This window comes from Lytechinus pictus, chromosome 4, assembly GCF_037042905.1.
Source record: "Lytechinus pictus isolate F3 Inbred chromosome 4, Lp3.0, whole genome shotgun sequence".
In the NCBI taxonomy this organism is placed as follows: domain Eukaryota; kingdom Metazoa; phylum Echinodermata; class Echinoidea; order Temnopleuroida; family Toxopneustidae; genus Lytechinus; species Lytechinus pictus.
The window spans coordinates 26,178,142-26,250,230 of NC_087248.1; the positions used below are offsets into that span (position 1 = coordinate 26,178,142).

General features: G+C 36.4%; 3 protein-coding genes across 10 annotated transcripts; 1 reads left to right on the forward strand and 2 right to left on the reverse strand.

Annotated features, from left to right (window-relative positions):
• Positions 1-8,243: 8,243 nt before the first annotated feature.
• Positions 8,244-37,425, forward strand: LOC129258770 (uncharacterized). Of its 7 annotated transcripts, none has more exons than XM_064098731.1 (15): positions 8,244-8,391; positions 12,182-12,520; positions 16,929-16,979; positions 18,721-18,785; positions 19,522-19,626; positions 21,018-21,183; positions 23,205-23,321; positions 24,252-24,346; positions 26,799-26,827; positions 27,258-27,350; positions 28,217-28,440; positions 29,249-29,359; positions 30,363-30,419; positions 33,447-33,556; positions 34,311-37,425. In XM_064098731.1, the coding sequence occupies exons 2-15, from the start codon at positions 12,190-12,192 to the stop codon at positions 34,482-34,484; spliced, it is 1,728 nt and encodes a 575-aa protein (XP_063954801.1). In that variant the 5' UTR covers positions 8,244-8,391; positions 12,182-12,189; the 3' UTR covers positions 34,485-37,425. The 7 variants fall into 7 exon arrangements, with proteins under 7 accessions (XP_063954801.1, XP_063954805.1, XP_063954802.1 ...); XM_064098735.1 differs by having other exon boundaries at positions 8,272-8,391; positions 12,275-12,520; XM_064098732.1 differs by having other exon boundaries at positions 8,273-8,391; positions 12,128-12,520.
• LOC129258769 (5'-nucleotidase-like) lies at positions 36,033-50,693 on the reverse strand. Of its 2 annotated transcripts, XR_010293421.1 has the most exons (9): positions 49,951-50,693; positions 45,855-46,068; positions 43,356-43,541; positions 42,551-42,754; positions 41,913-42,149; positions 41,040-41,195; positions 39,851-40,060; positions 36,194-38,237; positions 36,033-36,152 (listed from the first exon to the last, which is right to left on the reverse strand). XR_010293421.1 is itself a non-coding variant. In XM_054897001.2 (8 exons), exons 1-8 carry the CDS (start codon positions 50,296-50,298, stop codon positions 38,056-38,058), a joined length of 1,737 nt encoding a protein of 578 aa, XP_054752976.2. In that variant the 5' UTR covers positions 50,299-50,651; the 3' UTR covers positions 36,033-38,055. The 2 variants fall into 2 exon arrangements, 1 of the variants encoding a protein (XP_054752976.2); XM_054897001.2 differs by having other exon boundaries at positions 36,033-38,237; positions 49,951-50,651.
• Positions 50,694-57,221: 6,528 nt separating this feature from the next.
• LOC129258259 (uncharacterized) lies at positions 57,222-63,996 on the reverse strand. The gene is made up of 5 exons (XM_054896563.2): positions 63,861-63,996; positions 62,660-62,831; positions 61,623-61,691; positions 60,069-60,201; positions 57,222-59,442 (listed from the first exon to the last, which is right to left on the reverse strand). The coding sequence occupies exons 2-5, from the start codon at positions 62,747-62,749 to the stop codon at positions 59,369-59,371; spliced, it is 366 nt and encodes a 121-aa protein (XP_054752538.2). The 5' UTR covers positions 62,750-62,831; positions 63,861-63,996; the 3' UTR covers positions 57,222-59,368.
• Positions 63,997-72,089: the final 8,093 nt, after the last annotated feature.

Below are 72,089 nucleotides of genomic sequence, written 5' to 3' on the forward strand. Positions count from 1 at the left end.
TTTAAAACGTGCTTGAATGATAAAGTTTCAGATCAGAATATCAAAAATTTTCTGCTAGCACTTCGCGCTCACATTATTAATGTAACATACCCAAAACCCATCATTTTTCTGATTTTACAAAACATGAATAGAGTACTGGTATCCTGTTTTTAGGTCTGAAATCTCAATTTTGTTTCTGCTTGTGCTTCGTGCTTGCATCAATGGTATATATATATATATACAATATATATATACCTGTGCTGTTCATGATTACAAAAAGTGATGTCCAGTTTTTAGGTCAGAATGATAATTTGGGGCTACATTTAAAGATTTACAGACCCCCCCCCCCCCCTATGCAATTTAAAACTAGCCCATGCTTAAGTTAAAAGCATTGGGGAAACATACCAAGATTCATACATGTACGATAATAAACAGGATTATACTTTTCGATAGTTTCAGCAGATTAAGACTAGACTTCAGAATATGGGCCAATGCTTTTGATTAATGAAAGCAATCACAGTTGATAGCTTTTTTTCCTTTGCTACTATGATCATTGTGCAATTTGATACCTTATTCTTTGAACATGTCAATAAACTTTTATATTTCTATTTGAAATGTTATCCTGTAAGTTATATTTGGTATTTTTCTTGTATATACTATACACTATAAGTTATGCCAATTTTCATTTGTAATATGTTTAGTAGTTGTTTATAATTTCATTATCACTACAGGTTTACCCTATCTTTAATTGTAATTAGCAACCAAACCAATAGAGTAAATATCTAAATGTTACAGGATTGGAAATTGATCTTTTAAATCAATTTTTTGTGCCTGATAATTGCTTGGATGGATTTTTAATCCATGACATTTAGAGTGTATTAAGTGTACATGTACTTAGTATTTACTCTTATTAGTCGTTATTCCTTACTATCTTTACCTACATATGATAAAGCTTTGGAAACCTAGATCATATTAGTAGTTTCTTTTTATTAAAGAAATAGGTAGTGCACAGACAATTGAGTCTCGCCAGATTTTGTGATCAGTAACATATGCAATATAATTGGGAGACTTCAATATAAATCATTTTGTTGAAGATGAAATGGCATCCAATGATTTTGTACAATACATGAATTCCTATTCATTTTTTCCTCTCATAACAAAACAAACTCAAATTACTCTAGAAAGCTTATCCTTGTTAGACAATGTTTTTGTTAATAGCACCAATGAAAATTATACATCTGGAATTATTACTTACCCTGTAAGTGATCATATGCCTACATTTTGTATTTCTGATATTGTTGTGAACTCGAATCAAAATGCAGAGTCTGTCAAAACTATTAGACATATTAATGAAGAAAAAATAATACAGTTTAGTACTGAATTGAGTAGAGTAAATTGGGAATTCATCTTAGAAAATTCAAGCACTGATGTTAATCAGTTATACAACTCATTTTTTGAAATCTTTTGTTCTATTTACGATCAATGCTTTCCAAAACAAAAACCTAAAGATAATAAAAAAGAAAAAAAGAACCCATGGTTTGACAAATCATTAAAAAAACTTTGTCGTAAGAAAAATTCCTTATACCATAAATTTATGAAGAATCCCACCGATTATAGAAAAAATGCATACAAGAAGCAAAGGAATATTGTAAACAATGCCATAAGAAATGCCAAACGAGTCTATTATGAAAAGAAATTTTACAACAAAAGAAATGATTTGAAAGGAACATGGCGTGTTATAAATAACATATTAAAACAACAAAAGAAAGTTGAATGCCTAATTCTGGTAAAAGATGGGGGAACTATTGAAGAACCAAAAGAAGTTTTGGAAGTTTTCAACCAATATTTTGTTTGCATCGGTACGAAGGTTATAAATAATATGCCTCATACTTTGACAGACCCTGTTATATATATGACTGGTGATTACCCACAATCCTTATTTTTCACATGCATTAAAGAATCTGAGGTGATAGACATGGTATTGAAATTAAAAGAAGGAAAAGTCCGGGTTAGGATGATATAGATACCAAGGTTTTGAAAGAATGTATACACATTGTAGCACCAGTTTTAACTCATATTTTCAATACTTCAATAAAAACAGGTTGTTTTCCAGATGCTTTAAAGATTTCTAAAGTCTTACCTATATACAAGAAGGGGGACAAGTCTTTATGTACAAATTATCGTCATGTATCCCTACTTTCAGTTTTTGATAAATTATTCGAAAAATTGATGTATGCAAAGATAATATCTTTTATATCTAAATATAATATTTTATACAATAGACAGTTCGGTTTTCGTTCTGGCCATTCTACATCTACTTGAATTTATTAATTATATTAATACAGCTTTTGAAAATAAGAATATTGGTATTGGAATATTTCTGGATTTGTCGAAAGCATTCGACTCAATAAATCACCATATTTTATTACGGAAGTTGCAATTTTATGGGTTTAGAGGAATTTCTTTAGCATGGATACAGAGTTATTTATATACATTAATAGTAAACAGTTTGTATGTATAGATGGTATTAATTCTAGATTGCCAACACTTAAAGCAGGTGTTCCGCAAGGATCCATTTTAGGCCCGTTATTTTTTCTATTATATGTTAACGATATGCAATATGTAACCCCAAACTTTCGTCTAATCATATTCGCAGATGACACAAACCTTTTTGTATCGGGTAAAAATGTCCATGAAATATCTAATATAATTACTTCGGAACCACCAAAATTGGAGATGTGGTTTCTGACTAATAAATTACTTGTTAATTCTAAAAAAACTAATTATATGATATTCAAACCAAAAATAAAAAACTCTCTGAACAAATCTGCAATGTTGCAATCAATCATTTTAATATACAACAGGTATCAAACACCACATTTCTTGGAGTGACAATTTATGAAAATCTAACTTGGACTCCACATATTAATATCATCCTGCGGAAGATCTTGTGTGCAATTGGTGTATTATACAAAATAAGACACTTTGTTCCTTTGAAATTTTTTATTAATATATATAATGCTATTATCCTTCCACATCTGTCTTACTGTATTGTGACTTGGGGGCATTGTGCTAAAATTCTTCTAAATAAATTGTATGTTTTACAAAAAAGAGCACTATGTGCAATTACAAACTCTCATCCGAGAATTCCATCTGGACCTCTTTTCAGAAAATTTAATATGCTAACTATATTTCAAATACATGAACTGCAAGTTGGATCATTTATGTACATGTATAATAAAAAATTGCTTCCCCACATTTTTTATATGTTTAAAATGACAAAGGATGTTCATACACTTAATACAAGACATGCTAATAATATATTCCTCGGTTGAAATATCAAACTTCACGTAAATCAGTAAAATATGCTGGAGTGATTACTTGGAATGCAATAACCTGTTAATATAAAAATGTCCCCATCTATTGCCTCATTTAAACGAAAGTATAAAATGCATCTCATGAAGGAATCTTAAGTACTATATAATTTACCCATCACAATCCAGACATAAATGTATCCCCCCCTTCTCTCTCTATATTATGTATGTTTCAATATGGCATTGGAGCCCAGCCTTTGAAAGGCAAATGGCCTCTGCTGACTCCCCCATATTCTTGGTATTTATATTCATGTTTTCTTTTGTAAATATTTGATTGTATTTGAATGTTTTTTTTTACCAGAAATGGAAATAAATGAAATTATCTTTTTGTCACCAAATGATATGACCTTTAACCTTACCGTCCACATCAACACACATGGAATTACCCATGATTCGTTGTATCTAGTATAAACACAATTGACGCAGAAATAAAATAATGAAAGTTGAACAAAAACTTTTTTTTTAAAGGATGAACATGACCCCATATCATTTGAACTTTTGACCCCTAGATGACATTTGATCCTATTATTTTAGTAAGCACCTTTATTCTTTGAAGCATACAAAATACACATTCGAGTAGCCATGTGAGACAATAAAAAAAATGACTGTCTATAACAGGTTTATTAGACTTGTAATTTGTATAATAGGTCATCGATGACCATTTTATTTTCACAGAAAGAATGTATCTAATACGCTGAATAAATGTCATATATTTTTTCATTATTGGTTCATACTTTGTGTGGCTTTTCTTTAATACGAAGGCAAAGCATGATGGATAAAGTGAATCATAGATAACCTTAAAGGGGATACTCTAAGCTGAAAGTAATTTTTGGAATAGATTAAGGAAAATCAGACAGCCCAAAAAACAGTAAAATTTCATCAAAAAATTGACAAGAAATGTTAGAATTTATGCCCTTTGAAAGATTTGCACTATTTCGTTGAAACAGTTCTATGCATGTTTTCATGAACATTCAACATGAGCAAGTTCATGTCACTTCCCCACCTGTTTTTTTGTATTGTAAAATATAAAATTACTTTTTTTAAATGTTGCCAACCAAAAAATGAAAAGAATTGACAGCTGTTTTGATACATAAAATATTCATTGCTGCAACCTATTTTATATATATGAGGGAAATATCATAGCCACATGTATGAAAATATGATGTAATAGGATACAAAAAAGCAAAATGGGGATATGACATCATCAGCCCAACTAATGAATATTCATCATGAGTGGCATGCTACTATTTTCACTAAATATTATGTTTTCAGATCGAGAGGAATTTAGTTTTGTGAATTTTAACTTAATTTTTTTTATGTATTATTTTCAGCATGGGGTTCCCCTTTAACTGATTATAAGAGAGAAAGAGTTTGTACTTTTGTTATGAGATTGAAAGAAAAATGAAAATAGAAGGGAAAAGGGAAAATGAGTTAAGAAGGAGTTGGGCAAAATGGAAGGGAGGGGTGGGGATAATGAGAGAGGGAAAGGGGGAAGATAGAACTGGACTGAGAAAGGCAAGAGTGATTAAAAAGACACCTCAGTGTGCCCTAGATCCATGCCAACATGAGTGATAAAGAGACTTGTTCTCTCAATTTGATCTTCCAATACAGATCATGCGTGGGTGTGTGGTCTCTGTGACCAATCAGAGCACAGTATTCTTGTTTTTGAGTTGCTAAATGTACTTAGCCTATGAAAAGCTGGCTGCTGACCCATCTAAAATACATCTTCTTATAAAAATTCTATCATATTAAAGCTTAGATCTTTAGCTTTATTATGATCTAAAAATAATTTGTGCTCAAACAGAAATTAAGTGTGAAAACAACAACTTTTGTTGCATGAAAAAAATTATTTTGTTTCATGTTTTAGATCATAAGTTCTCCCTATATTACAAAATCCTTTTAAAAATCCAAACACATGAGCTAAAAGAATGATTCTTCTTCTTTACAAAGATACCAAAAACATGAAATTTGGTAAATATTTAGAGGAGCAATGGCCCAATAAAAAGAGGTGTTTTGGTCTGCACCAAGCTCATTGACAATACAAAAACCCTCTAGTCATGAATATCACTTGGATAAAAGAAGCTACCTTTTCAAGGCTTCCCAACTGACTGTTATATCAAAACTTATGACTTAACAAATTTATCATTCATTCCACTTTTCATTTATACAAGAGTGAAGTGCTTGTTCAAAATACCTAAATGAATTACAATCTTTAGAATATTTTCTTTCCACAAAATATCCAAAATATTATTTTCTTGATCACTGCTCTTTCTGGCTAGTAGTGGCTACAGTCAGCTTGTCTACTTCTTAGTTGGGTAGATTCCAAAGGTTTTATTGTCTTGTGGTGCAAAACTCAATTGAAGATGTCAACAATCAGCATATCATGTGCATCTGTTAAATAAAAGATAGAAATTATTTTCAACCAACTGCATGAAAGCCAACCAAACTTGAATTAGATTTTAAAAATCACATAAAATAACAGGGGGCAGGCCCACAAGGCTGATGGTTCATGAGTCCGAGGGTCTGTGAGACCGATTATTTTTCCACGAGAACAATTATTCTCAAAGTAATTTATTCTTTAAAAAAAGTTTCCACTTAGCATATTCTTCAATGAAAATTAAAATATAATGTTATTGGTTTCAGATTAATGGACATAAATTTAGTGAAGCTTTTGTAAATTGGGAATTTGATTTATACTCAAGTATCATCTTAATAATACCCATGATTCAAAATTGTTGAATCTTTTTTCAGCATTTTATTCTTTGTAAAAAACTAGAAACTTTAGTTTGAAACATTTTATTGTTATTCTTTATTGCTTATGTTTTTTTCTAAGAATATAGATTTTAGTCCATTTAGCCATTAGACCTCCATGTCGCGTTCATTCTAGGTATATCGATCCACCATTTTGTTTTCAATTTTGAAAATGAAAGGAGAATGAAGGAGACAGAACTTTTCCCTTTATTTTTAAACTGCAATATTTTCTTTTGAAAACGTATAGGCCTACCACTTTTTTTTTTTAATTTTCAGGCAAGAGGAGTATATTTTTGGGCAAGTATATTCCAACTAGTGATTCTAGAATGTTATGTAGCACCCTGTATTGCGAGACGGAATTCCGGACATCGAGGCACAAACTGAACCCTCAAAAAAAGGAAAAGTTAAACGTCTATGTCGCACTTGTTTTGGTATCGATTGGCCATTTTGTTTTCAATCTTGGCAGAAGGAGAACGAACGAGACAACTTTTCCTTGTTTTGAGAGTCCAGTTTGTGCCTGGCTTGATGTCAGGAATTCTCTGTCATGATAGACCTTCAATTCATCCATTCGAGGTAGGTGCATAATTTATTTTTTCACCTTTTTGGAGTGCTATTGCGACCACATTCTACCCCATTTTGGAGAGTAGGCCTATATCATATGTTTGACTAACTTAGTAGTAGGCCTAGGCTAGTACACAGACGAGTCCTGGGTAGGACGGTCCTACTAGTACTAGACCTAGTAGGTCCTAGCTATATCAGGCATATGATATAGGTCTAGTTAGTCATTGTTCAAAACTAGACTAGAGGACTCTGGTCTAACTTTAAGACTCTAACTAACCTTGGCCATGTTGTTGGCTTGATGACTTTTCCTTGCTTGTCCAACATCATCTTACTTAACAAAGTTAGTCTTAACGTTAGAAGTTAGACTCTGAATGAAGTGCAGCTGTAGTGCAGGGCATGCTGATCTAGTACTGTAGCACTGCCTATCTATCACCATTTCCAGCAGCAGTTGGTTGAGCCTGGCTTCATCTCTTCTTCTGTACTGAAAACTTTGCTTTAATAGTTGGAGCCGGGCCGAGTGCCAGTCCACACAAAAAATCTAACTGTTAAACATGCTAAAAAAAGATAAACTTATCTAACTTTTTTGTTAGGCTACAATTCACAAAGCCAAAACAAAGCTTTTTTTTAAGGCCAAGGCCCAAGTTAAATCAGTAAGACAGTACCGTAGGGTCCAAGTGCCAGTGGCAACGCAGCCCGATCAAAAATTAAACTTAAATCTTAATAATGTAGCTCAGCTTCTCACTCTTGAAATTTCATCTCAGAGTCAGACCTAACGTTATAATAGTTGATACTGATGTCGTGATGATAGTCTGTCAGGAACGGCAACGCGTTAACCAATGTCTATAGCCTATACTAGGCCCCTATAGTCGACTGACTCGAGTCGATCGACACCGTACCGGTGATATCTACCGGTGATATCTTGGCCGGCTGCGCTATTATACAGCGAAATAAAGCAGAAACGGTTTCAACCTCATTAAATCTGTGTTATCATATTTATGTTTAAAATCCTAAAAATTATCCTCAATACTTCGATTTAAAAAAAAAAAAATACAAATTAAATATTTTAATATTTTAATGCATGGCATTTGATGTGTAAATTTGTCAATAAAAAATTTTCAAAATGAGAAAATTAAAAAAAATCAACTCTACAATCTACTAAAAAAGTGCGCTGAGTGAGGGGCGGAGCTTAAGAGCGGTCACAAAATGAGCTTGGCGAAATCCGGGTGAAATTAGCAGATAGGTTTATTTGATGAAAAAATTCAATCCTGCTTACTGAAGATTAAAAAAATAGAAGACAGTAATTTAGTAATATTTGTATTATTTAAATGTGGTACATTGTTATTCAGTTGTGAGTGTATTTTTGTACATTATTATTTTAATATGGTCTTGTCATAATCTGTTATTTTACCTGTATTTTGTTATTAATCTCTGAATGTATCGTGTCGGTTCATGGTTTCGTTGGCATGCCTACCCAATTGTGCGCGCACTTCAATTGTATGCGCGTATCGAGTGGACCTTCCTAAAAGCAACACTGCCGTGTGTTGCTGCCCTCTACGTTCGTTGGCCTAGCCTTAGAGCAACACGCTTGTATGTTGCTGCCCTCTACGTTCGTTGGTTGAGCCATGATACTGATAAACGATATGATGCCGATATGGAGTGAATTTAAAATTTGAAAAAAACGTGAAAACCGTATTTCAATACGTAACGATAAGCCTGCACGGTAGAAGTAAGTATTGCCTTTTAATATTTTTGGCCATAGTATCAATATCAGTTATTTCAGGGTATAAATAATCCTCGGAGTCGTGAATATCGCCGAGGCGATGGTCGTATTGGGCATTCGCTGCCAGCTCCAGACTAGACATGCTACCCAGAGTCAGAGAGCTCCGGCCCGTGAAGCAGGCCGGAGTTCCCTGGGTTTCACCCCGGGGGGGCCACTTCCATTCACGAGTGGATACCATGCGCGACCATGGGGTCTCGAAAAGCACCCTAAACACGTAATTTCCATATTCTGAAAATGCACCCCTTAACAAGTATTGGCGCGTGAAACCCTACCATTAACAAGTATTGGAAACAAAACGATACTCTTGGCAAATATTACCTGAAATGAACCCCTAAACAAGTACAGAAATGTTTTATTGTTACGGGTCCTTCGGTCGTCGGCTTTACCTTATTTGGTTTAGTACGACCCCACTTTCTACACCTCGCGCAAATCGGACTCTAAACACGAAGTGTACTGTTTAGTGTTGGGGCAAAATGGACATCCTTTATATTTATAAAACATTTTAATTTTGTTTTATCATTCCCGCAAATTCGACCCTAAACACGTAATTTTCCTAGCGAAATAGACACCCCTTTTTCATCATTTTTGTGTTTTTGACACCCTTATCACGTTACGTACGTAACGTGCCCTATCGTGAAAAGGACATCCTTTTTACGTGTTTTTTTGGTCGCGCATGGTATCCACTCGTCAATGTAAGTGGCCCCCCCCGGGGGTTTCACTCAACTTCTGGTATGCCAATGGCTGTACACAGCACACTCTGTAAAAAATCATAAAAATATCACTTTTGTGACCAAGAAATACTAATTTTCGTACAGTTGCAATTTATTTTTCATTAGTAACTTGGGAGTGATTTTGGTATTCACCAGAGCCCTCGAAGTTGAATTTTATGCATAATTTTGTGTACGCCCTCTATTGGTAGAAAGTAATGTGGCAAAACAATTGTCATTTTTCAATCTCTATTTTTAATTAAGAAAAAAATAATTGAAAGAATCAAATTTACTTAAGTTATGAGCCAAGTTATATGATGAATAGCTGTAATGCAAACTGACAGTGTAAAAAAAAATCAAGCGTTTGTCCCAAAGAAAAGGAGAAAATAAGCCAAACATTGCCAACCTTATTTCACCACACTGTCACAGCCACAGGCACTCATTCACTGAACAAGGTTATGATTCATATGATTATGATATAACCTGTCCTTGTTCTCGGTTACATCTCCATGATGTGTGGCAAAATGAGGGTGGCAATTATGGCTTATTTTCTCTTATTCTATGGGACAAATGCTTGATTTTTTTACGCTGTCAGTTTCAAATATGGTGAGACTACCACATATTATCGACCACCTCTTTTGAAACTGACCACCTTGCGCGCGTTAAAATTATTGCGTATCACAAACGATACGCGCGGGAGAGTAGGCGCAGTGTCACATTTACAATATTTTTTTGAAGTATAAGTTGAAAGATTGTAAAAGTCTCATCAAATGGAAACAGACGTTTGACTTTGACAACACGATATGGAGGTTCTACTATCAAATACCTTTTTATTCAACTGCAGATGTCAACATGAGATGGTTTCAGTTCAAAATAGTGAATAAATTATTTATATGAAAGATGCTTTGTTACGATTTAAATTGGTTACAGATAACTTATGTACCTTTTGTTATAATTATGAAGAAACTATTATGCATATTTTTTGTTCTTGTGCCCACACAAACGAAATATGGTCTCAACTCGAAATTTGGTTTTCTCGTAACAATTTGAATATCAAAATTTCAAACCAGAATAAACTATTCGGTTTTTCCGGAAACAACAATGGTGCTCTTAATTACATTTTTATAATCGTTAGAAAAGAAATTTTTGCAGCAAAATGCAAACACTGTCTTCCAGTTTTCGACCATATTTTGTCTGAAATAAAATCTTATTATGGTATGGAAAAGTATATATAAAAAGGTGGTCATCTTTTACTTTATTACATTAAGTCTATCAGATATCATTCTAAAATACATATATATATATATATATCTTGTATGGATTTTTTCTTTCCTTTGATTTTGCTTTTTTTATACAAATGTTACGACAATTTCATGGAATATTGTATTGTACATATTCAACTTGTGTGTCATATACTGTGTTAATTATTTAATCATGTATTGTAAAAAAATATGTATTTATAGCACTTGATTTCAATAAAGGACCCCTGTAGAAGGGTTTAAAAAAAAAAAAAAAAACGATACGGGCGGGAGAGTAGGCGCAGTGTCCATAGAAACGGTAAGAATCAATTTTACGAGAAAAAAAGAAGCAACAAAAAGTAAAAATATAGTAGAATTAATCCAAATTGCATTGACCATACCCAAACTCCGCTGAAAAACCAAAAAATCCAATAGGAAACGGCTTTAGAACAAATATCCGTCAATCGTTGAATCATGTGCCGGAGCTCGCAGTGGAAGTAGTGAGACGATCATTTAGCATGTTGACATCATAGAACTGATTTGGAAGAGTAAAAATATTTCGCCACCGCGACAAGAATCGGCCGTAAACTTAGTGTATCGCGGGTGGTAGGTTTCAAAAGACGGGTGCAAATGAGCAAATGTAAAATCGTCGTATTCGTTGTTCGTCGATATATACGCGGATTGAATCAGAGTCGCCTAGCAAAACATGGGAATCTGATCTGCTCAATTTTCTGCACAAATGAGACTAAAACTGGGTAAAATTGATGAATATTTTCGCAGATACGATGCTGAGAAGATTAGGTGGTCGATAAGGGGTAATTCCAACCATACAGCTATTCATCCTATAACTTGGCTCTTATGTAAATTTGATTTACTCCAAAGTTACTAAATGATTGCAACTGTATGAAAATTAGTATTTTTGGTCACAAAAGTGATATTTTAATGATTTTTTTAAATTGTGTGCTGTGTACAGCATTGGCATACCATAGTCCTACCTGTAGAACCCCACAGGCAGGATGGTAATGAACCCTTGAGTGATCGTAACCTTGTTCATAGAATGAGTGCCTGTGTCACAGTCATGCCAGAGTTCAGGCCAGGCAGGGACCAAGCTTTCTTCGCCTTGCGAAAACTGGGATTGGAACGCCGCAGAAGTTTCGGGAGATGGAGCTTGAAAGAATCAGCTCTCGCGTCTCGACTCTTTTGTAGAAAATAAATTAAATATGGAAACTTTTCAACCATGTGTCATTATTTGGAGACTGGATTTTCTTTTGAAAGGGGAATATATAATAAATGTTGACTTTTTAATAGTTAAGATCTATGCAAAGATTATATTATTTAATTTTTTCACTCTTGTAAGAAAATACATGAAAACTCAAGAGGAAAGAATATTTCAATTCCAAATGGGCCAAGTCCTGTATTTATTAATCTTTTATTTTATTTTATTAATTTTATTATCATTTTTTTATTTCCTTCTTTTTTTCGTGAGGGTTGCATGCAGGTGGGGTTTTGTTTGACAGGAAAATGGTGATGGGATGATGGGATTTGTACAAGTTTTTTTTGTTTCTCTCGTTTTGAGTGTTTGGAGCTTTCATCATGTCTGTTTTCGTTGTTGTTTAGAGCTTTGATATCTGTTTTTTTTTTCTGGTTGTTATGGGCTTTTTTATTTTTAAGGAATAGACCACTCTTTCCCTTTTTTTTTTATCTTCAACTAATATACTAATATTTATGTATATGTAGGTAGAAATAATCTGATAAGAAACAGTTTAACAACAGAATTACATGATTTCTCAGTTGTCAACATGAAGAAGAAACGCTCGGCTCCACGTCCGGCAAAGCCAGGAATCAAGTACCAGCTTCTCACTGAATCTTATGGTTCCATTCCAGAGGATCAAAACCTTAAGATTGGCCATGTTCTACACCTTCACATGGACAGTAGTAGATCAGTTACAGCCACAATTCGTTCTCTTCGTGAAATTCTTCCTGCTACGGCTGTTATTACACCTTCTATTTTGAATCATATCATTAACAAAAGTGACCGACTCAGGAACTTGACGAGAGAAAATGATAGGAAGAATTTTCTGGATATGTGTGCAGAGCCATTTTCATTCAAGTTTATCCATGAAGAGATTGGTAAGTATAGATTGTGAACTTTGTTTTCTTTCCTTTTTTCCTCTTTTAATCTTTTTATATTTACAATAATAGTTAAATATACATATTTACAAAATATAACATTTAAATCAATTTTTTTACAATGATACCATGATATTGAAAGGGAAGGAGACCAACTAAAAAGCAGAGCTTGTAAGGTGAAGGCCCCCTTTTGTAAGTACATTTTATGAATTAAAAGTAAGAAAAAATAAAGAAATATACAAACCAAAAAATCGAATGAATAAAACATAATGAATAAAAATGAATGATTCAGTATACACTGTATAGAGAAATCATAAAACGATTAAATATATAAGCTTGTATAGTCAAAGAAAAAAAATAATAAACATATTTACATATCGAGTTCTGAATTATACAAAATCTTGCAAATTTTGTTGTTTTGTTTCATAATAGTATGGAAGTATGCTATTTACGATTGCAAAAGGGTCCTTGATAAATTTCATCAGAAAAAAACAAAAAACAAAGGTTTGAAAAACAAAGAATTACATAGGAATTCAAACAACAATAAAATACATAAGAAATTAATTATATTTTTGCAATTTTTTTTAGATATTTGTTTGAAATGTAATTATTGATAGTTAAAGGCACACACATACAGTGTACAAAAAAAAAATTTGGGCAAATTTCATACGCTTATTTGCATAATTAATAAAAAACATTTAAAAATTTTCGCAAATTTTCTGCACAGTCTTGAAATGTACATCTGGCTTTAACCCTCAAGCTCCCGGGGTATTTTTATTCTTGTCATTCCCGGGGGGGGCCATTATGGCCCCCCCTTAAGATCTCGGCCGCCGATCGCGCGAGCGACGCAAAAATTTGCACGCTGGTAGTGTGTGATGTAATCTACAAGGCTGTATGGTAACATTTTCCAAAATATTGAGATTTTATTTTATATGAATTAATTATGCTAATTTATGCATAAATCATACTTTTTGCTCTAATTCACTAAATAAAGCTCCTAGAATGCTAATTTTTGGTAAAAATATTCTTTGTAGCATTCTTAACAATCGCAATTAAAAAAAACTTCGGTTTGGAAATCAATTTCTTATGTATTTTATTGTTTTATGAATTTCTTATGTATTTCTTTGTTTTTTTACTTTTGGTTTTTTATTGTTTTTTCAATGGAAATCGTTCCATACTTAATTCTGATCATAAACAAGGCAAAATTAATTAAGTTTAATCAGTAAAAGTAGAAATAATGATACATTTATGAATTTTGGCTAAATACACTATTTGCATTGGATTTGTACATGAAATCACGTTTATGAGCAATTTTGGGTCTGACATGCACTTATATAATGTTGCGTAATGTCGTAACCGCGTACCCGGGCGTCACAAATTTGGTCTCAAAATTTGTGTGAGACTTGAAAGTAAAAAGTCAGTGAGCGGCGAGGTAAAAAAAATTCGCGAAGCAGATATATCGCGAAAATTGTCGAGGGGGGGGCCATTATGGCCCCCCCGGGAGAATTAGGGTTAAGCGCATGCAAATTTTCGCGGCGAATGCACAAACAGCGGCCGAGATCAGGGGGGGAATCAAATTGACCTCCCTTCCTTATATTCTGGTGCGAAATAGCCCAGTTTAGATACGGTTAATCAATAGATTTACCAATTAAGAACATTTTGATATCCTTCCTTATTACATGTCTTTTTTCCTTAAAGTTTTAGTGGGTAAAACGAATAGTTACTACATTTTAATGGAAAACACATATTTTTGGTCACACATTTTGAAATGTCTCAATGGTATTGAAGACAATTAAGTCAGATTTTTAATATTAACAAATAATAATTCACTTAATATTTGGTCTAGAGTTATGATTTATAATTATGACTTTAAATGGTTTTTGAGCTCTTTCTTTTTGTGTTACTATGTAATGAGGTAATTTTTATAATGTGACGTCTCTCACAAATAGACAGGAATAACCGTTTCGAGGGATATAAATGTATTCAACAATTTCTGTTGTACAACGCCTACTTAGCTTGTTGTACGCGAGCAATTGGGAGGCTGAATGTCAAACATTCGTACCGTTGCACAAAAGACGTACCATCCAAAATGTACCGTCCAAAATGTACCGTTGCACAGCTTTAGGGGATGACGTCACAATGACGACAATACGCGTATAAGCCTGCTGGCTAAATGCGCAATGCTGCCCAAGGTCATGTGCGCTTGTGGGATTTTGCTTTTTGCTTTCAATATTTTTGCTCCCTTTTCATAGATTACTGCTGGGAAAAACTCTTGTTTTTTAATATTTTCGCTAAATTCTGAGGCGTTGTACAACACAAATAGCGAATATTCTTATTCGTGCAATGGTGCGAGATTTCGCATTCGGTGAAAGAAAGAAATTCAACTCGGCTAACGCCTCGTTGAATAGAGCATCTTTCTTTCACCTCATGCGAAACCTCGCACCATCGCACTCATGCCTATTCGCTATTTGTATAATTACTGTCATCCTTATTTAACCATCATGTATTGCTGAATGGAGCTAATAAGGTCCAGCGGAACAACTTAGTTCCAGAGACTGAAACTTTTGGTCATATTGAGAATGTGATTTTAACTTTAATTCCTAAATTTTGATTTTTTTTTTAATGTTCAGGATGACTAAATCTTCTGTCATTGCTTAAAAAAAGAAATTCACAATGCATGGGGTGTTGCTCCCATGTGAAGTCAAAAATAAAAAATGTAGAATTCTAGTAATCTTTGATGGATTCATATATTCCACAAACTGTCACAAATGTTTATTCTACTATTTTATGATTTGTTTACAGTAAACCTTCTTGCCAAGTCTGTGAACTTCCCCAGGATAGTTTTATGGAGAGGCAGGGACTCTAATGCACCATATTTTTTTATTACTTTGCTTTTTTACTTTTTTCTAGGACATGAGCAAATGCATAAGATTGGGAATATAGTTTTATATCCTACATAAATCAAATCCTGTATGCTGATTGGTTTCAATAGCGTCATGTGACCAAACATATTCACACTATTTTGCAATGATGTTGAAAATGAAACGACCACTGAAGAAAATGTGCTATTCCGTGACGTCAATGATAGAATAGTGGACTATTCCATCATTGACGTCCCAGATCATGATGGCGCAATACGCGTTCCGCGCGCTGAGCGCGTTGCTTCAGGAATAGTAGGTCAGTCAGTGCAGCAGGGTTATCTTGATTCAGATTAAAAAAAGATGAACTACGAGTATGAGTACAACATCTATGATTGCTCTAACTCATTAAAGTAGGATATAAAATAAATATAATTAAAGAACCAGGCCTTTCTTTTGAAAGTATAGAGGGAATTATTCGTCCCCGGTTGTACTTGCAAAATGACTAGTAACGCCAGTCCAACCTCGGATGAATAATTCCTGCTATACTTCCTCCAAGCCTGGTATATTTGTATACTATACCATAGACAATGGATGAGCAGCAAAATTGGATAGTCAATTCCCTCTTTGACAAATATATATTAGGCTCTCAATTAAGATAAAAATTGTTGAGTCATTTGGAAAATTGCAGGTCTCTTGTGACATTGTCATGTCAAGGACCCGTCTGAAGGCCACGGCACACCTTGCGACTGTTCACGATCCGATTTTAGAACAAATGGCATTTTGCTCATTTTCTGAAAATGTGAATGGAACATATCATTTTATTTGAGGTTAAAATTAAATGAAAGAATGCTAATATAACCATTTTTAAAGACCGCAAGCCTTTATTTTGGAGTAAAGGCCAAATTAGTTTCAAATTGTAGCCAATTGTACGACTGCTATGACTTCATTACGACTAGATATCAAATTCACTTTTATTCTAATAAGGATGATAGCATAGTCACAGATTTGAACATAGGTATTCGTATGATGATTTTATAGAACAGTACACAGTAAGATATTCCAAGTCTCAATATTAGCATCAAATCCTACTACTTTTTGTTCTGAAATCGGGTCGCAGACCAATCGTAAGGTGTGCGGTCGCCTTTACAAAGAGTTACGACTGATCCGATTAATTGGAACTATGGAAATCCATCAGTGTCAATTTTTTTTTCCTACAAAAAATTTGCACAATGTCCTTTTTATGCAAAGAGAAGCACAGTGAATTTCCAAGAAAACAATGAATGCATGAATATATATGTACGTCATAGCTAGGAAATATTTTGAACAACCATGCATAATAGATGTTGACGTTGCTGGCCGTCCATAGTTGCGATTGATTGGATCAATCGTAACTCTTTGTAAGACGGTCCCCAGGATAGCCCTGTATCTCTTGCAGAGAACTAGCTTGCACAAAGTATCCGGAACAAGTCAGTGACGAGCACTGTTGAAAGTTTATAGCTTGTAGAAGATAATTTTGTCTTTTCTTCCAATTTCTCTTCACTCTGCAGCAGTTCTGGGGAGTTCCAACATGGAAGTCAATCCTGCACAAGATGTTGTGGGTAGGTTAAAATTTGCCAAATATTAAAGGGGAAGTTCACCCTGAAGAAAAGTCTGTTGTAAAAATATCAGAAAAAAATTGTAAAAACTCTTGGTGAAATTTTGAGAAAAATCCATTCAAAATGAAGAAATTATGTACACTGTAATATAAAATGCATGAATTTCATTTTGTAATGGATTTTTATGACTTATTTTTGTTTTCTTTTCATGATCCGGTGTCAAATGATTTCTCTATTGCTATAAAAAAGGTACATATAAGGACGTTCCACAGTTAAAGTGAAATCCATGTCATTTTCACCAAACTTTGCACATAGATACTTTAGAACCTGAACATTCGAAATATGCAAAAAATAACATAGGTCCATGTGCTTGATTTTTTGCAATTGAGCTTCAAAGTTCAACCAACTGGATGTTCTTATGAATTGCGCATTCAAAATAGTTTTGCATTTTTAGACCTCGCAAGATCACTAAAATGAGTTTAAACCTCTATTACTCAGTCAAAATACATGAAAAGGTCATCAAATTTTGCAAGAGAGTTAATAATTGTATCGTTACAATGGAGAATCTATTTGTAATGCTCTTTGTTCACAATTTTAAGTCTAACAGCACTGTCAGTTCTTAGAAATGGTGTAAAAGATAACAAAAACCCAATCTCAAAAATGTGAAATTTCAAAAACAAACTACAAAAGTACAATGAATGCTGCACTATATTCAAAATCAATGTCATTTTCACTAAAATGTGCATAGTTGTATAGAGGAAGGTATACCGAAGAGGTGCAAATATGCTTGTTTTCAAACTATCAGCATTTTCATTAGAGCAAATGTGCTTTTTAAAACACAAAAAAATGCACCAAATGCTTTGTATCTATGTGAAGAAAAAATCAAAACCACTCTACCATTTATTCAAACTCGGTGTCATATTCGTGATTCTTGGCAGCACTGCAGAGTAAAGTATTTTGAAATTGTAGAGATATTTTTTAAATGGTCCATGGAATAATTCCAGTTTTTTAGCCTAATAAAATAATGCATCAGATCTGCAGTTAGAGTGCAGATGATGAGAAAAATCAGCTCATACCCACAGCTAATTAATCACCTGTTCATCCATTGTGACGTCAGCGCGCAGAGTGTAAAATATGCGCAGATCACAATGCGCACAAACATAACTGTGGAACGTCCTTAAACCATAAATTTTCTGAGAAAATGACATCTTGATTTTTTTACTATTCGCTATGTAGGAATGCTGTTTGCATATGACGTCATAAATCACATAATCAAAATTCTAATAAATTTTTTATTCTGCGATTGATTTTTCTCAAACCTTCAGCAATATTTTTGTATTCTTTTTTTCTGTTATTTTTACAATAAACCCAGAGTGAATTTCCCCTTTAATGTACAGTAGAATGCATAGCTAGACCGACAAATCAAGTCTATTTTGGTCAGGATATGATCCGTTGTGTACAGAGAAGAATTAGGATAAATCGGAAAATATTAAAATGAAACTCCTCCTGTATGTTATATTCACCGAACATTTAGAGTACAGTGTCATAGAAAAATAAAAAATAACCCAGTGAATTAAAATGGAAAGCTCATGATGGTTATTTGTTACCTATCCACCTCTATAGTGGATACATGTACTGTATCTCCAACACCTGCCAATAATACCGGTAAATGCAAGCCTTTTTCTAAAATGATGAATTCGTATGGAGCGAAGAGGAAAAGATGCCCTTTTTTTACTTTGTCCAGGAACAAAGCGAGATTTTGGATCTTTCCATTCTTCCAACGTGCAAGAACTTGTTGAAGCGCCAGAGGTGAGTTGCTCAAGCTCAGGTATTAGTTTTAATGGGGGTAGATTGCAAAGCCAAGCGATGGTGAAGATTTCCTTGGGCGCCCACCTCAACTCGACTGTGGGCTTGCCACCCTTGAATTTCCTGTATTCCCGACAGTGACTTGCCCTACAGGGCTGCTGTGATAGGCATGGGTGGAGATTTATGGCAACACTCCTGGTGTATGGTTTTATATTTTCGTTATATTCCCCCATTATTGTTTTTATAATCAGTTACGCCCTCTTGTTTATTACTGTATGCTATTGTTGTTTTTTCTTTCGCCTCTACAATGTAATTCTACTTGCTCTTTTGTTTCTTTCTGTTTTTGTCTTTTTTCTCATTGCTCTTGTTAGTCCAGTACTTTTTCCTATCACCCTTTATCTCTGGTGTAATTTAATGTTCAATTTAATTCTTATTGTACATGATCTGGTATTTGTTGTTTATTTTGCATAATTTTTTTTTTTTTTCAATTCATATTGATTCTATGCCTTTGTATTTTTTGTTTTGTTTTAGTACTGTGATTCTTGTCATTGACATTAATGTAGTTTCATTTTAGTCTTATTTCTTTGAGGGGTGCAATGACTAAAAAAAAGGTGATGAAAATTGCTGTTTTTAATGATTCCACCTCAATCCTTTTGTTCCTAGACCAAGAGCTTAATTGCAATATGCATTGCTAATTAACCTTCGTGCATACATGTACTTCTTCCTCATTCTCTTCCAGGAGTCTTACGTACCACCCAGTTTCCCGTTTAGTGTCCCAGATTTTGCCAACTGCAAAGGCTTGAAGTTCGGAGAAGAGACAAGGAGAAAGCACTTTCTGCTTAAGGTAAATGCATCTTCAATAATTTCCCCTATTAAAGTTGAATGTAATGGGACTGGGTACTGTTTCACAAGAAACTTTTAGTGTGACTTTGAGTTGTTCTTTAATATTTATTTCCCCTATTAAAGTTGAATGTAATGGGACTGGGTACTGTTTCACAAGAAACTTTTAGTGTGACTTTGAGTTGTTCTTTAATATTTATTTCCCCTATTAAAGTTGAATGTAATGGGACTGGGTACTGTTTCACAAGAAAGTTTTAGTGTGACTTTGAGTTGTTCTTCAATAATTTCCCCTATTAAAGTTGAATGTAATGGGACTGGGTACTGTTTCACAAGAAAGTTTTAGTGTGACTTTGAGTTGTTCTTCAATAAGTTCCCCTATTAAAGTTGAATGTAATGGGACTGGGTACTGTTTCACGAGAAAGTTTTAGTGTGACTTTGAGTTGTTCTTTAATATTTAGGTGCAAGTATTTTCCAACAAATTGCTCCATTAGTCAGACAATGCTCAGGGGATATGCACTAAAACCATACACCTTAACTTGTCCTATTCCATCAACAACGCTTTGTATCCTCTGGAAAAAACGCTTTATAAATGCGATGATTATTATTATTGTGATCCCCATTGAGATTATGCATACTAGTGTATGCATTGGCATCAAAAAATTGAAGTTGAACTTGAAGTGGAAATTCATCCTGATGAAAATTTTATTACAAAAATAGCAAAGTAATGCAATTAGTGGTCACGATTTGAGGGTAATACAGACCATGGGTTTTTGCATTGTGAAAGTGCAGAGTCTGACGTAGTGAGACTAGATTCCCTCAATGTTGTGTGGCTGCTTCTAACAAATTATTAGACACCAATTCACAAAGAGAGCGTTTTGAGTAGTCTTCATTCTAGACATGGTATAGTTTGTGAATGTTCATTTATTCATTCATTTCGGTTTATTGTACAAAATACTTCCTTGTTAAAACGGTCGGGAGACTGATACAAACAAAGATTACAATGTAAACATAAATTTCATAGTAACATAAGTGAAATTAAATAGTCAAATAATATAAAGTAACAATTAGTTAATTGATGTTGGTATATTAAACTTACAAGGTAATTATAGATGAGAGCACGTTACGAAATAGATTCCAAAGATATTTATAAATGAAAGCCATAATATGGTAATGATAACTGAAATACATGCACTAAATTCAATAAACAAATCTAAAAGTTCTGAAGAAGGTTGAGATTGGGATATAAAATTAAATCGCAAAGTGGAAGGTTCACATTGAGAAATGAATATGGAATTATGTTTTGAAAATATAATTTAATTGTCAAGTTTGAGTCTGTGCTTGCAGACTAACGAAGAGCATTGATTTTCATTTTGAGCGATCATCTGTGTTCTACAGGATTGTACATTCTTGAATCATGGGGCTTTCGGAGCAGTCCTCAAGGATGCCTTAGAGGTTGCCCAGCAGTGGCAGCGCTACATAGAAAGACAACCACTGAGATTCTTTGATAGAGAGGTCCTTCCACATATGGCTTATGTGACTAGGAGACTGGCTGAATTTGTAGGTACAAACCGATTGGCATTATTACGAGGTTTTAACACTTTAACCCTGTTTAAACTGACACAAACACCTCGACAAATTTCATCACTATGCAGTCCCACAAAATTGTTTGACCGCTCTGCTGGCTGACTTTTTACTTTCAAGTCTTGCGCATCTTTTGGGACCAGATTTACGAAGCCTGGGTACGTGGTTCCGAAATTATGCAATGTGGGGTCTGCATGCACTTACAAAATTTTGCATAATTTCAGAACTGCGTACCCTGGGGTCGCGATTTTGGTCTCAAAGTTATGTGAAAGATGGAAGTAAAAAGTCAGTGAGCGACGCAGTCAAATAATTTTGTGGGGCAGATTCATCGTGAAAAGTGTCGAGGGGGGCTGAATCAGCACTGCGCTACTACGGATAGACTGAGAATGAAGGAATTCAAATAGCATCGGTGTTTTGCCCCTTTCAACTTCTCTGCATAATGAGACTGCAATGTCGTTTGGGGGGGGGGGAGGACCAACAAAAATATTGACATTTCACAAAGCACACAATTAGTGTATTCTACATGTAGGTATCCCTCAAAACGATGTATCTAATTCACCTGTCTTGTTTGAAAGTACTATACAATTACAAATTGAGGCTTCATTTCAACGTAAGTCATTGCTTTGTCTGCTTTTGTCTGGCAGTCCTATATAGGTTAAGCGTTAAGTTCGTCACTGGTAACTTTTGATATTATGGTCCATATAAGGTCAAGTCCACCCCAGGAAAATGCTGACTTGAATATATAGAGAAAACCATACTAGCATAGTGCTGAAAATTTCATCAAAATCAGATGTAAAATAAGAAAGTTATGACATTTTAAAGTTTCGCTTATTTTTTCACAAAATAGTGATATGCACAACTAGTTGAGTCAGTCGATGATGTCCATCACTCGCTATTTCTTTTGGTTTTTTTATTGTTTGAATTATACACTATTTCATTTTATTATACATTTGACAATAAGGAGCAACTCGACTGAAACATATAGTATTAAACAATGCTAATGCCACATGTTCAGGGAGGAATTCATTGTATCACTTGACAATGAGGAGAAAATTAGAATATTTCATATTTGACATAATAAAATACAAAAGAAATAGTGAGTGGATGATGTCATAGTCTCCTCATTTGCATACCAGCCAGGATATGCATGTTTTGTGAAATTAAGCGAAACTTTTAATAAAATGTCATAACTTTCTTACATGTATTTTACATCCGATTTTGATGAAATTTGTAGTGTTATGCTTGTTGGATTTTTCTCTTTTTATTCAAAACAACTTTTTGTTGGGGTGGACTTGTCCTTTTACCATATTTGCTGGGTTATTACAAATTGTTAGCCTTGAGGGAATGTTGAATATGTTACCTACCTGCCTGCAAATGTACTTGCACAGGCTGATTTTTGCCTGTGTTGATATGGTGAAGGCGATGACATGCACGCATAATATGTGATCTGCCGCTCCAAAACCAACGATAAGTCACCCAAAATATATTACAAGGTTGTTACTGAGCTTAGAAAAGCAAATCCCTAGCTTCAAAATGATACATAATTTGTCAAAATGGATCAACAAAAACCCACACAACCACTGGATTGAATATTGAAGAATTTTGGCAAAAGCTTCAGAAAATAAGGAGAAAGCAAGGAATGAAGTTTGGGTTCATTAAAGTGTGAGATGTTCACCACTTACAATCTGAATGAAAATTTGAAACAAATCTGCGAAAGCTTTTGTCAAAGAAACTCTTGTATGTTGTTTTCCATTTGACTTCTCAACTTGAAATTTCAACAGTATGAAGAAGAAGAATTAGTCTTGGAGATGAGCTAATTTTCTCATTTTTGCCTTGAGAAGACCAAATTACTACTTTTGCTATTTACTTAGAACCTTTCCTGGTGACTTTGTGTTGGTTTTGGGGTAGCTACAGTAGTCACATATGGTTAGAATAAAACATTCCTGGGGCCCGTAACTATATTTTGTATTTCTATCTGTATCATCTCCCCCTTTTTTTCAGGCAGTGAAGCAAGTGGAATAGTCCTTGTGCCCAATGTCACCACAGCCATCAATGCAGTTGTCAGGAGCATTCCATTCAAGAAGGGGGAGACGATATTCTGCCTCAACATCACGTATGGTAAATATTAACTTGACGAAGCATGACACTCCTTCCAGTGGATCACGTCATTTATCATCAGAGAACTGCTTCCTGTATGAGCTGCCAAAGGGATACCACACCAAGAGCCAAGCTTTCAAATTGTCTTGCCTTTGTGTTTTACTAATATTTTCCAGTTACTTTCCAATTATGGATGGGGGGGGGCTGGTTCAGCCCCCTTGAGATCTCGACCGTCGATTACATGACATAATCTACAAAACAGTAAGATCAAATTCTGCGAAAAATCTCAATTGCTAATTTTTATGCTAATTCATGCTAAAATCAAAAGTTTTCTCTAATTAACTAAACAAGGCCCTAAAATGCTAACTTTTTCTCCACAGTTCTTTATAAGAATCCGACCAAATGCACTTTAAAAAAGTTCAACATCACATTTATTTTCCTATGTATAGGAAGTTATTGGGGACTTTACTTTGACCATAAACAAGATGAAATTAATTGATTTTAATCAGTTAAAGGAATTTTGGCTCAAAACACTATTTGCATTTGATTTGTACATAAATTCACGTTTTAAGCAATTTTGGGTCCGCATGCACTTACGAAATGGTGCGTAATTTAAGAACCGAGTACCCGGGGGTCCCAATTTTGGTCTAAAAAGTTGTGCAAGACCTGAAATTAAAAGTCAGCGAGCGACCTGGTCAAATTTTTCACGATGGATTTATTGCGAAAAATGTCAAGGGGGGATGATCAGCCCCCTAGTCTGATTAGGGTTAAAGAAAACTGTTTAAAGAGGGGCAGTCAAATCAAAAACTTTAAAATTCAAATAATTTTCTTACTCTTTAATGGATTTCCTTCAAACCTTTACCAATATTTTTTGTTTCTGCTATTTTACAACAAACTTTCTGTCTGGGTGAATTTTGCCTTTAACCATTTTTTTTTCTTTTTAAAATGTAGGTGCAGTGAAGAAGCTACTGAAGCACACAGCTGAATCGCTGGATCTTGAATACCAAGAAGAGAATCTCAGTTTACCCCTCACATCAAATCAAGAGGTGTGTGATAATATACAAATAGCGAATAGGCATGAGTGCGATGGTGCGAGATTTCACACGAGGTGAAAGAAAGATGCTCTATTCAACGAGGCGTTAGCCGAGTTGAACATAGCTTCTCTTTATTTCACCGAATGCGAAATCTCGCACCATTGCACAAATAAGAATATTCGCTATTTGTGTTGTACAATGCCTCGGAATTTAGCAAAAATATAAAAAAACAATGAGTTTTTTCCCTGCAGTAATCTATGAAAAGGGAGCAAAAAAATGGAAAGCGAAAACAAAATCCCACGAGCGCACATGACCTTAGGCAGCATTGCGCATTTAGCCAGCAGGCTTACACGCGTATTGCACCTTCATTTTTACTGAGTGCAATGAATTAAATTGTACTGTGACATCACCTCCTAAAGCCGTGCAACGGTACATTTTGGATGGTACGTGTTTGTGAGCAAGGGTACGAGTGTTTGACATTCAACCTTCCATTTGCTAGCGTACAACAAGCTAAGTAGGCGTACAATTATTGATGCCTTCTTTCATGGGGACAGCATGATATGGTATATTTGGGTACAGGGCTATTACAAATTGTACAACGCCTACTTAGCTTGTTGTACGCGAGCAAATGGGAGGCTGAATGTCAAACATTCGTACCGTTGCACAAAAGACGTACCATCAAAAATGTACCGTTGCACGGCTTTAGGAGGTGACGTCACAATAGGATTCAATTCATTGCGCTCAGTAAAAATGCAGGTGCAATACGCATATAGCCTGCTGGCTAAATGCACAATGCTGCCCGAGGTGTTCGCTTGTGGGATTTTGCTTTTCGCTTTCCATATTTTTGCTCCCTTTTCATAGATTACTGCAGGAAAAACTCTTTGTTTTTTCATAAATTCGCTAAACTCCGAGGCGTTGTACAACACAAATAGCGAATATTCTTATTCGTGCAATGGTGCGAGATTTCGCATTCGGTGAAAGAAAGAAACACTCTATTCAACTCGGCTAACGCCTCGTTGAATAGAGCATCTTTCTTTCACCTCATGCGAAATCTTGCACCATCGCACTCATGCCTATTCGCTATTTGTATACTATAAAATCATATCTCTATGTTTATAAATTTATGTTAAAAACATTTTGATTTGTTACGTATGGAAAATGCGACCCAGATGTTTAGATAATTATCTTGTTATGTCTACATCCCTTAGAAAAAATTACCAGATGACGAGATCTCGGATCTTGTTAAGTCTTCATCCTTTTGGAGAGATGATCAGAAGATCTTGGATCTCGTCATGTCTACATCCTGTGGGAGAGATGATGAGATGACAAGATCTTGGATCCATGATCATCTCTCAAACAGCATGTAGACATGACAAGATCCGAGATCTTGTCATCTCATGTTTTTGCAAGGACTATAGACTTGACCAAATGATTATCTGACTATCTAGGTTTGCACTTTTAAGCTTCCATAGTTGCATGGCCATATAAACAAAATACTGCTGATTCTGCAATAGTCAACAAGTAAAATCAGACGGATCCACCTGTGAATGTTAGCTCACAGTTCAACACATACTTCTCAATGAATGTGTCAATTTTGCTCATATTTATGATAATTTTTATGATGTTTCACGATTGTGTGTTCTAAGCTTTCAGAAGAAACTGAAATGTTTTTAAAGCTTCTAAATAAGGGACTGTTTGAATCCCAATCACAACAGTTATACCCCTGGTAAGGTATATGTATTTAATTCTACTTGCTTAGGAATGTGAAGAGCAGGGTGTTATCTTGAGGGAGGAGTTGTCTTAATGGAATTGATATATTCAAATATTGTTTCATTTAGCTAATAGTATTTGTGAAAAATATTGTGAGAGATTAGAGCAAATATGTAGTGCATGGTGTAGATATTTTCAGAACATATGTTTAACTTTTATGTGATACACTTTCGTTGATATTGGTGTTGAATTCTTAACTCTTTGCCCGCCACTGATAGAATCATTCCTGCACCACATCAATTCCAAGGCGCAATCTTAAAAGAGGATTTGCATTCGCTTTTCTAATTCAGCTCACATTTAGCCTTTGGTTTATTGGAAAGAAAAACTTTTTGTGTATGTCTAGTCGTCTACACAGTACAATGCAATGCACACATCACTATTGTGTATATTGCATGAACAATAGACTTAATACACTATGTGTATTGTGAATGCATTGTGACTTGAGTTGAAGTTGGTATCCCCATGTATATGACTCTAGTTGGTACAAAGCAGGCAAAGAGTTATCAATCAGTCCATAATGCAGATAGTTTGTCCAAGTCAAAACAATATTTCAGATCAGATTATGTGGGTACCACCCCCTTCCTTTATAGTAAAACAAATTCCTGTTGTCCCAAGCAATATTCCTTGGTAGAGTCTCCTTTCAAGTTTTTATTTCCATTTCATTATCGTCACCCTTCTTTTGATTTTCATGTAGATTCTGGACTTGGTTTCTTCAAAATTAAGGTCAGTTCAACAGACTGTATGATAAATAACAAAAGTAATTTTCTTTTAATACATGAATATATTCTTTTCAATAGCCACTATTGCCCTCCCCCCCCCCCCATCTTGAGATTTTGGCCACAGATTGTGACAAATATTTGCATAATGGAAGAAAATGACGTAATCTACATGTTTACATTTCACTAATTTATGCATGAAATTATAATTTGGCAGTAAATCTATTTCTGAATGAAGCACTAGAATTGCTTTAATTTTTATGTAGAAATTCAATTTTCTTTTTACTTTTCTTTTTCATCCACCTCACAGCAAATATTCTTTTTACCGTTTAATTCAAAATGCCTACCGGTAGCTATCAGTCTAAAATTACATTTTCAAGTAATGCTGTTCTCTTCTTTCATCTTTGTTATCATTTCTGTTATTGTTTTTGGTTTAGTTCAAACACCCGGCTAGCGGTATTCGATCACATTCCAAGCAATGCAGCTTTTATCATGCCAGTCAAGGAGCTCATTAGCATCTGCCGTGAAAGGTAAGTACCAAAGAGAATGAAGGGCCACAACTCACTTTTAGAGAATGAAAATGATAATCAGTATACATGTACTTGCTTACAAAGCTCGTTTTAAGAAATCTATGAGTGCTCTAAAATAAATGCGGCAAAATTAGCCTAGCTTTAGCCGAGCTTCTGTTACGTGCTCAAGCTTTTCAAGAGTAAATTCCTGCCAGGTATACATCTAACCCACAAGAGGAAGGAATGGCGAAAGAGCAGAGGAATAGAGCATTGCCAATTTCCCACCGTGAAAAGCTCTCTGAAATTCTTTTCCCAAGCTTTCAAAATACTATGAATTATTGTCTAGGAGGAAACAATGTCCTCTTTTTCATCTTCTGCCCCTCCCCCACCTAAACAGGATGTCACTGTTTACTGTTTAAGTTTCATCCCGCTCCCTTCCACCTCAAACCCCACCCCCGTGACATTGTGATATCAACCTAGCTTTCCCAATGTGTCAACAATTCTAGAGGGGTTATTGTAAAATATTAGCTCCAAATGCCCCCCCCCCCCCCGAAAGTTATGTTCCCTTAGAAATATATACCAAAAAACGTTCATTGATATAATGATGTTGGGGTGTTTAGAGATCAAAGATTAGGCTTTTCACAGACCTAGAAATTTAGATTTCTGAAAGAACACAGACATTTCGTGTTCGTATATCTGCAAAACAGCCACAAATATTGCGGTTCTTCGAAAGATGTCTTCAGTATATGAACAGTGATCAGCGAATTTACCATTTATATTGTACCCTAATTTTTTTTTCACAGTCTTTTGATGACTTTGTAGATAGGACTCAGATGATTTCCAAATAGCAAACAAATGTTTTTCTATGTGATCCTTTCGCGCTGCAGGGGTGTTCCTGTACTGATAGATGGGGCCCATGCTCTTGGTGCCTTGCCACTTGATATGAAAGACTTGAGCCCAGACTACTACACAGCCAACGCCCACAAATGGTTGTGTAACCCCAAGGGATGTGCCTTTCTCTATGTGCGAGAGGAGCTTCGCAGCCAAACAAGACCTCTGGTTGTATCACATGGATTCGGTAGTGGGTTTAACTCAGAGTTTATCTGGTCAGGTATGTGTACTAAATAGTCTGCTACATTTCCAGAGTTTGCAAGCAGAAAAGCTTTAACGGTAATAAGACACGCTAAATGCGCCACACAATTGTTTTACCGCGTCACTCGCTGACTTCTTACAAGTCTCGCGCAACTTTTGAAACCACATTTGCAACCCCGGGTACTCGGTTCCGAAATTATGCAACATTTTGTAAGTGCATGCAGACCAAAAATTGAATTTGTGTATAAATCCAATGCAAATAGTCTTTTTAGCAAAAAATTCATAAATATTTATCTTTCCTTTTACTGATTAAAATCAATTATTTTCACCTTGTTTATGGTAAAAATAAAGTCCCTGACAATTTCCATTGAAAAAACAAAGTAAAAAAAAAGATATATATAGGAATTTGATAAAACAATAACATACATTAGAAAATAAATGTGATGAAACTTTTTTAGGTGCATTTGATTAGATTCCAATAAAGAGTCTGTGAACCACAAATTAGCATTTTAGGGGCATCGTTAGAGCAAACTTTTTATTTTACGCATAAACTAGCATAATTTGAGATGAGATTTTTCGCAAGATTTGATCTTATAGTTTTGAAGATTAAGCCACGGGTAATGCGCGTGCCAATTTTCATCGCGATCATGCGATCAACGGTCGAGATTTTAAGGGGAATGAATATGTGTTATGCGCTATAAAAGAACTGACTATTATTATCTTCAACATTATAGTCATCAGCAAGAAGTTCCAAGGGTGACTTCTACTTGCTGTGACAGTAGGTTGAATTGATTTCATCTTATTTTCTTCCATCATTTTGTCAAAAGGTTTAAGAGATTACAGTCCCTTCCTGGCCTTACACACAGTGCTAGATTTTTGGAGTGCCGTGGGTGTGAAGACAATACGACAAGGCATGCATGGATTACTCTCACAAGCCGGTGAGTTCACACAACACAGATCTGTTTCAGCGTTGGGGTCTATGGGCTACTTCACCCTGCTGCTTGTAAAGCCCCTTTCGCAATGGGTGGTACGACTGCTTACAACCGTTGCGATTTTGTGCAACATATATTTGTAAATAAACGATTGCACAGGCAATTGTGAAAGCCCCTTAAATCGCACAGCTTTATGCATGATTCTTGCCTGTTCTCTTGTGTTCTGTATAAAATTATTAATTATACCCCTAAGTCAGTATACATTGATAATGATATTGTGTTTTTTTTTAAGTCATGCATGTATATGTTCTTACTTATCAGGATTATTTCAATTTACTCAATTTATTTAAGTTATATATACCGATTATCCCTATATAATTTTTGTAATGATGTTTCCACTTCCGGTTCCTTTGTTGTTCTGTTTAACTAGATATTGTGTATAGACTTCTTTCTTTTTCTTTTTAGCACTTTGAATATTGTATATGAAGCACTTTATAAATTATGTGTATATATTATTAAGAACCAAGTGCCCCAATTTTCCCCAGTCTTAACATATTGGAAGTGTTTTCCGTACTCCAGTCATAATCAATTTTTGAAAACTATTAAATTTTCCATTGAGATGCTGGTAACCATCAGAATTTCAGTCTACAAAGATTGGATTTGAGCTTTATTCTGACAATTGAAATGCTGGGTTTCACTTCTCCCATATTCTTGACAAAGATTTTTTCCACAACACAATATTTGTGGATTTTTTCTTAACTCTTGTCTATAGCCCTACCATAGATATTGCACTGCGCTGTGTGGCTATGCGTGTAGATGTATTTTGAGAAAATTCACTCCATCTCTCAAGAGACTTTTTTGGGGGGTCTGTATGGGGTTGGGCAGGAGTGGTAAAATTGTCTCCACAAACTATTTGTTTTGAATTGATAGATTGAGGAATTTCTTTTTGTGTTTGTGTGTCTCTCTGATCTTTGATTTGATTCTTATCATCTTTTGTTTTGTTTTTCAGTTGATTTACTTACCAAATCATGGAATACTGGATTACTAGCCCCCATTGAAATGTGTGGTAAGTTGTTTTTAATGGAGTTTATATTTGTCCAGCCAGCCCAAACCAACAATATAGTAAAAAGAAGTCCCAGTTGTCAACTCATTCACCTTTTATAAGTTATTAGGTGATCTGTCAATCGACAGATCAACTATTAATTTCGTACGAATTTTCTTTTTTTTTCTTTATTATTTATTTTTATTTTTCCGCCCTTTTCTTGTTCATTAGCACAAAATCTCCAAATCTACATCATCAATTATCTTCAAAATATCATCAGATATTGGGACTTATCATGTGATGTGTATAAGCAAGTTCAAGGTCAAAAGGTCATCATGACGTCATCTAGATGCCATTTTGTAAAATCACATTATCAATCATATCTTCATTATCAATTATAAGAAATTAACAATATTTACATCCCATTAACTTCAGGTTAAGGGTCAACTACCCATGTCATCAAAGGTCATGTAAAGGTCACGACGTGCGCATACGCGCACTTTAAAGTTTTAAAATGTTCGAAATCACTTTTTGACCAAAGTAGAGAACGAATCAGGTCATTTTAAGCATTTCAAAAATTTGCGCGCAAGCACAGTTACGCACGCTTAACCCTAAATAGACTGGGCTATTTTGATGCCTAAGAAGACTGGGGGGGGGGCTGATTCAGCCCCCCCCCCTATGATCTCGGCCGTCGACCGCGCGATCACGACGAAAATTGGCACGTGCATTACCCACGGCATAATCTCCAAGACTGTAGGATCAAATTTTCTGAAAAATTTCAAAATTCATTAATTATGCTAATTTATGCGTAAAATCAAAGATTTGCTCTAATTAACTAAATAAGGCCTCTAAACTGCTATTTTTTTTTATTCATAGACTCTTTGTAGGATTCTAATCAAATGTACATGAAAAAAAATTCAACATCACAATTCTTTTCTTATGTATTTTATTGTTTTAAAAATTTCTTATGTATTTCTTTGTTTTTTTACTTTTTGTTTTTTATTGTTTTTTCAATGAAAATCATCCGTGACTTTATTCTGACCATAAACAAGATGAAATTAATTTAGTTTGATTAGTAAAATTGAAAATAATGATACATTTATGAATTTTGGATGAAAACACAATTTGCATTGGATTTGTACACAAATTCACGTTTTTTAGCAATTTTGGGTCGACATGTACTTACGAAATGTTGCGTAATTTCGGAACCACGTACCCGGGGGTCGCAAATTTGGTCTCAAAAGTTGCGCAAGACTTGAAAGAAAAAAGTCATGGAACGGCGCGGCGCCAGCTTTTCGCATTACAGATTTATCGCGAAAAATGTCGAGGGGGGGGCTGAATCAGCCCCCCCCCAGTCTTTTTAGGGTTAATGGCACTATAGAGCATAGGATCGCCATTTTTTTTTATATCAATGCATTGATAATATAATTGTGAGTAATTTGATACCTTGATCAACATTTTACGACAAGTGATAACGGAATTAGCCTCCATCAAAGTTTACAGCACGCGCATGCGCACTAACCATAGTCAATATATGTGCAAAAACATGCTTATACAAAATTCATTATAGCTCTTCAGGTAGTCCATTGACCACCAATTTTTTTTCTGATTCGAATAGAGTATGGATGGGAGATATGATTTCATGCCACATTTGACTCTTAATTTCATCATGACATCATCAAAATGGCGTCGGAACTCAAAATTTCCACTTTGCTACTTATGACGTCATCATAGTTATGCAGATTTGACTTTAACTCCTTAAATATTGGTCAATTTTTGCTCAGTTTTCAATATGTTGTAGCTGAGGACATACTCTTTTTAATGATGGCTATATCTACTTGTAAAGGAATGGATCATCCTGAAAAATGGCAAGTTATAGAGGCATGTCATTTTCGCTCATTTTGTGTGCAATCTCTATGGGAAATGACTTTTTCTCAAAACTGGATTTTACATTCCTCTATTTCGCGAGCCATATCTCCATTTGTTTTTGTTGGTTTTCTCTGTGCTTGGAGTATATTGTACATGTAGCTGAGACTCTAAGCTATTGGAGTGTGGTCTCCATTTTCTGATCAGATGCGGGGATCATGCCCGTATTTCTCTTGCAAAATTGGATTTGAGATCCTCTCAATTTGCTTACATGTATGTGTAAAGTCTATGGGAAATAGTGCTTATGTGTAAAGTCTATGGGAAAAAGTGTAGCTCAGTTGATAAGGCATCAGACTTGCGTCCTTAGGGTCCAGGGTTCGAGCCCAGGGGTGAACACAAGAATTTTTTGTTTCTTTTTTTTCTTTTCAACATTTCACAAATGGTCCTTTATGACCATTACAAGGTATAAAAGTTAAAATATTGCACAATAAAATAGTTTAAAAACCCTTTTAATATGACATGTACATGTACCTACACCTGTCATGCCTATTTCACAAAACTTCTCATTTCCCTCTTTTCAAGGGTATTCAGCATGTTCTCTTCGTAATAGAAGTTCAGTTTTTAATATGATCATCGTATTGATCTCAATAAACATGGTGATTGTATTCGTGATCATGAAAATCGGAGACAGATCACCTAATTCATCCTCATGACAAATTAAAGTTCTAGTTCTTTTTTTTTTGCTGCTGCAAAGAAAAAAAATTAATGTCAAAGAACTTATTGAGTCATGAAATGGAAAGAATAGGAAAGCGGAAATATATTGTGAATTTTATTGAATTAATTGATACATCATAATTGCAACCAATGAGGATGAATTCTATGTAGCCAGCATTCCATAGAAGTGTGGTTAAAAGTTCTAGTTTTGACTGTACAGGCATTATTTTCCTCTGCAGATCCACAGAGTTTGAAATCCGTAAAGATTAAAGAAAAACATTGCTAATTTTTCATCTTTTTTTTTTGGCTGTATTTCTCTTTTTTTTTCTTTTTCTTTTTTTTTGGTCTGGGAGAAGGAGGCCTCCCCTTCCCCCTTCTACTCAACCCAATTAGGTTTAGTTGCTATGCTCTCTCAGAAGCAGCTCTTCTCTGTCTCATGCCCAAGTTCATTTGATCTTTGTCTCTCACCAGGTTCGATGGCTCTTGTAGAGTTACCCCATGAAATTAGTGACAATCAGACAGTAGAGTACTCCGTAGCTGAAGGCATTCAGAATGAATTGTATCACCAGTATAACATTGAGGTAAGAATGATCTAGATTTCTGAATGATACTGTACTTTCTACCCTTCACTTTCTCGCCTAGATCCATTTCACCTCTACCTCTGTCTACCCTTCTGAGTCCTTTCTAGGACTTCCCACTTGGTGTTCTGTAAACCACTTCCTTGAGTTATCTTGAGTTATCAAGGGATCTTTTCAAAAACATTTTTTTATCTTTCTTTGCTTTGTTTTTTTTTGTTAATTAAACCAAGATGAGTATTTTTTTTATTTTATTAATTGGACCAAGATGAATATTTTTCTTGATTTAAAACTTGCCCTTTCGTAATTTTCACTTGCCTCGGGCAAGTAGGTCTATAGCATTCTGTGAGTACAGTATCCTTTCTCTTGCTCTTCCTCTAGGTTCCAATCAAAGGCCTCCCTGGCCAGCAATACATCAGGATAGGAAATTGACTTGCCCTATTATGATTTTAACGGGCCCCCATGCAAGTGGAATTATGTAGAATTCTGTCGTGTACATTATCATATCACTTGTTCTTCTACGACATCTATTTTCCAATCAGGCCTCTTGTGATTTTCACTTGCCAAATGCCCTCTTGTGATTTTCACTTGCCAAAGGCACTCGGGCAAGTGGATGTATACATGTAGAGTCCTGCAATGTACAGTATCTGTTAAAAGTGAACTTGCTCTTCTGTGATTTTCAGTTGGCCCAAGCGATCGAGCGAGTGGGTTAATGGCGTCCTGTCGGATACACTGTCTTTATCACTTGCTCTTTTCCTAGGTTCCAATCAAAGCCCTCCAGGGTCGGCTATACGTCAGGATCTCCGCCCACATCTACAACAAGCTTTCAGAGTACCAAAGACTCGCTTCAGTGGTCCTATACATTGCCAAGTCCAGCAGGGGAGGTGATCAAGCAAGAGATGCGAAAGTAAGAAAACTAGATGATCCTAGGTGATGTAGTCTTTGAGGTTTCCTTGAAGTCTAGCATGTGCCTTTCTGATTAATGCTCTTTGTGTGATCTATTGAAATTTAATCAAGATACAAACAACAAAAATTGTTGCAGCTCCACAACCGAATCAGGGAATGCTATTCGTGGTGAAACATCACTATTTGCTGCATTTTTGTAAATGCAGCAAATTTTCTTGGTTCCAATCAAAGCCCGCCAGGGACAGCTATACCTCAGGATCTCCGCCCACATCTACAACAAGCTTTCAGAGTACCAAAGACTCGCTTCAGCGGTCCTATACATAGCCAAGTCCAGCAGGGGAGGTGATCAAGGAAAAGACGCGAAAGTAAGAAAATTGGATGATCCTAGGTGATGTAGTCTTTGAGGTTTGCTGAAGTCTTTGTTTCCTTGAAGCCTATGTGCCTTTCTGATTAGGCCTTTTGTGTGATCTATTGAAATTTAATCAAGATACAAACAGCAAAATTTGTTGCAGCTCCACAACCAAATCAGGGAATAATATTCCTGGTATTACATCACAATTTGCTGCATTTTTGTAAAGCAGGTTCTTACATAGGATTGTATACAACTTTCTTCTTTAACAACCAAAACTACAAATCAAATGCGAGAAGTGGGATGACTCCCTGCAGATATAGTGTATAATCTCAAGTAAGGTGTTGGGTTGCACCAAATGAGAGAGAGAGCTAACACCCCAAGTGTTTGGTGCTGATGTTTGGATAGACATCACCAGGTAAGACCTACACAATTAGAATCACTGAAGGTGTTCTTGAGCACCCTGATTTATGCCCAACACCAATACTGAATACCCAACACTCTACTTGAAAATGCCCATGTTTACTAAAATTATAATTTGTCGCTGTAGTTTCCAATGGCAAAATTGTAAATATATATTTTGAAGGAAAAGAAATCCTACATCAATCAAGACATGAATATGGATAGCGAAAACTTCCTGTTGTACTCATTTTTTGGTGCTAATTGGTTGAATATACAGTTTAAGTCTGCATACCAGTAGGTCAACCTGCCTTAAGATATATAATCGCCATAGTTCAAACAAAGTTTGAGAACAGATTGTCTGATAAGTTGAATCTGCGATTCTGTGGTCCCCAGAAGCTTTATGATAAGCAGCCTGAGCTGTATGCAAAGGGAAAGTCAAATAATTATTTAATGAAAGAGGATATTATTATGATAGCTAGTAAATATAATTTTTGATACGAAATTGTGATCATGAGGTACTTGCAAAGAATATTGATTTCTTAATCAATACTGTAATAATCATAATGTGTATATTCAAATTACATTTGAATAAATTACTTAGAAGTTTAAATTTGAGTAAGGTGATGTCAAAAGAACTTCTATGATTTTTTATCTATAAATTAAATACAAGAGATTAAATTACCATAATATTTCATCCAGTAGTTTCTATTTGTATGTTTTCTTGATTTGAAATATGAGCAACTGTGACAATATGACTGTGGACAATATAGAAAACACTTCACTTGAGTTCTTATCAGAGGAAATAAAAATCAAGCACACGTCTCCTGTAGAAAGTACTTTTAATATTCCTTTACAAAACATAAAAGTATGTGTGTTTATTTACATGTACATTGATTTCATAGATAATTTTTAGCTCATCCAGCCAAATTTGAATTGCTCAGTGAACTTCAATCAGCTGTCAAAGGTAAGGATAGGCAGGACTGCACACCAACCCTTTTTTCTACTGGTTCAACCTGTTCATGTCGGACCAGTACATTTTCCATGTTTTACTGGTCTGAACCTAAATTTTACTGGTCCCCCAAATAGAGAAAAACATAAAAGACTCAAGTTTATTTTGCCGTTTTCTGGTGCTTATTGTTATCCCCCCCCCCCCTTACAAAAAACAAAAAAACTTGGGCAAAGTACACACACGACATAATTCAGGAGAACAATTTCTCAACTTTGGAGTCTTTTTGATAAATTACAAAGAGGTAAGAAATATCATTTGTATCAGTTTGAAATATTTGTGTACTGGTCATGTCGGACCAGTATATTTATTTCTTAAAAAATTACTGGCCCAACAGCAATTTTTACCGTTCTGGGACCATCGGACCAGTACCAATGTTGCGTGCTGGGATAGGCCTTGAGTATACATGTACAATCCCTTTTATTATTGAAGGAATGAACACAGTTCTTTTTATAGGGTAAGTCCACTACAACCAAAATTTGATTTTGAATTAAAAATGAGAATAATCAAACAAGGTTTGAACTTAAAGTTGCATCAAAATCGGATGTTAAAAAAGATAAGTAGTAGGGCCTAATACCCACATCCTTGTCGATATATAAAGCCTCTCACTATTTCTTTTTGTAATTTCTCTCACTATTTCTTTGCCCAAGTTCCACATGCAATTGCAGTTGTAACTTGATTTAATAAAGTTTCCTTATTGGCAATTCGTAAATTAATAGTACCGTGCCCCTAAAGTAGTGAGTTATTGACGTTATCAACTCATTTACCAATCATTTATGATAATATTCCACTTTTATATTGCGCTTTATACATCGGATTGGTGTCTCTTAACAAAAACATATATCTTGTAACCACGGTCATCGAAATGGAATGCCCTTAAAGGATTTTTGCACTTTCTCGACATATGAGAGAGCAGTACAACAAGATTTCCCATACTCAATTGCTAGGCATACTACATAAGCTTCCGCATCCTACTGGGTACCCATTATATATGTAACGCCTGGATGGAGATTGGCAAAGTGAAAATTGACACCTTGCCAAAGGACTTGAGGTGAGAGTCTGAACGGCTACACCACAAGGCTACCATTGTATCATTGTATTGTGAAAAATAACCAAAAATTAAAAATGCCATAAATTTCCTTTTTTTTTGTTTTACTTCTAATTTGTATGAAATTTTCAGTGTTATCCTTGTTTCATTTTCGCTTGTCATTACTGATCTATTTTCACTATTGTTTCCTATACAGCTTGCTTGAATTTCATTGTAAAAGACTACATTATTTACATAAAATAAGACTTTTTTCGTGTTGAAAAATTCAGACTCTAAATAAAATGGTCAAAGAAAAGGAACCATGTAGCCTAAGGCAGGTTTGAAAATGACCCGGGATGAATTTTTACACCAAAAGAAATACACTGGGTATGAGAGCGTGCGACTCCCCAAGGCCCAAACTGTACAAAATAGCCGCCGGCCTGCATAGTACCTACTAGTGGATTGCAAAAGGTAGGTATTTGAAATGAGCAATGGTAAAAACTATCTTGCTGGTACAGAATTTTTCTCCCTTACATGTAGCTTTTTTTCCTGTGCCCCTTTGCATAAAAGTTACTATTATGGTAACTTTGCCATCCAATGGTAACTACCACGGAAACAATGCTCATCAGCCAATCAAAATCAAGGATTACATGAAAGATACCATTGGACAGCCAAGTTACCGTAATGGTAACTTTTATGCAATGGGGCCCAGGAGACTCTCATGCCCTAAATATTTGTAGATTTTAAAATAGGAAATGGTCCAACACTTGCAACTGAACATTATTTTCATTTGTCTAAGGACTGGACACACAAGGCTAATATATGTGACATGTTGCTAAAAGAAAGAAGGAAATGAGTAGTCCAAAAGCCGGCCTGAGGTTAGGACTCGAATTGGGTCTGTTGAATTCATCATAGAGTATGATTCTGCCTTCCACGTCTTGGTTCAGAGGGGAGTTCGACGTGATGTAATTTGAAGTTACCTCAATGTCGCCATTGCCTGGGTAAAATAAAATCATGAGGGAGAGAGAATAGGGGAGAAGACAGTCATATAGTGAAAGAGAGGGAGAGAGAAAGACAGTTGTAGTCAAGAACAGTACCAGTATGCGTTACTAGCCACCCATATAACCAAAAATAAGTCGCCAGGTAATGTTCTCTGTAAAAAGCTGAAACAATAGTTTTGTCTTATTTAGTAAAGATTAGAAATGAGCGATCTCAAAGAGAAACTCGTCTTTTTCATTCTTTATAAAATTGAAGTGAAAGAAAAGACTAGATAGTAAAACAAAAGTTTTTGACATCAGTCTTTTCCAGGGACATGCCCAGTATGCACCTTTCATGCTCGAGTGAATACTCAATCTTAAACCTTGCTTTTTTCCTTATTTCAACATCTCACTGACTCTCTTCTACATTCAATCAAGTAATTGTGTGGCTTATTGTTGATCTATTCTGACAAGTTATATGTCATTTTAAAGCTTATTATGTGCTGTATCAAGCTCAATGAATATCTCCAAATTCTTTTTTGGTGACTTATTAGTTTCGGGTGGCAGATCACATATGTCCACAAATGTGCATTTGGAGAGAGAGAAAGAGAGAGGAGCAAAGGTCAAGATATTTTCCATGTACTTGATGTTTGTTCATGTAAATACAGAACAGAGGAAACAATACTGAATTTAACACGTATGAAAAGACAATTTACATACACTCACATGTTTGGTACATTTTGGTAGAGAAAGACTGTTTCATGAAAATGTGGTAAAATACATGTTTTTAGCATGACCACCCTGTCCTGCCCAACACTACGATGCTTAAAATGAATCATCCTTCCATCCCTAATCTTATCCATATTTCCAGTGATTCGTCCGTGTTATGTACTTCCCCAGCCACCATATCCCATGATGGGCTATGGTTTGACGTCCATGCGTTAAAGGGGAATGAAACCTTTGAAACAAGTAGGCTTATGTCGAAACAGAAAAATCAAAGAATAAGAACAAAGAAAGTTTGAGAAAAATCCGACAAATAATGAGAAAGTTATGAGCTTTTGAATATTGCAATTACTAATGCTATGGAGATCCTCACATTGGCAATGCGACAAAGATGTGTGATGTCACACGTGAACAACTTTATCTTTGATGGACTATAAATTACCCCCAAAAATGTCTCTTTTTGGTTTATCTTATGGTGATACAAACACTTTATCCATGATGTATTCTTTAAAAATCTGTATTAAATGCCCTCCTATAGAAAGAATGCATAATCTACTGATAGATGTGATAAAAGAGCCAATTTAAGTGAAATATATATATTATAGTAATGGGGAGAGTTGTTCACAAGTGACATCACACATCTTTGTCGCATGTTACTTTGAGGATCTCCATAGCATTAGTGATCGCAATAGTTAAATGCTCATAACTTTCTCATTATTTGTCCGATTTTTCTCAAACTTTCGTTGATCTGTTTCTTTGATTTTTCTTTTTTCACACAAGCTATCTTGTTCCAAAGGTTTCATTCTCCTTTAATTTATTCCATCATCGGTGCATGCTGCCCTCACCAAGACTTCAACAACTCTTTCCTTCCCTCTCTACCCCAGCCACTTTTCCTTATCCTAATACTCACCTGTTATATGATCCAGTTTGTTATCCCCTATGACATCGAACCCCCCTCCCCCAGCCGCCATGTAGCTGTTAGTGATGACCTCATAATGGGCCTCGGGGTCAATGTCCATGAGCACGTTAGTGCCATCGTCTGTGCATGTCTTACAGCGGAACTGTGCTCTGTAGACCCGGCTTCCACTCTCCTTGGTCAGGTCATACTCTATCACCATCCCTATTAGAAACATAATGTAAAAAAACCCAATGGTACTTGTAGAGCTACACATGCGTAATTTGCCTTTAAATGTCAAGTCCACCCCAGACAAATGTTGATTTGAATATTGATAGAGAGAAATCAAACCAGCAGAACGCTGAAAATTTCATCAAAATCGGTTGTAAAATAAGAAAGTTATGACATTTTAAAGTTCGCTTAGTTTTTACAAAACAGTGAGATGCACAATTCAGTGACATGCAAATGAGACAGTCAATCATTTCCCTCACTAACTCTTTCTTTTTTTTTTTTTGAATTATACAATATTTCATTTTTACAGATTTGACAACAAGGACCAACTGGACTGAACCAAATACTATTCAGCAATGCTAACTCCACATGTTCAGGGAGGAATTAATCATTGTTTCACTTGACAATGAGGAGAAAATCAAAATATTTAATATTTCATACAATGAAATACAAAAGAAAAAGTGAGTGGATGATGTCATCAGTCTCCTCATTTGCATACCGACCAGCATGTGCATTAAACTTTTTTGTGAAATTGAGCGAAACTTTAAAATGTCATAAATTTCATTTATTTTACATCTGATTTTAATGAAATTTTCAGTGTGGTACTTGTTGGATTTTTCTCTTTTTATCCAAATCAACTTTATTGTTGGGGTTGACTTGTCATATAAGAATGAACTCTTGGAACAAATTGTATGAAACAGAAAAACCAAAGAATAGACTCAATGAAAGTTTGAGAACGATCCACTGCACGTTTTCCTCCACACTGCACTTACCCAGTGATCACGCGACCAGGTAAATTTGGTGGTCGCACGATCACTGGGTAAGTGCAGTGTGGAGGAAAACGTGCAGTGGATCGGAGCGCAGAGAGTAGAGGGGAAAAATATCGAAGGGCCAGCATCTGGACTACTATTACGGTGGATACGTGCGCTATATAAATCCTATATTTTCCAAGGAACATTCATTATTCCCTTACCAGACACTTGTAGAAAGCTGTAGATTGGGGTTGAAGGGTCGAAGGTCATCATTGCTACCTCCAGGACTTTGAGGAGATCTCTCCCCAAGAGACGAACTTTGTCGATAGTGTTTCCATATGGCATTATAGTGATGAGATCCCCGGTTGTAACATTGCCTGATCAAAACCACAAGGAAAAGTGAATAAATTAAAACAACTTATTTGAAGATGAAATATTTCAGATTATGGTAATGATAATCATTATTATTATTATAATTGTTATTATTGCTATTGTCATTCTCATTATATTTATTGTTTTATTATTGCTATTGTTATCATCAATCTTTATGAAAGAAACATTATTTTAATGTACATGTAATGCACTTACTCAACATGAATATGTTCTGCCATGATTCCAGTAGTCTGGCAACGTGTGAACAGTGTCATGGAACAAGCCACCACTGAAAAGTTTTCATTGATTGACAGTTTCTGTCAGAAATGAATCATCTTGGCCATTGCAAACCAAAACGATCTTTAAAAGATGCCAGTGATGATGACAATATGGAAAGCATTTCCTGGAAGAACTTGTCAGATGTTTTATCGAACAGTTACATAGAAAAGTGCTTCTCAGTCGGAATTACGGAAAGTAGTAAGATCTGACTACTTATCGGATAACAAAGCGTAATGAAATGCTCCTCGGAACTCTTTTGATATATCTTATGGTAACTTTGCTATTCAATTGTAATTTCCATAGTTACAATTTTCAACACCAATCAAAATCAAGTATTTCATTAAAGTTAACATTGGATGGTAAAGTTACCACTTATACATGTAGGACACTTTTATGGGATAGGCCCTGTGAGGATTCTTGTGAATTGAAACTGGGACTCGTACCTGCCTCTATGGATGAAGCGATGCTGCCAGAGGTGGTCATGGCAATGTTAGCGCCAAACCAGTCCATACCATGTTCAAAGAGCATGGCATCAGCCATCACATTTCCGAGGTTACACTCCTGCGTTCCGCAGGTCGCGAGGTCACCGTTCAGTCTACTTTCGGTGTGACCGATGACGGTGTTGGAGACTTCGTCAACTTTGATCTTCCAAGCTTCCACAGCAGCCAACATGGTGGGGTCTGCAGTTAAGAGACTTTGATGATTTAATTTTTGGTAAACTTATGTTTTTTGCAAAATAGTAAGATGTTGAAACATTGACTTATGAACACCTTTATGCCATGTGTTTCCCTTTAAAGGGTAGGAGGACTGAAAGACAGAGTTGGAGAGAGTAAGACTGGAGGAAAGAGAGGTAGAATTGAATTAGCCTGAAAATAAGATGATGAATATGATATAGACAGGGTGGTGATATATATATGTATGTTCTTTCAACTACTATTAGGCCAACTAGTAATGACCCAATGAATACTGAATTCTGTCATTACTATTGGCTCTTTAGTGAGACCACCTAGTTCCAGCCGTCATCGGTTTAAACCAAAGATATGTTGGGAGAGTAGAGGAGTCAACCTCCTGGTGATCAGACCTTTGTCCACACTGCTGTCCAGGAGCACAGGATTCCCGGCATAGTCTGTCACTGTCCCGTTATCATCGAAGGTGACATCTAGGTGTCCCAGGTACTTCCCATAGGCGTAGGCTGACAGGACAAGCACAGAAGCCTGGCTATCATGGGCAGGGTGCACGATGTAAGGGTAGTCTCCAACAGGCACTTGGTTGGAGGGTGGTTCACCTGGTTGGTTGTATAAAGAGTTTGACAAATATTACATTTTTCATATAATAAAATGCAAAAGAAGTAGTGAGTGGGTGATGTCATCAGTCCCCTCATTTCATACCGACCATGATGTGAACATAACTGTTTTGTGAAACTAAGGGATAATTTGAAATGGCACGACTTTCATATTTTACGTGTACATCCGATTTTGATGAAATACTTCAGTGCTATGCCTGTTTGATTTTTTCTCTTTTTATTCAATCTAACTTTTTGTTTTCACAAAATATTGCTAAACTTTAATCTTCAATAACTTTATTATTTGTTATCCGATTTTGATATAAATTTTCAGCATTTTGCTCAGTGAATTCTACTATATGTATTAAGATAAAAATATTTTCAGCCCGGACCATCCCTTTAAGACTTGGCTTGATGTGTCTTGTTCAGAGTGGTAACTAAAATTGTGTGCATATGGACTACAAGGTCAAAATTTTGCAATTTGGAGATAGGTTTGGCGGACAATTTGTGTATTAAAGGCTCTGGACTGCATCTAGTGTTATCCAAGGTTGAAGTGGCATATGTGTGTTGTTGCATGTCGAAACAAGACGAGTCCATCAATTACCCGTGTACAAGAATGTATTGGAGTGTCCACCAACCACGATGTCGACGCCTTTGATTTCCCTGGCCACGGCCTTGTCGACATCCAACCCTGCATGACCGAGAGCGATTATCTTGTTGACACCACTGGCTATGAGATCATCGACCCTCGCTCGAACAGCAGGGATCTCATCGCTGAATACCAGCGATTCTGTAATCACAAATGCAGTGAAATCTGTGCATTTATAGAAGAACTCTAGATAGATAAGAAAATCTCGTCTGGTGTACTTCTTCTAAAATTGATGAGATGACAAGATCATGGATCTCGTCACGTCTACTTTCTGTGAAAGGGATGAACCAATGATAAGATCTCTGATGTTGTCACGTCTACTTTGTTTAGAAGATATCAGATTACAATAGCTTGGATCTCGTCATGTCTGCTTGTCGGAGAGATGATCAGATGACGATATGCCCTATCGCGCCATGTCTATTTATTGAGAACAAATGATCGGTTGACAAGATGCTTGACCATTTCTAACGCCACGTGCACAAACATGGTCCAGGAATATTAGTTGCGGGAGATTGCAAGGATCTCATAATCTGTGGCCCGTAACACAAAGCTTATCAATGATCGTAGAACATTTTTGTCTCGCCTGCATAGCAGAGCGAGACTATAGGCGCCGCTTTTCCGACGGCGGCGGTGTCAACATCAAATCTTAACCTAAGGTTAAGTTTTTGAAATGACATCATAACTTAGAAAGTATATGGACCTAGTTCATGAAACTTGGGCATAAGGTTAATCAAGTATTAGTGAAAATCCTGCTCGAGTTTCAGGTCACGTGATCAAGGTCAAAGGTCATTTAGGGTCAATGAACTTTGGTCAAGTTGGGGGTATTTGTTGAATTACCATCATAACTTTGAAAATGTATGGATTTAGTTCATGAAACTTGGACATTAGGTTCATCAAGTACCACTGAATATCCTGTGCGAGTTTCAGGTCACATGACCAAGGTCAAAGGTCATTTAGGGTCAATGAACTTTGGCCAAGTTGGGGGTATTTGTTGAATTACCATCATAACTTTGAAAATTTATGGATTTAGTTCATGAAACTTGGACATTAGGTTAATCAAGTACCACTGAATATCCTGTGCGAGTTTCAGGTCACATGACCATGGTCAATGGTCATTTAAGGTCAATGAACTTCGGCCGTGTTGGGGGTATATGTTAAATTACCATCCTAACTCTGAAAGTTTATGGATCTAGTTCATAAAACGTGGACATAAGAGTAATCAAGTATCACTGAACATCCTGTACGAGTTTCAGGTCACATGACCATGGTCAAAGGTCATTTAGGGTCAATTAACTTTGGCCAAGTTGGGGGTATTTGTTGAATTACCATCATAACTTTGAAAATTTATGGATTTAGTTCATGAACCTTGGACATTAGGTTCATCAAGTACCACTGAATATCCTGTGCGAGTTTCAGGTCACATGACCATCGTCAATGGTCATTTAAGGTCAATGAACTTTGGCCATGTTGGGGGTATTTGTTGAATTACCATCCTAACTCTGAAAGTTTATGGATCTAGTTCATAAAACTTGGGATATAAGAGTAATCAAGCATCACTGAACATCCCCTCTGAGTTTCAGGTCACAAAACCAAGTCAAAGGTCAGTTAAGGTCAATAAACTTAGGCCATGTTGGGGTAATTGTTGAAGTTCCATCATAACTTTGAAAGTTTATGGATAGAGTGAATGAAATGTGGACATGGGTGTAGTTGACAGTCTTAAGTCTCCGTTCAAATGTCATTTATGGTCAATGAACGTGGTATTATGTCATTATATGAATGATGTTTTTGTTAATGATTATTTTATAGTAGTTTTCAAAGTTAGCACTGCTGCTATATTAAATTGCGTAATGCAGGCGAGACTGCCAGAGGCGTTCCACTTGTTCTACAATTGATTCCATTGACTACAATGTACAATCAATCGTAAAAATCAAACGTACGATTAATCGCTAACCTTTGTGTTTACGGGACCGTAGTTATCTCTTCCACAGGATATAGACATGATGAGTTCTGTCTGAGGTCCCGTCATCTGATTATCTCTTGCAGGATGTTAACACGACGAGATATGATCTTGTCATCTCATCATCTCGTCTAATGGATGTTGACATGGCTATATATATCTTCGATGTTGGCTTTAATTATTTCAACAATATGTTGTCACCACGAGATGATTATCTGTAAATTTTCATGGAACCTGTAAGCTTCCATGGTTTAGAGTCCACTCATTTGTGTAAAATGCCCTAGCTAGACGGCCCCGATACAGCAGCAAAAAGAAACACGAGGCCAGAGGGCAATTTAGCTTCAAAATTTCAAGGAAGCCTTTATATATTGCCCGTGAATTCAATTAGAAACATAATTGGGAATGACCAGGATCATGAAGAGTACCCCCCCCCCCCTTTTTTTTTTTTTTCCTGGTATGATATGTTGTGAAATGCCAGAATATTGGCCCCCTATTACCTGTCTTTGAAAATTCGGGACTAGACTTGAGTGTGTAGCCAACCACGCCCACCATTTCCCCGTCCATTTGGAACACGTGACTGCAGACGTAGAGGCCATGTAGGCGTGGCTCGCTCGTGGAGTCGATATTGCAGCTCAACACTGGAAACGTCACGTTCTGCAGAAAGGGGACCACTCCGCCTATTCCATTGTCGAATTCGTGGTTACCAAGAACCTATAGAACAGAAAGAATTGGGGAAGGTAAATAGGACAGTTTAGATTCTGGATCAACGGAAATGGAAGAAACAAATGAAGTCCAAGCGAACGTGCTCCAAACAATATACCGCCGCGCCAGCAGATTGATTTTCCATAAATATCAGTTCGTTTTTGTTTCCGGTAGGCTTACTGTGTTTTTTTTTTTTTGTCCCAATAGGCCTAATGTCACGAAAACCCGGAAGATTGAATGCGTTCAGGGAGTTACAGTTACCTGCAACCGGGACGGATTCAAGAACAGAGTAGATGTGTTGAAAATGCCCTTAAAATGACCAAAAATAGATGACAGCTAGGTTCTTTTCGAAAATTGGAGAACCGCAAGGGCGATTTGTTCCTAAGTCTTCGGCGCTGGCTGACATAAATAAGGGCAAATATGTCGTTAGTCCAGAGTCCAGGACAAACCTGCGGTATTGATTAAATTTTGTACAAAGTTTTCTTGGTTGTGCTTTTGCCATGAAGGGCACTTGACAATACTTTCTCTATGTTCTTGAATCCGTCGCATGTCTTGGAAGCGAAGGCTCCCTTTTCTCGTGCGCATTGGGACTCTTCTCGACTATAGAATTGTCACCTTCGGAGCTCTAATGAAAGTTTAGTTAAGATGCGATTGGAAAGTAAAAAGACTTAATCATACAGCGTAGTTAATATAGAAGGGACTGGAACGGGGGACTGGAAATTGGATGCGATATCTAGAGGGGGCCGAATATCGGGGGAGGGTGCTAATTATTTATTTTATTTTTTTTCCTTTTTTTTTTTGGCTCTGAGCCGCCCCGCCAGTAGACCGTCAAGTTTAAACTGCAGAATAGATCATGGTGATATGTATCTTTACCCAAATTAACTTCTCTTATCATGTTAATCGTACCTGTCTAAAGGGGGTTTCCGTAATAAGCAAGGCAAATACAAACTTTCTCCGATCTGCTGTTTACCTCATGGGTTTTGGCTCATACTTCTTTATCGTACGTGTGAGAGATGTCAACAAATTCGGCCACAATTGAATAGAGTAAAACCATTCTGATTTGGGATTGGGATTTGCCAATGAGAGCAAATTCATAGATCTGAGTCACTTTATCAAAATGTTCCTGATAAAAAAAAAATCGCAAATTGTCTACCACAAACTCAAAACCCACTCGGACGGTGTGTGTGTGTGTGTCCCCCCCCCCCCCCCCCCACACACATACACGCTATCTCTCTCTTTCTCTTTGGGAAAGGGTATTGCATTTTGACATTGCAAATGCCGGGTTCGTTTACACACTTTAAGTGTTGGGGTGTAGGTGAAAATCTACTCACCCCCCCCCCCCCCCCCCCCATTTAACCAGCTTAGTTTTGAAAACGTTTTTCAATTAACCCGCCTCCTTTAAGCGTATTTATAAGGCCACACCAATTACATTGAATTTCAAAGTTTGAATTCATATCAAGGTATGAGGCTATGTACTCACGGAAGACAGTATGTGATAAACTACTGTTATCATTGCATAATGATATTGCGTAGATGGCATGTTTAACTCGGCTGTGCTGATTAGATGTGATAACTTAAGATAATTATTGATAAAGGGTAATTAACTTTATTCACACGCTCTGTATGAAATAGACTGGTAAGGTGAACGACCCTTTTGCTCTACATTTAGTTCGAAGTAACAACACAAAAAATCATGTTCCTCTCAATTAAAATATTTTAACCCAATGTTCTTGGCAACAGTTCTTGGTCAGTGTCGCTCACGAATCAATGGCGAACAAATTGAAGGGGGCCTCGCGTTTTTTGTCTCACCTGCATAGCAGAGTGAGACTATAGGCACCGCTTTTCCGACGGTGGCGGCGGCGTCAACACCAAATCTTAATATGTTTAAGGTTAAGTTTTTGAAATGACAGCATAACTTATAAAGTATATGGACCTAGTTCATGAAACTTGGCCATAAGGTTAATCAAGTATTACTGAACATCCTGCCTGAGTTTCAGGTCACATGACCAAGGTCATTTAGAGTCAATAAACTTAGACCATGTTGGGGGAATCAGCATCAAAATCTTAACCTAAGGTTACGTTTTTTTAAATGTCATCATAACTTACAAAATATATGGACCTAGTTTATGGAACTTGGACAAAAGAGTGATCAAGTGTCACTACAACATCCTGTGCAAGTTTCAGGTCACATCATTAAGGTCAAAGGTCATTTAGGGTCAATGAACTTGTTGAATTACCATCATAACTTTGAAAATGTATAGGTCTAGTTCTTAAAACTTGGACATAAGAGTAATCAAGTATCAATGAGCATATTGTGGGCATGTCAGGTCACATGACCAAGGTCAAAGGTCAATGAACTTTGGCCATAATTTGGGGTATATGTTGAATTACCATCATAACTTCGAAAGTTTATGGATCTGATTCATGAAACTTGGACATAAGGGTAATCAAGTATCACTGAACATCCTGTGTGAGTTTCAGGTCACATGATCAAGGTCAAAGGTCGTGTAAGGTCAATGAACTTTTGCCAAGTTGGGGATATTTGTTGAATTACCATCATAACTTTGGAAGTTTATTGGTCTAGTTCATAAAACTTGGACATAAGAGTAATCAAGTATACTTTAAGATCCCGTCAAAGTTTCAGGTCGTATGATCAATGTCAAAGGTCATTTAAGTTCATTGAACTTTGGCCATTTAAGAGGTAATCATTAGATTGCTGTCATAACTTTCAAAGTTTATAGATGTATAAAATGTGGATATAGGGGTAATCAAGTATCACTGACAAGTTTTAGGTCACATGATCAAGGTCAAATGTCAATGAACGTAGTATTGTATCATTATATGAATGGTGTTTTTTTTTTTTTTTTTTTATAGTAGTTTTCAAAGTCAGCACTGCTACTATATTGAATCGCGTGATGCAGGTGAGACCGCCAGAGGCATTCCACTTGTTTTTTCTTAGAATATATATGATTTACCCCGACAAAGGCCTACTATATATTCTGCACAATCTGGAGATAACCAGACACCTCGCTAAAATTAAAAAAAGCAAATGTTTTGACAATCGATATAGTCGTGCTTGGAATTACTCGCTTAATGAAAAACATAGATATATCAAGAGAGTGCGGGGGGGGGCAGGAAACTGGTCTTATTTGTATATTGAGGAAATCTAAATTACTGCGACATTTGTATTCGGCGCTCTATTAAAAGATCTTTGAAATAATGATTTGTGGCAGAATATATCGCGTTTTATTTTATCCAATGGAAAGTACATGTTCAGCGAAATCAAATTTTGGGAAAGAGATTGTATTAAACTGTTAATGTGTTTTATGTCCTTTTACCACAATTGCTCGCACATGAAGAGTTTCAAATTCGTATATCAATCTGATTGTCGTTCTTTTCCGATAACGGTACTTGTCGTAGGTCTTCCTGATCCTTAAAGGTCTATTCATCGTTGGTCGGAGCAGTTGCGGATCCAGAGAGAGGGGACACAACCGGCCCATATGTCCCCCTCCCTCCCCTCCTGAGAACCATAGTCAATATTTTCAAAGTAAAATTTTCGTTCTTACACAAGTGTGCCCCCCCCCCCCTCACCTTAGAAAGTTACAGCCTATGGGGGAATATGTCGTTCAAACACAGTGAGGATCTTTTTTTGCTGCTTGCTTGTCAAATTTTCCTCCGGGAAAATGTGCCCCACCCCCGTTGATGAACCTTGATCCGCCCCTGGGGTCGGGCGGAGATTAGGTCTTTTGCTTTCTCCCATTTGTTTGAAAATTATTTGACTTTAATAGTGGAGCAGTTGTTAATTCGCAGCTTCGTTCACAAGAATGATTTTCAAGATAAGAAAAAAGGATTGCAAAATCTGAAAACAAACGTGAGACCTACATAACTCACCATAGCATCATATCCTAATAAATTCATAAAGTGCGCCGTCGCGTTTCCACGGTAGGTATAAAACCAATCGGTCCCCTGAAACTGGTCACCGGCATCGAGAAACAGAACGTGCCCATCGGGATTACCGGCCCTCACTCCATTCACTACGGTAGCCCGCCGGGCGACCCCGCCGAAACACTCGGCGGTATCTGCCGAGCATACCCTCCCATTTTGGTCCGTTTCCACAAAGCGAGCGTGGCAATCATTTGTATGGAGGATTGTGAGGTTCAACGATGCAGCTTTAGTCCCAAAATGGTTATATAAAATCAGCAAAACGAAATAATTTAGGATAAGATGAATACTCTTCATGTTCGTGTTGGTATAGCTCACTATTTCCTCAGATATCTAGCTTTACTTGTAGAATGTACTTTGTCACCTTTTAGTAGGCTTTTTAACTGTTTACATTTGAACGCAGTCTCTAAGCCAGATCGAGACTGCCTGATAACAAAAAACAAGGTCAACAAATCCGGGTATCGATTCGTGTATTAATAAATATTTGTATTCTTCTACCAAACAAAACTTCAATAGACTGTGTCGACCTGCTTGGTAAGTGTCAGTTGATCAAGTTCACTGATCCTTGCTGTATAGTGGTCAAACTCCTATGAATTTTAACAGGCCTGGCATATTCGCGCGCCCGCTAATTATGTCGTCAATTCAAAAGTGCATTCTTGTGTTCTCTCTTCCCCACCCCTTGTCTTTCTCTCTTTAGCAGGCAACGTTGCATCATGATAGAAGTACACATGCCACTGGCGTAAATCCCGGGGGGATGGGGGGGATATATCCCCCCCCCCCCCCACTTTTCGAGGAGGGGGGGGGATGGCCTGTACAAACATCCCCACCCCCCCCCCCACTTTTTACGAAAGAAATGAAAAAAAAATCACAAGAGATAATTGTTTTATTGGTGAAAATTCTTCCTAAATTTCCGCTTAACTAATAAAACAATATTATTGAATTATAAAATGCAAATAAAGAGCCAGTTCACTATTTCCAAACGAAATACTTATGTCCTTATTATAACATTGAAGAGAAACCCCCGTTTCTTCAAATTCATCAATGTTGGGGTCTTTGGGAAGGGAATAAGATGGAATGTCAAAAATTTTTGAATGTAATCTCTAATAAAACCATTAAACCATCATGGGGTAAAACAGATAATAATATTGGAGGGGTATTTGCCATATGGACATACAGTGGCGTAACTACGGGGGGCACATCCCCCATCGGCTGACCAAAAAAAAAAGGGGAAAGGGGGGAAAGGAGAAAAGAGGGAGAAAGGAAGAGAAACCTAGTGGGAAAGAAGAAAATATTATTCATTGTAATGTTACATTATATTATAATTATGTTATGTTACATTATACATAAGAAACATTTTTATCATAATTTTATGAAACATAATTTGCCCAGGGCCTGCGTCTTCATTGTTCCTGGTGCTCGCATTGTCTGTTTAACGAGATATATAATCCTGTTGTACTAAAACATCCCGTTTTCAAGTCAATATAAACCAAATATATTTCCTAGCACTTGAGTTATCATTGTTTTATGTAGTGACATATGCTTCTTTTTCATGACTCAAAAAGTGATTGCTCCATGTTAAGGTCTTCGTATATATGAAACATTTCCTGTTCGTGATTACGTTCGCATTAGTGGATTGGTGAGATATGTCTGCTCTTCATGAATTCCTAAAATCAGTCCTTAAAATGTCCCTTCTTCTGAACTGAATATCAAAAATTTTCAGCTCGCGCTTCGCGCTCGCATCATTTGGTTAATGAAATACGTATGGTCCTAGTTAATTCCTACAAAAGAAACCTTAGAATGCCCCACTTCAGGTCTGAATTATCTAAATTTTCAGCTCGCGCTTCGCGCTCGCATTGTTTAGCGAGACAGGTACATATCATGATTACACAAATTTGATTATAATGTCCCTTTTTAGGTGTGAATATAAAAAAAATTCAGCTCGCGCTTCGCGCTCGCATTATTTGATCAGTGAGATACATACCCGTTTAATGACATTGCCCTTAAAATGTCTCTATTAGGTCAGTATAACTGGCAACTGAGCGCGCTTCGCGCGCTCATAAGCGCACTCACTCGGTGATTCAAAATTTTGCTGGTGCCCCCCCCCCCCCATGCCGTGACCCACGATACGCCATTGTGGACATATCAATGACAATTCCTTGCATATCTAAAAACATGATTGCAAAAAAAAATCCAAAATATTTCAGTCATCCCCCCCCCCCCCACCCATCAACACGGATTTACGCCAGTGACACATGCATACACAGACCAGCGATGTGTCCAATGTTGGCCCAACGTTGTCCGGCAATTACTGTTCCAACGTTGTCTGAATCCTCAGTTACGACGGTGCAACAACGTTTGTGGGCAACGTTGAAGCATCGATGGAATTACTGCATACATCATCAATCCAACAATGTTTACAACGTCGTTTCAACGTTATACATTATCAATGCTCCAAGCAACATTGTCACAAATTTGTCCAAATTTTATTCCAGCATAAGGCAATCAATTAAAAAAACATTCATTTGGTTTGAAGGTGCAGTTTATCCTACATCCCTAACCTATCATACTATACCTATCCACCGAGTCCTGTCAGTGACTCTTATGATCGAGCAACTTTACTATACTTGACAGCCAACGGTAAATAACAATTGTCCATATTTAACCTTTAAAATTTCACTTATAGTCAGGTCCAGATTTGAGAAAAGCAGACTGCCTTAGGCAAATCGTGTTCATGCTGAATTGAGAAGTGTTTTAGCATAATTCGAGGGCGCTGAGTCAAAATTTGCTGTTTGCCAACCTTGATTTTGATGTTAAAATCCTCAAATTGGCAAAAACAATATGGCCGCCATTCTACACCCATTTTTACTCTATTCTGACCCCCAAAACTTGTAACAAAAATGTTTGTCAACGATTTTTGGTACTATTTGATCTCAGGAATAACATACTAAAAATCCACCGAAATCCGGATCCGGGAAAGTGGTTATTTTTAAGATGGCGTCTAAGATGGCCGCCATCAACTGAAAATTAAAATAACCGGCATTTTTCTACCCTAGACACCCTTTTTCGGTGCATACATGTATTCAATGGTGTAGGGGATGAAAGGAAAGAGTGAACATATGCACTCCAGGGTACCTGAAAATCAAAGATTGCGTAAAAATGGCTGCCATGGCCTAAAAATTCACAATTCATCTATTACCTATTTTAGTGTATTTTATTTCGGTTTTATTCATTGGTGATTTTCAAGGGTCAAGAAGTAAACTGGGACAAGTCACAAGGACAGTCAACGGTCCACTATGTCCAAAAATCCAAGATGGCTTTCAAAATTGGAGTCTAAAATAGCTGTTGTTATCTAAAAACCCTAAAACCCGACATAGTTTGTTTAATATCTGCCTTGGGGATATGATGTTGGTGCCTAACCTATCATTTAATGGGTCAAGAAATACGTTGGGACAAGTAACAAAGATAGTCTATGGTCCTCCATGTCCAAAAATCCAAGACAGTTTGCAAAAATGGAGTATAAAATGTGTGTCGTTAATTACAAACCGACATAGTTTGTTTAATAATCGCCTGGAGAATATGATTTTTTGGTATAAAGCATGGTTTAAAGGGTCAAGTATTAGATTGGGACAAGTTACAAGGACAGTAAGTGGTTCCAGTATGTCCAAAAATCAATAATGGCTCCAAAAATGGAGTCTATATAGGCCGTTCTTACCGAAAAAGTGACATAGTTTGTTTAATATCAGCCTGGGGTATATGATTTGGTGTTGTAACCCATGGTTTAAAGGGTCAAGTAATAAATTAGGACAAGTTACATGGACAGCCAGAGGTCCAGCATGTCCAGGAATTCAAAAAGACTTCCAAAATTGGAGTCTAAAATGGCTATTGTTACCCAAAAATGACATAGTTTGTTTAATATCCGCCTGGGGTGTATGATTATGTTGTATAAACCTTGGTTTAAATGGTCAAGTAATACATTAGGATAAGTTACAAGGGCAATCAATGGTCCCGTATGTCTAAAAATCCAAGATGGCTTCCAATTATTAAAGGAGTCTAAAATGGCAGAGCTATACTTAAAAATTGACATAATCTATTTAGAATCCATCTGGGAGATATGATTTTGGTGTCTACACTACGGTTTCAAGGGTTAAATAATACTTTTTTAATTATTTACAATGGCATGAAGCTGCCTATTTTACCTATTATTTAAAGATCGCTTTCAATGAGTCTAAAAGACTTCCGTCACCTAAACATAGTCATAATTAGGTGAACAAAATCTACACTTTTGTGGTTTGAAGGCTGAAATAATAAATCGGGACAAATCAAAAGGATGGTCAGTTTTTCTTTTTGTCGTAATAAGTCCAAAGCGACTTCTAAAATTGCGTAAAAATGACTTATGTCCCCTCATCTTGAAACCATAGGATGGTCCTAAGCACATAAATGACATGTCTTGAAATACTTAACAGTGAATTATGGAACTTTTTAGGCAAAGTGTACCTTAGTTTTAAAGTTTGTTTTTCGGATGTTTGCTTATTGTTGCACCACCATCTAATGATATTATGTCACTAATTCTTGTAAAACGTATTTAAAAAGTCTTAAAAACAGAGACACCAAAATAGTGGCACTAGAATGGATATGAAGTATTGTCATTTTTGTATTAATGGTGGCCAATTCAAATGTAATTTTTTGAGCTTTCTTCATTATTTTACAAAATGGACAACGTTGTATCCATGTAATTCGTCTTCACCTATATTATTTGAACTTTGAAACCATGAGGAAGACACAAAAATGTTTCTAGGTAGATAGTATATGCACTCAGTGCAGCCAAATTTTTAAGAAATAACTATCTTTTAGGCCATCATCATTTTTTTTGCAACACTGCACCACTGATAAACCTTGAAATTTTTCCATTGTAATTTTTTCCCTTTGGAACCATGATTTTTTTAATGTTTTATTTTATTCTCGGTAGACCCCAAAGGTATTTCTACCAGGTGTATATATTATGAATTTGGACCATTTCAAAGATACAATGTCCAGACGTCCATTATAGACGTCAGTTTGGAAGGTCATCTTGGATTCGCTGACACACTCACTATCTTGTAAACCTGTCCTGATTCATTATTTGCCTAAAAAGCTTTTTGGTGGTTTTGATTTTGAGGATTTACTTTATTTTTGGAGGTAATGGTACAACGGCTGCCGTTGTGGACGCCATGCTGGATTTCCATGTAACCTTGACGACCTTTTTTAACTATATTACCTGTCTCAATAGATTTTTAAAATCCTAACATGCCTAAGTTTCATGAAAAAGACATCTATACCCTAAAAGTTATGACATTTCAAAAACTTAACCCCGGTTAAGATTTGATGTTGATTTCGCCGCCGCCATGATCATCGCCGCCGTCGGAAAAGCGACGTCCATGTCATGATTCTGCTGTGCAGGCAAGTAAAAAATGGCGGACACGTTAAAGATATCACAATGTGAATATGCCAGCATCGCCCCAAAATTATCAAACATTGGCCATATTATTTATCAATCAGCAGCTGTGAATCATGGCAGCCATCTTGGAATTAAAGATGGCTGACGAATCAATCAATCGGACACATTATGTTTTCAACCCTGGGTATCGAAAATAACGCGTAGATCCCAATTTCTGAAATACAATCACCCATAAAATCGTTTAATATGGGAAATTGCTTTAAAAATGCCGCCATTTTGTTTTTTGCCGATTTGAGGATGAAAACGTCGGAATCAAGTTTGGCAAACAGCATTTTTGGATTCAGCACCCCTGAATTACCTTAAAACAATTGATAAATCAGCATTAACACAAAATGCCTAAAGCACTTTTTCTGAGCACATTTTTTAAAATCTGGACCTGACTATTAGAATAACTTGTTTTGATTATAAATGATTTGTAAACAAACTACGCACTTTTCTGGGAAATGTGGAAATACTGAATAAACATATATATGTAATTTGTTATATCTGCATTAGCTCAAATTTTGGTCAGGTAATGATGTAATGAATATTCATGAGATTGAGAGCATTCTTATTACGTCCAGGTAAAGTTACGCCAACATTGGCCCAATGTTGGTCCAACATCTTATTTCCAACATATCAATCTTTGTGCCATCATTACTTTTGAAACAAGCCACCATGCAGCAAACCAGATTCCAACGTTGTGCCATCTTCATATGTCCATGAACAGCTTTCCAACCTACAGTTACACACCTTGTCGACACCATATCATTGTTCGTTTGCACAACAAAGCTCCTTCAAACAAGTTTCCAAAGTTTTACCAATCCGATGGACTTAAAGATTGAAAATAAAATCACATAAATTATGAGCATCATTATTGCAACCATCATTATTGTAATAACATGATTTTTTTTTTTTTTTTTGGGGGGGGGGGGTTGTTAGGTTGTACAGAACCACTATTGACTGCATTATTCGTACACCTTTTCATTGAACAGAACATACATACTTTATATTAAACTACTCAGTTTTTTTATTATACAATATTGATTTAGTGAACACATTACATCAAAATTGTAGTACCCACTAATTATACGGGGGGTCAGAGCCAGCGGACAGTGAACATCGTCCTCTCGAGAAAAAAAACGCGCGATAGGCTGGGGACGAGTGTGGAACGTAAATAGTATCATAACACAAAATATAACACAAAATATATGAGAAAAAGCCTCGTAAATCACGATGGCCTCAAAACACCAGTAGGTTATAATTTTCAAATCAGGGGCATATATGCGCGAAAATCCCTGTTTAGAATGAGCAAATTTGGGACACCTGCGAAAATTCGCGTCAAGTTAGTGTCATATAGCAGTGTCCTAGAATCCTTGTTTTGGGTGTTTTATTCAGGGCGATTCGCGCGGATGAGGTCCACTCTTCAATGGCAGGTCCCCCCCCCCCCCCTTCCTCAGGATTATACTTCACCTGCTTACCCGTGACAATCACGTAACTGTTTTATGAAAAACAATAATAATATGCGATGACCTAATTTTACATCCGATTTTCATGAATTTTTAAGTGATTTTGCTTGGTTTTTTTTCTTCTAGCTGTCTAGTGAAATCATTTTTTTAGTATGGACTTGGCATTTATAAAAGGCATTCACATAATGTCCTCCGTAAAACTGTTTTACTCATTAATGGCATTTGCCTCACCGATCACCACCCCCTCCCCATCCGCTGCCTTTTTTTTTTTTGGGGGGGGGGGGAGGTGTCAACAGACCGTTCTGCATCACTTTTTAAACTTCTTAGCATAATATGATAATGGTTAAGTGACTTCATATCAAGTCATGCTTTCACTGCCGTGGGAGCAAAGGTCTGATCACTTTTGGGGGTAAATGTCGAATTATTCTAGGAAATTTGCTTATTAAAATAAATTACAATGAGTTGATTTCTTACTACTTTCGAATACATTTCACTTTAAAAAGAAGATAAGAGTGATTACTCAATATTGTTACATTCTATATAGATATCCTTTATTAAAATGACTTTATGATTTATGTTAATCATTTATATCATTAATGTAATCATTCTTTATACTTATTCTTTGCAATATTTTTTTTATGTTTGGAAGTTAAATCGAATTGAATTTGGATTCGAATGTAAAGGAATCTTTCCCCACCTCACCCCCGTCATTCAATTGGTAGTAAATAAGGACTTCATGTGTATAATGATAACTCCTTATAATTTAATCAACCTTACCGTAGCCTGACATGGTTTACGAGATAAAAAGCTGGAAACCCACGTGGCAATGATACTTCCCTTCGTCGTCTTGATTTTTATGGCGTTATTCAGATAAAATGACGTTGGATCGTAAACGAGAACGAGGCAACACTACCCTGAGCCACATGCTATTGAAGTATTTAGTGTTCTCGGGAATGTTCTCGTTCTATATCTTATAGGACAAGTCCATCCCAACAAAAAGTTAATTTGAATTAAAAGAGAAAAATTCAACGAGCATAACACTGAAAATTTCATCAAAATCGGATGTAAAATAAGAAAGTTATGACGTTTTTAAAGTTCTCTTAATTTCACAAAACAGTTATGTACATCCTGGTCGGTATGCAAATGATGAGACTGATGACGTCATTAACTCACGATTTCTTTTATATTGAATTTTATGAAATATGAAATCTTTTTTTTTTATTTTCTCCTCATTGTCAAATGGAACAAAGATAAATTCCTCCCTGAACATGTGGAATTAGCATTTATTTTAGTACTATATATGGTTCAGTAAAGGTGGACCTAGTCAAATCTGTAAAAAAATATATATATATATTGTATATTTCAAACAAAGACAAAATTAGTGGGAGACATCATCGTCACTGTCACTGAGTTGTGCATATAACTGTTTTGTGAAAAATAAGCGAAACTTTAAAATGTCATAACTTTCTTATTTTACATCTGATTTTGATGAATTTTTCAACATCATGCTAGTTTGATTTTTCTGTATTCAAATCAACATTTCCTGGGCAGGACTTGACCTTTAAGTAGGCCCTTTCTGTTAATTTACTTGCATGACTAGACGGCGGTAGGTAAATTGAAATGGTGACTGTTCACTCCTGGGTGCAGTTGTACTTTTCGGTGTCACAGGCATTAAATGCACGTCTGATATAACAGGAGCCTTTCTCTATCTGCAAACCTTGACGTAATGGTGGATATCCACTATTGTACCTTTCGAGGTCATGTAACAGTCAAATCTTCCCCCTAGCTCCCCAAGATGGGGTTCGTTGATGATGAATTGCTTCGAAAGAAACCTTGTTCTTGACACACTGAACCGATAATAGGTGTAATCCATCTGGGTGACCGCGATGGTGACACGACATTTGCTCCTGCGACAATTGCTCCGGTCTTAATATCTCAGAGGGCAAAGGGTTAGAGTTAGGATTGTAATAGATAGTTAGTTTTGGAAGTAAGGTTTATGTCTGACTTAACTTGCAGATTTTCCATCGGAGCAATTGTCGTCGGAGCAAATGTCATGGAACCACCGCGATGGTAATGGTACCTCTCTAAAGCCATCGCTGGCATCCATCTTACCACCTGTAGCCCTTAACGTCGAGATGCATCAGATTCAATCTTCATGATCGTCAAAGATCAACCTTATAAATATCCATGCATTGCCACCCGTTAACCCCGATACACCGACTGCCACATGGACGTTCGTAATGACCACACTGCCAACCATGCAACGAACGAAGAAGGATTTTTCAGCCAAACGTCTGCATGGCATCCTTTTCCATGTGTAAAGGATGGCGAATTGTTGATCCATTCTTCTCAAGGACATGAATTTCACGTTCCTATACTGACCGCCACAAAGCCTGCTACCATGCATGCTGTGTAGTTCGTGCAATCAGCTGTACACTGTTGAATTCCCTGAGTTCGTTTGTGATGCGTTTGTTGAATTCATCAAAGGTCGTTCATTGGCTGATCATGTAAAAAGGAAAAAGAACAAAGAAAATAAACAACGTGCCATAATCTTAAAGAATGATTTGTGTTCTAGTAATTAATCAAAATCATTTTCATATATTGGTATGATTTTGTTGTATAATGATATCTATTCAAAATATGAATTTTCAGACTCTTTTCCTTTGTTGATGATAGTATATTTGTGAGATTTAAAACAGATTCATGAACAATTTACCATATTTTCAAATATTCTCAGCCACAGAAAAAGACATTTTGTATAATTTATATAGCTTGACGTAAAGGAGCTACGCGCAGACACCTTGTAAAATTTACAATACTTGACATAATAGAGGAGTTTCGCGAATGTAAAGTCACAAATTGAAAATCGTGTAAATTTAAACATTTTATTATTTTATGGATTTTAGACAAAATCTCCATAAAGGATTCTTAAATGCTCTGATCTTATCGTTGGCTCCGTAACACAAGGGTTATTCGTTAATCGTTGCATGCGCATTTTGCGCAGTACACTGACTCGGATCCAATCAGAAATCTTCTTTCAAATTAGCGAATAAACCTTTGTGCTACGGGGCCTAGCATGGACCCCTCCTTTTATATACATGTAAGTATGTAACTTGTAGAAATACCCTTTCCAAAGACCAAGCCACACGTAAGAGATACGCCCAGGAGAATGGAACCGAGAAGGAGGCCAAGGAGAAGAGTGTGTAGCTTCCGTCGTGCCATGTTGAAACTGGACTCGGCAGAATTCTGGTTGTAGCCCTAAATCCCAAAATCAAACAGAAAACATCAAACAAGCACAATTAAAGAACAAATAGAAATGGCTATTTAATTGCACGTGGTATCCTGCAGTTTCGGATGATTATGCGCGTGTCAAGAAGGTGGTCTGCATGATGTGATCAAAATGATCAAAGAGTTCAATCACATACTAGGCCTATATGTACTTCAAAATGATTTTCAACTGACCAGAATAGGATATTTGTGGGATGCTTAATTTTTGAGATACTTTTGAATGAACCAAGTAGGCCATTGGATAACGGCCATACCATCCATACCATGTCGAGTGTTTTCACCAAATTGAGAGATACATGAACTCCCGTCTTGTACAAACATTAAATACAAACGCACAACATGTGTTTTTGTTTTATCTACATTTTTTTCCACACGAATTCACACGTCTACAGACACCCGCACTGTCACCCTCCGCACGCACACCTCAAACCATCATCCCTCATACCACATCTACCCTGTTGCACTTCTTTCACGCGTACCCTCTCAAACCCACATCCGTCATGCCACTCAAACACACTCTTGCCCTCCCGTCACACCCACACTCTCGCCCTCCTCTCACACCCTCATGACACACGTCCACATTATTTATTGCCCCTATTTACATGTACATAGCATGAATGTCACACACCCACAGTTTTGCACTCCCTGGCATGCACATTCTCATTCCACCACAATGAAAAAGCACACACCCACACTGTCCTCCATCTCTAAAAAAACGCACACCCACACCCTCATGTCGCATGCACATCCACACTGTCGCTCTCCCTCGCAAACACACCATCGCACACTCCTATATCATTGCTCTCCCTCACACACCCACTTTCCCACCCTAATAATTTCACACACCCACATTGTTGTCCTCCCTTACATGCATGCACACACCTCTTACACCCACACTGTGCATGTTATACACAATCACATTTTTGCACTCCCTGGTATGAACACTAGCTCTCATTCCATCACCCGGCCTGCATGTCACACACACACACTATCGCCCTCCCTCACACCACCCTCATCACAGTATACACACCCTGCAATGCATGCACACACCTACACTGTCGTCCTCCCTCTCTCTCAAAAGCACACACATCTCTTACACCCACACTATCATGTCACACATCCATAATGTGGCCCTCCTTCACATACACACCCACATCCCATTTGGCGCACTCGATCCTAAATATTATTGCTCTCCCTCACACCCACATTCCAACCCTTCATATGCTATACAGCCACTGTGTCGCCTTCCCTTCTGCTCACATCAGCTCACACCCCACATGCACCCATGTCGTCTTCCCTCGTACGCACTTCTCTCACACCCACACCCAAAATATCACACATTTGATTCACAATATATCCTTGCTCATTATTCTAAATGCAAACCGTCTTACCTCCGGTCTTGTATCCGGTTCAAGGGCATATTTCGATGTCGTGTGTGACGATGGGTCATAAGGAAATACCTTGACGCAATAAAACAAAGTGAAAGTAGGCAAGTATTACATTATGTTCGATCCCCAATTTTGATGGAGCAAAACCTGTCTCAGGGCATCACTTGTCAACAGTATATAGTGAGAACTTGTCTTCAGTGGCCACCAAACTTGTTTCCAATTTGAAAGGAATATGTGAACCTGTTAGTGTAAATGCCTCCTATCTCCAATAGTCATTTTTTTCTCTTTTCATTTCAATGGCCTTATGATACTCTGGTTTGACTGTATTTTTATCATTCAGGCCTGCATGGTCGTATTTATGTTCTAGCATTGTGATTCCAGCCAGGTTGAATTGTTTGAGAGCAAAGTGTTTATGCGTATGTTTATACAGTCACAATTCCCATACGGCGTCCGCACCACAAGTCGAAAACGGGCGTTTTTTTACTTTTTTTGTACCAGTTTTCCTCCGTATGTCGCTCGTATACATATCCGTAAAATTGTTGTTTTTTATTAATAATTCATACGATTGCTAATACCACCTTGAAATGAAAAACAAATTGAGTTGAAGTAATTTAACCTCTTAATCTCTTTCAATGTTATGAAAATTTACCACGTCACTTATTTCAGAGTAGTATTAATTAAATATAATAATTCCTTGAAGTGAAATAAATCTTGAACATTGTGCGTGTATTGAAGTATATAGGCTAGGTTGCCGTTCGGGGTGGGAGGTTATGGCCGATTGGTTTGTATTCTCATTATCTTTTGTATATATATTTATGTTTATAATTGATATTTATGTATGTTTTTCTTAATTATTAGGTCCCTTCGGTATACCAGCAGCACCATGAATTGAAGCTGCTGTACATAGGCTATCCTTCCGTTGTTATAGTTTGTTAATTTCACATGCATCATTTTATTTGTAACGTTACTTTTTTTTAATGGAAAGACATTTAAACAAAATTTTTAAAAATGTACTTTCTCGGCAAACTCACTAAACTTACTCTTTTGGAATCGGGGATCTTTCCTTTTAGTGTATCTGGATCCACACCTCCTTTCATTGGACTGCTGGTTCCACGTGATTCTTTCGTCATCGTGACGATGAGCAATACCAGCCCAGAGAAATATATCACTCACAATATTCAGTTTTCCTATTTCCATTGGAACTTCATCACTCTGTGTAGAAATAAAATGTGAAGAATATCAATTCCATTTCAACTTGTACTACATTGCTTTTGATATAGTTTTACTACTGTTACCTCTGGAGACTCTTCCTGGTTTTTTTTTAAGTGAATCAAAGCTTGCTATACCCCCACCCCCAAAAATGGGGGGTCTAAGGTAACCGTGATAAAAAGGGGGGCTACCTGAAGTGTGCAACACCTGAAATAATTTCCGGGGCAAAATATTAAATACCTCTTCCTTGTACTCTTATTTATTTTCTATGAGGGTATGAAGGATGTTTGAGTTGAAACTTCTATCAGATTGAAACAATTTCTTTTTCATTTTTAATACTTTAAAAACATAAAGGGGTCCCCCCCCCCCCCGTTACATAATTGCCCCCCTCGAGGCATTGCGATTAGACTGGGGACGTCCTGCTTGTATGGCGTCCTCAGTTAGATGGCTAAACACAAAACTGTCTCAGGCGTAGGATACAAACCCACACACACCCTCATACGCAGACCTAGTGCATGCCCACGCACATACGACTTAACATTTAAAAAGACGTAAGGTCATATAAAAGGATGAGATGAATGTTAATGTCACATCTGAATAATATTCACATACAACAAGTCACAATGTGTCACAGACGAATTAGTGAAATAACCATTTTGGGGGGCACACCTATTTATCCACATGCACTCTAAGAATAAATGAAAAACATCATGAATAACATGAATTTATCATATGAATTGAAAAACCGTCGTTACTCAATTGTTAATTTCATCACTCTTAAAACAATAATCATTTTACAATACAAACAGCCAGTTAACCGCCAAGATTCATGAATACGTGACAAGGTTTACACAGACACCATCATCCAACACACACCACCCAGAAAACCTCAAACACGCTCGCACACACATAAACTCTTGGAATTCAACTGAAACGCAAATATATCATAATGAATTGATGAATAAAATCACAGAAAGTGATCTAAGATTTTTTTTTACTCTTTGCAGACATTTCAAGTGTCGTATACCATACCTGTAGAGAGCATAAACGCAATATAGAATACGATCTTTTCCACACAAGACAAGTTCGATGTATGATGATTAATGCTGATCATTGTGGAATTTATTATTGTAAATAATGCGTGCACTCGCCAACGAACGGATAATTCACCTTTCAAATAATACCGACCAAGGGTACAGTAGCTCTGTCCACCGTAGCGAGCGCAAGTTTTATCGCAGCAATTATGGTATGCATACATTAAATAGGCACAGTAACCATGGGTACCGAAGTAAACAATTTTTTTGAATGGCTCGCCTTGTTCAAGGGCACGTATCGCGTATAAATCAACAATGTCTATGATACATTGGAGTTTGGAATTAGAATTCTTTATTTGAAGGTGGGAATATTTTAAAGAATTTCTATGGTTTCGATAAACTTCGATCTGGGTTTTATCATATAATTTTTATAAAGCAGATAGGTCCATTGTTTTCTTTTAACTCAACCATTGAGAATATGCGACATTTTTTCCGATCCTCACTAGGGGAAAAAACATACATTATAGAAGCATAATGAAATAACAATAATATAAATACTACAGGGACGATGTCGGATCGGTAGACCGGGCAAGACGATTTTGCAAGTTGCGTCATTTTTTTTTCTTAATTGAATAACATAGAAATAGAATATGGGTATTATAGAATAGAATTAAAACTCTTCTCAAATTGTCCTTTCTTCTACCCCCTCCCTCTTCTCCTTTAACTACTTGAAAATCGCAAGCGCCCCCCCCCCCCCTTCCTATGGCTGATGGCACCGTCCAACTGTGAAAAATATTCTTCTTGAATTTGTATCATTTAGATGGTGACCTAAATGGTAAATTGCCAGTTCGTATATTACCAACTCGTGCACTCGTCACATGGTCTACCTTCATTTAGTCTAATGCCATTACGTCCATCAACATTTCGTCTAACAACCATTTGGTCAAATCATTACTTCGTCTAATCACCAGTTCGTCTATGACCATTCCGTCTCGTAATCAGTTGGTCTAATATCAATTTTCTTTTCATCCTTTTCGCCCAAATAACAATAGCACAATTAGACGAAATGGTATATGGACTAAATGGCTATTGAACCAACTGGTTATTAGACAAAATGATGAATGGACGAGATGGCAATTAGAAAATATGGATAGTAGACGAACTGAAAGTAGACCAAATGCTAGTAGACGAGTAGGTAATTGGACGAAGTGGCATTGGACCAATTGAAAACAAACCACCCAAATTACTTTCGGTCACCGCTTAAAAGGATAATATTTCTTGTGGTGCATTCACCTCGGCGAAACCGACTCCAGGGCCCCCACAAAGGTTAGCTATTAATCGCAAAATGAAATGGCCTATCAAGTTCATCGTTGCATGCGCATTCTGCTCACTAGACTGACTAAGAACCAATTAGAACTGTTCTTTCAAATTAGTGATTAATCGCTGACTTTTTTTTTTACGGATCCCTTATGGCATACCAATGAAATGTAGGCCTAGTTTACGTAATTTTTGGTGACATACCACCGGTCGGTCTTGAATCTTTTAAATGTTGTGCCCACGGAAATGTTAGTGAGAGTTGCCTGCTCATTACTCTTAACGCCGGTGACCATGGTTGTACACAGCAGGGGGCATGTAGTCTCCCTTCTCCCCCTTTTTCAGGAAAAAATGAAAACTTACATTTAAAAAAATCATAAAATTTATAATATGTGCAGGAAATCTTCAAATTTTACTTTTGAAAATGCAAGAGCGGCCTCTTGAAAAGTTCGATCGCTTCACTCCCCCTCTCTCAATCAAAATTCATCGAAACAAAAGAATACGTCTGGCAACCCCCCCCCCCTCCCCCGGGAAAGAAAAATGGGTGTGCAGGTCACATTAATTAGGGTTCTTTTTAAATTGTTTGGTGCCAACTGGCCGCAACGGCACATTCCTTTTTTGTTTTTATATTTTTTATGCGATATGTAATGCCATTTTCAAAATTCCTTCAAGTCTTTCAGGTTTTACTCATTTTGCTAATCCGAAGGATTGGGGCTGATTTAGACCCTACCCTCAAAGGTTTCGGCAATTTATCGCCAGTCTAATTCCAAACTTTGTATATACACTACGTCGTATAGCATAGGCTTATGTCAAGCAATCTTCAATAAGTCGTTGTCTGACGATGTTATAATATTCCTCACTTCTCTTGCTTATATCCTTAAATTTCGTATTAATATTTTTTTTGAAATGTCTTTCCATTTCATCGTGATAAATACTAATTAACAACATTTCCTTTTCCTGTTTCCTTACATAGGGCATGGGCTGTATCTTCCTATTTGCCATTAATATTTGCTCATTTATATAAGAATTGGGACTACGATCAGTGGCCATAATTGTACGCCATTAGATTAGCGCCAACTTTGGTTAGGGTGGCGCCAATTCTTATTCAAGTGGAATTCCACCCAAAGTGAAAGAAAATATTCATGAGAATTGACGAAAATGCATCGAAGAATAAGAGTAATGACGTGGTGTTTTTATTTTATTGCGTCACATGCGAGTAGTTTTCCTATAGGGTCTATGTTATTTATGCCATTCAAATCCCATGAACTCGCCTTTCAGATAGTTCATCGGTGAATATTCTATATCTTTTTAGAATCTTGTTTGAAATAAATTATATATTCAATTCCGTTCAACATTTATTTCCAAAATGTAAGAGCATTAATTCATTTCTAAAAGATACAATAAAATGGAGGTAGCGACTTAGAAGCAAAGCTTGTGACGAGTGCACATAGTAGAGAACAGAGAAAAGTGAACTAAGGAAGCCCATATACGAACAACTAAGTTATTGACTTAAAAAAAAACCTTTAAAAAGAGCCCTTTCAACGCTATATATTGATGGGGGAGAGGGCAAGACGTCTGAAATGTGACGTCGCGGTTTTTTTTTCTTCCAGTTGAACAATAGGAGCATTGACGCGTTAGATCTATCCTTAATATACTCCTCTTCCTTATTTTTCACCTTCTCTGCATCGTTTTCATATTTCCACAAATTATTATCACTACTTGAACTATCCTATGGGGGCATTCGCCCCTTCCAACCCCCCCCCCCCCCACCCCCTCTCTCTTCCACCATTCTGTGGTGCCGCTTTGGCTACGCACTGCTGGAAAACGTGCCATTTGAGCGTTTGGCCCTCAGCAGCGTCAGAGATTTGAGAGGGGTCAATTTGAACATTTAACCATTTTTTTTTTTATATTTGTTTGTTTGTTGTTTTGTTTTTGTTATTTGTTTTTTTTTTCTTTGCTATACGCCCCTTGCCACACGACCAAGACCGGTTAGATAAAAGGCTGGATTTACAAAAAAAAAAGAATTGAGATTTTGAGCCCGTTTCATTAAGGGTTACGACTTCTGCATAAACTTCGCCATTATGGCAATCAGTATGGCCAATCACAATCATGAGAGCAAGATGGAGGGGAAGCCAAGTATGTAGGCCTACCCGTCGTTGAGGGAACAATGTAATGGTGAACATGGTGAATGATTTGTATTGTTCTCGCCCCTTAAAATATAAATAAAATAGATAATGACAATAATGGAGCGTTGTGGCCTAGTGGATTAGTCTTCGGACTTTGAAACAGAGGGTCGTGGGTTCGAATCCCAACCATGGCGTAATTTCCTTCAGCAAGAAACTGATCCACAGTGTGCTGCACTCAACCCAGGTGAGGTAAATGGGTACCGGTAGGAAGTAATTCCTTAAAAAGCTGTGTGCGCTATGAACGCCTAGCTTAGCCGGGTAATATAGGAGCGCCTTGAGCACCTAACAAGGTGGATAAGTGCGCAATAGTCAGGTCCACATTTGAGAAAAGTAGACTGCCTAGGCAAATCGTGTTAATGCTGAATTGAGAAGTGTTTTAACATAATTTGGGGGCACTGAGTCCAAATTTGCTGTTTGCCAACGTTGATTTTGATGTTAAAATCCTCAAAATTGGCAAAAACAATATGGCCGCCATTCTACACCCATTTTTACTCTATTCCGACCCCCAAAACTTGTAACAAAAATGTTTGTCAACGGTTTTTGGTGCTATTTGATCTCAGAAATAGCATACTAAAAGTCCACCAAAATTCGTATCCTGGAAAGTGGTTATTTTCAAGATGGCGTCTAAGATGGCCGCCATTAACTGAAAATTAAAATAACCGGCACTTTATCTACCTTAGACACCTTTTTCGCTGCATACATGTATTCAATGGTGGAGGGCGTAAAGGGAAAGAGTGAACATAAGCACTCCAGGGTACCTGAAAATCCAAGATTGCGTAAAAATGGCTGACATGTCCTAAAATTCATAATTCATCTATAACGTATTTTAGTGTCTTTTATTTGGGTTTTATTCACTGGTGATTTCAAGGGTCAAGAAGTAAACCGGGACAAGTTACAAGGACAGTCAAAGGTTCAATATGTCCAAAAATCCGAGATAGCTTTCAAAATTGGAGTCTAAAATAGCTGTTGTTATCTAAAAACCCCAAAACCCGACATAGTTTGTTTAATATCTGCATTGGGGATATGATGTTGGTGTCTAATCCATGGTTTAGTGGGTCAAGAAATACGTTGGGACAAGTAAAAAGACATTATATTGTCCTCCATGTCCAAAAATCTAAGATGGTTTGCAAAAATGGAGTATAAAAATAATGTCTGTCGTTAATTACAAACCGACACAGTTTGTTTAATAACCGCCTGGAGAATGTGATTTTTAGTATAACGCATGGTTTAAAGGGTCAAGTATTAGATTGGGACAAGTTACAAGGACAGTTAGTGGTTCCAGTATGTCCAAAAATCCGTAATGGCTTCCAAAAATGGAGTCTATATAGGCCGTTCTCACCGAAAAACTGACATAGGTTGTTTAATATCAGCCTGGGGTATATGATTTTGGTGTTTAACCCATGGTTTAAAGGGAATCCAAAAAGGCTTCCAAAATTGGAGTCTAAAATGGCTATTGTTACCTAAAAACTGACATAGTTTGTTTAATATATGCCGGGGGTATATGATTATGTTGTCTAACCCTTGGTTAAAATGGTCAAATAATACATAAGAATAAGTTACAAGGGCAATCAATGGTCCTGTATGTCTAAAAATCCAAGATGGCTTCCAACAAAGGAGTCTAAAATGGCTGCTGATACTTAAAAATTAACATAATCTATTTATAATCCATCTGGGAGATATGTTGGTGTCTACACTACGGTTTCAAGGGTTTAATAATACTTTTGGATTAGTTACAATGGTATGAAGCTGTCCATTTTGCCTATTATTTAAAGATGGCTTTCAAAATGAGTCTAAAAAGACTTCCATCACCTAAACATAGTCATAATCATGATAATTAGGTGAACAAAATCTACACTATTGTGGTTTGAAGGCTAAAATAATAAATCGGGACAAATAAAAAGGATGGTCAGTTTCCTTTTCGTCGTAAAAAGTCCAAAGCGACTTCTAAAATTGCGTAAAAAATGACTGCTGTCCCCTAATCATGAAACCATAGGATAGTCCTAAGCACAAAAATGACGTTTCTTGAAATACTTATCAGTGAATTATGGAAATTTTTAGGTGAAAGTTTACCTTATTTTTTTAAGTTTTTTTTTTTATGTTTACTTATTGTTGCACCACCATCTAATTATGTCACTAATTCTTGTAAAACATATTTTCATGAGTCTCAGAAACAGAGACACCAAAATAGTGGCACTAGATGGGATATGAAGTATTGTCATTTTTGTAACAATGGAGGCCAGCTTGAATGTAATTTTTGGAGCGTTCTTCAATTTTTTGACGAAATGGACAACAGTGTATCCCTGTAATTCGTCTTCACCTATATTATTTGACCCTTGAAATCATGAGAAAGACACAGAAATGTTTCTAGGTAGATAGTATATGAAATTTGCAGCCAGATTTTTAAGAAATAGCAACTATTTTTTAAGCCATCATCATTTTTTTTTGCAAAACTGCACCACTGATAAACCTTGAAATTTTTTCAATGTAATTTTTCCCTTTGGAACCATGATTTTTTATATGTTTTATTTTATTGTCGGTAGACCCCAAAGTTATTTCTACCAGGTGGATATTATATGAATTTGGACCATTTCAAAGTTACAACGTCCATTATAGACGCCATTTTGGAAGGTCATCTTGGATTCTCTGACACACTGACTATCTTGTAAACATGTCCTGATTCATTATTTGCCTTGAAAGCTTTTGATGATTTTGATTTAGCTTTTGAGGATTTACTTTATTTTTGGAGTTGATGGTACAACGACTGCCGTTGTGGACGCTATGTTGGATTTCCAGGTAACCATGACGACGTTTTGTAACTATAACCTGTGTCAATAGACTTTGTTTAATCCTAACATGCCTAAGTTTCATGAAATAGACATCTGTACCCTAAAAAGTTATGACATTTCAAAAACTTAACCTCGGTTAAGATTTGATGTTGACTTCGCCGCCGCCGTCGAAAAAGCGACGTCCATGTCTTGCTTCTGCTATGCAGGCGAGGAAAAAATGGCGGACACGTTAAAGATATCACAATGTGAATATGCCACCATCGCCCCAAAATTATCAAACATTTGGCCATATTTTTTATCAAATTAGCAGCTGTGAATCATGGCAGCCATCTTATAATTAAAGATGGCTGACGAATCAATCGGACACATTATGTTTGCAACCCTGGGTATAAAAAATAATGCATAGATCCCAATTTCTGAAATATAATCACCCATAAAAAATCGTTTAATATGGGAAAGTGCATTAAAACTGCCGCCATTTTGTTTTTTGCCAATTTGAGGATGAAAACGTCGGAATCAAGTTTGGCAAACAGCATTTTTGGATTCAGCACCCCTGAATTACCTTAAAACAATTGATAAATTAGCATTAACACAAAATGCCTAAAGCACTTTTTCTGAGCACATTTTTAAAAATCTGGACCTGACTATGTAAATACCCTATATTATTATTATAATAATAATTTCTTTTATAATTTCCTAAAAGCGCCTTGAACACTCTACAGAGTGGATTTGGCGCGATATAAGTCTAATTATTATTATTAGTAGTAGTAGTAGTTGTTGTTGTTGTTGTACTAGTAGTAGTAGTAGTAGTAATAGTAGTAGATGAGAGGTATTTCAATAAGTATATATAAGAAACTCTGGCGCGCATGCTTATGCCATCGCTACCATTCATTGTCATATAAACATCGCACGATCAATTTACTTTGAGATGGCGCCAACCTTGTGATTTTATTTCAGTCTCATGAAAATTATAAGCCGCTTATTACCTTTTTAACATGTTTAAGCTATTTGCGTAGTTAATGTCGTACATTATGTTCTCCCACGTGCGACATTATGAAACGATGGAAATGTTGCGTGTGTTTTTGTTCTTTCTTTCTTGTTAGTAGAACAAGTACGAAGTTGATTGCCAGGATTGGAAAAAAATATGCACGGTGTTCTTTTATTACGCAAAGGCCTAATCAGATTTGTGAGCTTTAACGCCTTTATAACACAGTAAAATTTAGTTAATCTATATCATTCTTTTTCAAGTTGTATTAATTTTTATGTAAAATGAAACATATGACCCGACAGCTAAATACATCTTTGAAAATAATATAACATGACTTGTTGATGTATAACCCACTGTTTAGGGAATGTCATGTGTATATATAAGAATATTGTAAGAACAATTACATTCATTTATTTAGTTATTTCCTCTTTAAGGATATTCATAGAATAGAATGATTAAGAATATTCCAGAATGTTAAGCTTTATTAGGCACTATATTAGATTTTTGTTATTTCTGGAGTGTGCAAAGATAATCAAAAGATATTTCTGTGTTAGTGGTGGTGGAAAAGGACAATAGGATTAGCTATGTAGTTTACACTGTTAACTGAGGTCATTCAAGAGTCTTCTAGAAGTGGACTATTCTAGAGAGAAGGATAATGTTCTTTTTAAAGACAATACTAGAAGCTTCCAGAAAAGTAGAAATTTATATATACAGTGCGTCCCAGAAAAAACGAAACCGAGATTATGCGATGATTTATCATAACAATAGACAAATGACCTACCAATGTAAAGCTTAGAATCTCCTCTTTCATCTGATATTACTTAGATTATTCCTCATTCACGCATGAATGAGCAAAAACTATTTGAAGAAAGGATACCAAAAACTCATTTGGTGGGGAGTATCTGAATTTCAAAAAGAAAATCACATTCCTAAAAAGTTCAATATTTGCTCTT

Excerpts from the sequence above, each read along its gene's own strand:
- LOC129258770 (XM_064098731.1), top strand. The coding sequence starts at position 12,190 with ATGAAGAAGAAACGCTCGGCTCCACGTCCGGCAAAGCCAGGAATCAAG. Across the intron at positions 24,347-26,798 it reads CCCTCACATCAAATCAAGAG|ATTCTGGACTTGGTTTCTTC; the intron begins GTGTGTGATAAT and ends ATTTTCATGTAG. Across the intron at positions 28,441-29,248 it reads CTCAGAGTTTATCTGGTCAG|GTTTAAGAGATTACAGTCCC; the intron begins GTATGTGTACTA and ends TTTTGTCAAAAG.
- LOC129258769 (XM_054897001.2), bottom strand. The coding sequence starts at position 50,298 with ATGAAGAGTATTCATCTTATCCTAAATTATTTCGTTTTGCTGATTTTA. Across the intron at positions 42,150-42,550 it reads GGACAGCAGTGTGGACAAAG|ACCCCACCATGTTGGCTGCT; the intron begins GTCTGATCACCA and ends TCTTAACTGCAG. Across the intron at positions 38,238-39,850 it reads CAAACTGGATCATATAACAG|GCAATGGCGACATTGAGGTA; the intron begins GTGAGTATTAGG and ends TATTTTACCCAG.
- LOC129258259 (XM_054896563.2), bottom strand. The coding sequence starts at position 62,749 with ATGACGAAAGAATCACGTGGAACCAGCAGTCCAATGAAAGGAGGTGTG. Across the intron at positions 60,202-61,622 it reads AACCGGATACAAGACCGGAG|GGCTACAACCAGAATTCTGC; the intron begins GTAAGACGGTTT and ends TTTGGGATTTAG. Across the intron at positions 59,443-60,068 it reads TGGCTTGGTCTTTGGAAAGG|CCAATGAACGACCTTTGATG; the intron begins GTATTTCTACAA and ends TTACATGATCAG.